Raw genomic sequence first — 72,089 nt, 5'->3', positions numbered from 1 at the left:
GATGAGCACTGGGTGTTGTATGCAAGTGATGAACCACTGAGTTCTACTCCAGAAACCAATATTGTACTGTATATAAACTAACTAAAACTTAAATAAAAATGAAGCCATTACTGAAAGTTACAAGTGTACATTCCTTTAATATTGGTTCATACCATACAGTAACCAGATACTTGTTATACATGTTAACCAAAAAATTATAAAGCAATTCTTACACCACTATGCTAACAAAGAATACAAAATTAGAACTAGAATTTCACTAGACCAGAAACTTCTTTCTGATTAATAAGACCAGCCAGTTTAATAAAAATGTCATCTATTTCTTATAATAGATATCATCTGAAATTTTAAAAAAAGATATCATCTGAAATACTAAATTTTATATTATGTCATATCATATGAAAAGTCTGGGATAAGAAAGACATAAAAGTAAAGAAATGGGACCCCTGGGTGACTCAGCAGTTGAGCATCTGCCTTTGCCTTAGGGTGTGATTCTGGGGTCCTGGGATCGAGTCCCCCATCAGGCTCCCTGCGAGGAGCCTGCTTCTCCCTCTGCCTATGTCTCTGCCTCTCTCCCTGTGTCTCTCATAAAAAACTAAATAAAATCTTAAAAAAAAAAAAAAGTTAAGAAACTATTGAAACATGGTTTCTTCAATGTCTGTTGTGGAATTCCAAATCTAGACCCAGAAAAAGTTTGAAAAAATCGTCCTAGCATATGAATTATATTACATATTATGAGAGAACATGACACCTTATTGAAGAATTACTATTTAAACAACAGCAAGGTCCAAAAACTATTTCTGAAACTCTGTGACAAGGTCTATGTAAAAAACATCAAACTCTTCTGGGATTAACAATGTCAAAGGGGTTTCCATTTTTACAACACACAAAAGCCAACAACAATGATTTGAATAATCAAATCTTAAGATTTTTAAAAACCAGGTTCTATGATGCATGAGAGGGCTAGAAAAGTATATAAAAGAATCATTATTACAGATTGACACTGTCATAAATATGACCAGATCTGGTAGTCACAAATATTTTCAGTTCTCTTTCTTCCTAACATTTAGATAGCACTTTCCCACCCCACTAAAGTTAGACATAGACTTGTGACTCTTTTTGTTTTGTTTTGTTTAATATATATATTTTAAGATTTTATTTATTTATTCATGAGAGACACAAAGAGAGAGAGAGAGAGGCAGAGACACAGGTAGAGGGAGAAGCAGGCTCCCCCAGGCTGCCTTTGTGACTCTTTTTGACCAAAAATATTTGAGTATAAGTGTAATGAGTATACATTCTTAGGTTCTTTTCTTTGTCTAAAAGTAACCAGCGGGGCAGCCCAGGTGGCTCAGCGGTTTAGCGCCACCTTCAGCCCAGGGCCTGATCTTGGAGACCTGGGATCGAGTCCCACGCCGGGCCCCTGCATGTCTCTGCCTCTCTCTCTCTCTCAATCTCTTTCTCTCTCTCTCTCTCTCTCTCTCTCTGTGTGTGTGTCTCTCATGAATAAATAAAATCTTTAAAAAAATAAAAATAAAAGTAACCAGCAATGTCTTAGCTAGTGAAAAGAGAGCAGCATGGGACAACAAGGTGTAGAGACCCCTAATCAATCTATGACTGATATGGATTAGGTTTATCTACACAAACTTGCAGTATCCCTAGTTCAGAAGTGATTAAATACTGCTACTCTCATGTGATTTAACCTAATAGCAAGAACACAAAATAAACTCATTATTTCAAGCCACTGATTTTGAGAGTTTTCACTGTACTATAATTAAGCATATCCTAACTTATTGTTTCCCAAAGGGCAAGGAAATCCCTTCTAAAATATTTGGTCATGGGGCACCTGGGTGGCTCAGGGTTGAGTGTCTGCCTTTGGCTCAGGTCGTGATCCTGGGGTCTTGGCATAGAGTCCCGCATTAGGGTCCCTATAGGGAGCATGCTTCTCCCTTTGCCTATGTTTCTGCCTCTTTCTGTCTCTCATGAATAAATGAGTAAAATCTTAAAAATAAATAAAATAAAATAAAATATTTGGTCATTATTCACACTTATACCACTATTAAGGAGAAATGAGACATGCAAAGTACTTGAGTTACTATGTTTTTACATAAGGAGAACTATCCATTGGACTTCAGTTTAGAATTTTTCCTGAAAAAAATTTTTTTTTTTTTTTTTTTTAGGGAAGCCCCGGTTGCGCAGCGGTTTAGCACTGCCCGCAGCCCAGGGTGTGATCCTGGGACCCTGGATTGAGTTCCACGTCGAGCTCCTTGCCTGGAGCCTACTTCTCCCTCCGCCTGTATCTCAGCCTCTGTGTGTGTGTGTGTGTGTGTCTCTCATGAATAAATACATAAAATCTTAAAAAAAACCTTTTTTTAAAAAATTCGGACATAAAAGCTTTTTATAGTCAAGTTACCTTTAAGTATATAAGAAGAGAAAACAGATATTTTGCTTGGAGCCATCATTACTTTAAAAATGAATGTTTCTCATACATAATTCCCTCATAATTGAGAATTCTGCAAATGGCTTCCTTTTAAAAATTAAACATATTTAAATATGTATTATAAATTCTATTAAGGGACTTTAAGATATTTGATAACCTTCTTTTAAGTCTTATAGAATTAAGTTTTTATACCAAGCCAGTGGAACTGGAAGACCGGAAGAGCAGTGTTAGGGGTTGAATTGTTTTCCTCCAAGTTAATATGTTGGAATCCTAGCCCCTAGTACCTCAGAAAGTGACTATATATTTGGAGATGGAGCTTTTAAAGAAGCAATTTAAGTAAAATGAGATCATATAGGTGGGCCCTAATCCAATATGACTGATGTTATTATAAGAAGCAGATATTAGAAAAACAAGAAGCAGATATTAGGAAATAGATACACAGGAAAAACCATGTGAAGACACAAAGCAAGACAGCCATCAAACAAAATCATCAAAAACTGTCACAAGAGACAAAGATCAGCATATAATAATAAAGGGGTCAATTCATGAGGAGGTTGTATCTAACACTGGAGAACCGATATATATAAAGCAAGTATTAGCAGGACTAAAGGGAGAACTAGTAATAGTAGGGGACTTCAATATTCAATTTTCATTGGTGGATAGATCAGCAAGACAGATGATTAGGGACATCTAGTCACCACTGGGTGGCTCAGTGGTTGAGTGTCTGCCTTCAGCTCAGGGCATGATCCTGGGGCCCTGGAATCAAGTCCCACATCAGACTCCACAGGAAGCCTACTTCTCCTTCTGCCTATGTATGTCTCTGCCTCTCTCTGTGTCTCTCATGAATAAATAAATAAAATCTTGAGAAAAAAGAAAAGACAGGTGAGGAAACATTAACTCGAACATTATAGAACAAAAAGACCTAAAGCCATATGCAGAACATTTCATCCAATGGTAGCAGAATTCACGTTCTTTTCAAACACATATAGATCATTCTCCAAAATAGACCAAATGTTAGGCTGTGATACAAGTCTTAACAAATTTAAGTATCAAAGGATACCATATGAGGTATCTTTTTTCCTTTTGTAAAGATTTTTATTTATTTATTTGAAAGAGAGAGTAGTGAGAAAGAGAAAATGAGCAGTGGGGAAAGGGAGAAGCAGGTTCCCCATTGAGCCAGGAAACCAATGTGGGGCTTGATCTCTGGACCTGACCCAAAGGCAGATACCTAATTGATTAAACCACCCAGGTGCCCTAAGTATCTTTTCTGAACATAGTGGTATGAAAGTAGAAATCTGTAACAGGGAAAATTAGAAATTCATAAATGTGTACAAATTAAACAACACACTCCTGAATAACCAATGGGTCAAAGAAGAAATCAAAAGGGTAATCAAAAGTATCTTGAGACAAACAAATAGAAGCATAAAACATACGAAAACTTACAGTATGCAGCAAAAGCATGTCTAAAGGGGAAGTTCAAAAAAAAATTTTTTTAATTTTAAAAAGGGAGGTCTATGGTGCTCAATGCCTACATCTAAAAAAAGGGGCACCTGAGTGGCTCAATTGGTTGTGTCTGACTCTTGATCTCAGCTCAGATCTCAATCTTAGGGGCCTGAGTTCAAGCTTCATGTTGGGCTCCATGCTTGGCATGGAGCCTACTTAAAAAATAAAATAAAATAAAAAAAATCTCAAATAAACAACCTAACTTTATACCTCAAGGAACTAGACAAAGTACAAACTAAGCCCAAAGGTAGCAGAAGGAAGAAAATAATAAAGATCAAAGCAGAAATAATGAAACAGAAACACAACGGAAAAGATCAATTAGGGGCAGCTGGGTAGCTCAGTCAGTCAGATGCCAGCTCTTGGTTTTGGCTCATACCATGATCTCAGGGTCGTGGAACAGAGCTGAGCCCCATGTCGGACTCCATGCTCAGCCCAGAGTCTGCATATCCCTTTCTTTCTGCTTCTCCTCACACTGACTCATTCTTTCTCCCAAAGAAATAAAGATCTCTAAAAAAGAAAGAAAAAGAAAGAAAGAAAGAAAGAAAGAAAGAAAGAAAGAAAGAAAGAAAGAATCAATGAAACTAGAATTGGCATAAATAAATAAAATCTTTAAGAAAAAAAAGGCGGGGAGGGGGGCAGCCCTGGTGGCCCAGTGGTTTAGCACCGCCTTCAGCCCAAGGTGTGATCCTGGAGACACCCCCCCCCCCCATTGAGTCCCACGTCGGGCTCCCTGCATGCAGCCTGCTTCTCCCTCTGCCTGTGTCTCTGGCTGTTTCTTTCTCTCTCTCTCTCTCTGTCTCTTATAAATAAGTAAAATCTTTAGAAAAAAAAAAAAAGAAACTAGAGTTGGTTTTTTTGAAAAGATAAACAAAACTGACAAAACTTTAGCTAGATTAACTAATAAAAAAAGAGAGAAGTTCATATAAATAAAATTGTAAATGAAAGAAGAGCCATTACAACTAGTACCACAGAAATACAAAAGTTCATAAGAGACTACTATGAATAATTATATGCCAACAAAGTAGATAAGCTACAAGAAAAAAAATAAATTCATAGAAACACAACCTACCAACATTGAATTATAAAAAAGTTTTTAAAATATGAATAGACTAATAATGAGTAAGATTTAATCAGTAATCAATGTCCCCTCCCCGCCCCTAATAAAAGTCCAGAACCTAATGGTTTCACTGGTGAATTCTATAAGTATTTAGAGAAATTTAATGTCAATCCTTCTCAAACTCTTCCAAAATATTGAAGAGTAAAAAACACTTCAAAATTCATGTAATAGGGATGTCTGGGTGGCTCAGCAGTTGAGTGTCTGCCTTCAGTTCCTGGCGTGATCCCTGGATCCAGGATCGGGTCCAGCATTGGGCTCCTTGAGGCAAGCCTGCTTTTCCCTCTGCCTGTGACTCTGCCCCCTCTCTTTGTCTCTCATGAATAAATAAATAAATAAAATCTTTTTAAAAAATTAATGTAATAAGGCCAACATTACCCTGAGATTAAAGCCAGACAAGGACACCACAAAAAAGGAAATTATAAGCCAATATCCCTGATGAATATAGATGCGAAAATCTTCAACAAAATGGTACCAAACTGAATTCAAGAGCACATTAAGAGGATCATACACCATGATCAAGTGGGATTTATCCTTTGGATACAAGAATGATTCAACATACGCAAATCAATAAATGTGAGATATGATGTTAATAGAATGAAGGATAAGAATCATATGATCATTTCAATAGATGTCGGAAAAGCATTTGACAAAGTACAACATCCACTCATGATAAAAACCCTAAACAAAGTAGGTTTAGAGGGAGCCTATCTCATGTGAGACACAGAGAGGTAGAGAGAGAAGTAGGCTCCATTCAGGGAGCCCGATGTGGGACTCGATCCGGGGTCTCCGGGGTCTCCCGGGTCTCCAGGGTTACACCAGGGTCACACCCTGGGCTGAAGGCGGCGCTAAACCGCTGAGCCACCCGGGCTGCGGGTTAGAGGGAGCCTATCTCAATATAACAAAGCTATATATGTAAAACCCACAGCTAACGTCTACTCAATGGTGAAAAGCTGAAAGCTTTTCCTCTAAGGTGAGAAACAAGACAAGGATGTCCACTCTCACCACTTCTATTCAATCAACATGGTACTGGAAATCCTAGCCAGAGAAGGAAGGAAGGAAGGAAGGAAGGAAGGAAGGAAGGAAGGAAGGAAGGAGGGAGGGAGGGAGGGAGGGAGGGAGGGAGGGAGGGAGGGAGGGAGGGAAGAAAGAAGAAAAGAAAGAAAGAAAGAAAGAAAGAAAGAAAGAAAGAAAGAAAGAAAGAAAGAAAGAAAGAAGAAAGAAAGAAGAGAGAGAGAGAGAGAGAGAGAGAGAGAGAGAAAGAAAGAAAGAAAGAAAGAAAGAAAGAAAGAAAGAAAGAAAATAAAAGAAAGATCAAAGGCATCCAGATCTGAAAGGAAGAAGTGAAATGGTTTCTGTCAGTGACATGAAACCAATGACACAATCTTATACACAGAAAACCCTAAAGACTCCATCAAAAAACTATTAGCACAGATAAACAAATTTACTAAGGTTGCAGGATACAAAATCAGTATACAAAAATCAGTTGCATTTCTATGCACTAATAACAAACTATTCAAAAAAGAAATTAAGCAGGGTGCCTGGGTGACTCAGTCTGTTAAGCATTTGCCTTTGGCTCAGGTTATGATCTCAGGGTCCTGAGAGCAAGCCCTACATTGTGCTCCCTGCTCAGCAGGGAGTCTGCTGCTACCTCTGCCATTTCCCCTGCTCATGTTCTCTCTCTCTTTCACATGTTCTCAGTCTCTCTCAAATAAACAAACAAACAAACAAACAAATAAAATCTTTAAAAAACAAAAGAAATTAAGAAAACAATCTCATTTATAATAGGACCCCCAAAAATTAAATACTTGAGAATAAATTTAATCAAAAAGATGAAAGATCAGTACACTGAAAACTATGAGACACTGGTGAAAGAAATCAAAGAAGACAGAAATAAATGGAAAGACATCCCATGTTCACAGATTGAAAGAATTAATATTGTTAAAATGCCCATTACTATCCAAAGAGATCTATAGATTCAATGCAATTCCTATTAAAATTGCAGGGCTGTGTTTCACAAATAAAAAATAATAATCCTAAAATGCACATAGAAAAGACCTCAAGTAATCTAAGCCTTCTTGTTCAACAAGAATAAACCGGAAGGGATCACATCTTGATTTCAAACTATGTTACAAAGCTATAGTAATCAATACAGTATGATACCAGCATAAAAATAGACATATAGATCAATGAAACAGAATAGAGAGCCCAGAATAAATCTACACACTTATGGTCAATTGATCTTCCATAAAGGTTTCAAAACACTCAAAGGGGAAAGGTCATCTCTTCAATAAATGGTGCTGGGAAAACGGGTTATCCACATGCAGAAGAATTAAACTGGACCCTATCTCACAACATACACAAAAACTGACTCAGGATGGATTAAAGATGTGAATGTTTACCTGAAACTGTAAAATCACTAGAAGAAAACAGGGAAAATATATCTTGACATTAGTTTGGGCAATATTTTTTTTGAATATGACCCCAAAGGCATTGGTAACAAAAATGAAAACACACAAAGAAATTGCATCACTAAAAAGCTTGTGCACAGCAAAGAAAACAATCAACAAGTGAAAAAAAAAAAACCTATGGAATAGAGAAAATACTTGCAAACTATACATCTGATAAGAGGCTGCTGTCCAAAATATAAAAGAAACTCAAACAACTAAAAAGCAAGAAAATAAATAACCCAATCTTAAAATGGGCAAACGACTCAAATAGACAGTATTCAAAAGAAGACATACAAATGGTCACAGGTATATGAAATGGTCAACATCACTACTAATCAGTGAAATTGCAAATCAAAACCAGGAGATATCACCTCACATATGTTAGAATGGGTATTATGGCTAGACGATAATAAGCATTGGTGAAGATTTGCAAAAAAAAAGAACCCTTCTGTACACTTAGTGGGAATGCAAATTTGGTGCAACTATTTTGGAAAACAGCATGGAGGTTAGTCAAAAAAATGAAAACTAGAACTACCATATGATCCAGAAATCCCATTTCTAGATATGTATTCAAAGGAAATGAAATCAGTATCTTGAAGAGATATCAGCCCTCCCATGTTTATTGCAGCATAATTCACAATAGCCAAGACATGGAATCAATCTAAGTGTCCATCAATAGGTGAATGAATAAAGAGAATGTGAGATACATACATACACATATATAATGAAATATTATTCAGCCTTTTAAAAATAAGGAAATCCTGTCATTTGTGACATGAATGAACCTGGAAGAGACATTATGCTAAGTGAAATAAGCTAGACAAAGAAAACCAAGTACTGCATGATCTCACTTATATGTGGAATCTAAAACCATCAACTTATGGAAACAGAGTAGAGTGGTAGTTCCCGGGTCTGGAGAGTGGGAGAAATGAAGAGATGTTGGTCAAAAGATACAATGTTTCAATTACGCAAGATGAATAAGTTTTGTAGATCTAATATATAGCCTGGTGACAATAGTCAATAATACTGTATTGTGTATTTGCAATTTGCTAAGAGACTAGATCTTAAATGCTCTCATTGCACACACACACAAAATGGTAACTATGTGAGGAGATGGATACTTTAATTAGCTTGATAGTAGTAATTATTTCTCAATGATATGTATATCAAAACATCACATTATATATTTTAAATATATGCAATTTGTAAAATTTGTAAAAATTTTACCTCAAAGCAGAAAATAATGAACAATTAGGGATTTAAAAGAACTCCATAAAAATAAAATTAAAAAAAATAAAAGAACTCCATGATTCCTTCACAATGATATAGATGCATTTGAGAGAATAGTTTGAAACATCCTATTGATTGTGTTAGATATATAACTCCAGAAAACAAGTAAACATGCATCAAATCACCTGTATGATTTCAGCATAGTTCTCTTTGTAAGAATATGTGGGTGAACAAACAGACTAGAACTCAGGATTCATCAACACCAACATAAGCCTGTTCTTTTGATTATAAAGTATGACTAATAACATGGGACATTATCTTCCTGTCAGGGTTTTGGAAGAGCCAAATGCATAGACATCATAGAAACACGAATTCTGCTGCTATTCAAGTGTAACCCCTCTCCATCCTCCCACCCCCCAGGAGCTGCTGAACGCAAAACTCTCATTTACTTAAGGTTTTAATATTCAGCCTGATGGAATACAGAGCCACATCTTGTTTTTGTAAATAATTTTGAGGCTGAGCCTTCCAAAATATCAGAAAAATTGCCATTTTAAAGTCTTCCAATTTTTTAAAAAAGATTTTTATTTATTTATTTTTTTTGAGACAGAACCAGAGAGCATGTGCAAGTGAGCAGGGGAAGGGGCAGAGGGAGAGAGAGAATCTCCAGCAGACTCCTCACGGAAGGCAGAGTTGGAGGCACAACTCGATCCCAAGATCATGACCTAAGCCGAAATGGAGAGCCAGTCACTCAACCAACTAAGCCACTCAGGTCCCCCTGGTCTTCTAATTTTTATATGCAATCTCTAGGAAGGTCTAATAAGAGAACTAAACAATTTCCCATTAGGTCACTTAGCAAACTTGCTCTGTTTTGTTTAGCCTTAAATATAACTTCATCTCCATAAGATACTTATGTAATTCCCATATGATATTTAATTACATAGAGAAAAACAGTAATTTACAGCAGAGACAATTCAACTTGCAGGCACCACCTTAGTAAAATGTGTAGTATTAGCATCACAAGTAATGCTTCTCATTATGAAGAACTGCAAAGGACACAACATTACTCTTTGGTATTCCTGGCAAAAATGCATAATCTGAATCAAATCATGAGGAAATATCACACAATCCAAATCAAGGAATGAATTTGCTGAGAAGTAACTGGCCTGTATGCTTCAATATGTCAAGATCATGGGAGACAAAAACAAAACAAAACAAAAAGAAAACCTATTTCATGTTAAAAGAGACAAGAAACAGGAACTAAGTACACTGATTGTGGATTGGATGCTGGACCAGAAAAATTTTTTCTTTTGCTATAAAAGTACATTAATGAGACAACTGGTAACATCTTAATCTGTAGATTTTATAATAACATTGTATCAATATTAATTTCCTGATTTAGATCATTGTACCAAGGGAATATAAGAAAATACCTTCTATTTTGTTTTGAAGTGATTAAACCTCCTGTCTGCAAGTTACTCTTAAAGAGCCTTTTTAAAAACTAGCTATAGGGGCTCCTGGGGGGCTCAGTCAGTGGGCAACTGCCTTAAGCTCAGGTCATGATCCCAGGGTCCTGGGATTGAGTCCCACATTGAGGGAGACTCAATGTAGGAGAGGGAGTCTCCCTGCTAAGCAGGGAGTCGGCTTCTCCCTCTCCCTCTGCCTCTGCCCCCTGCTTGTGCTCTCTCTCGCTCAAATAAATAAATAAAATCTTTAAAAAGTAAAATAAATAAAAACTAGCTATAGAGTTAACTTAGGGAATGTCAATGAGGGTATATAAGAATTCTTTGTTTTATCTTTGTAACTTTCATGTAAATTTTTTTAAATGTTAACTCAAAAAAATTAAGAAGACAGATCTAATATAGTATTCTTTCTAGTACCTCCATCCTAACTTCTGTTGCTCAAAATTATAACCGGGGTGGAAAAGGGTTTTTGTTAAAATTTCTCTATATTGAAAGTTTGTTGTGCTATTCTTTTAACTGGTATGTTCCTAGGATGTTCTATAACTGCATAATAATCTTTTTTCTGCTGACAATAGGAACAACTAAACATTTGGTCCTGACATATTATATTCATTTCATAGGCTTTTTTTTTTTTTTTTTTTAAACCTATGTCCCAGTCACTGTGCTGGATGCAGGGATAAAGAAATCAAACATACACGGTATGTGACCTAAAGGAACTTATAGATTAGTAGGAAAGACAGACATATAAATGAATAATTGCAGTGATGTAGTATAGGTGTTTCACATGTGTGCATGTGTGTGTATGTGCATTGTACACGATGAATTGACTAATGCCCAGGGTACAGGGAAAAGGAGGGAGTTAGAAAAATCTTCATAAGAGAAGTATTGTTAAAATTGGGTCTTAAAGATGAGTAAGTGCTTTGGATGGACAAATGGAGAGAAGGATATTTGGGGCAGGTGTCATGACATGAGCAAAGGACATGGAGCTATACAATAGCCTAGAGTATTAGTGAGACAGCAAATAATTCAGAATGGCTGAATACAAGATGGGAAGTGGCCACAGTGAGAAAAGATGCTGGAGAGGCAGAGGTTATTTTTTTGATGGTTTCATAAGCCATTGTGCCAAGAACTTTTGCAATATCCTGTGAAGTGAGGTTGGGAGTTCTTGGCCATTTGTCTGGATCTATGAATATCTAACGTGTTAAACTATCACGTACAAAGCAAGATACATCAAAGTAGGTCACTCCATTCCCACAAGATGGTTTGTGTTAATTATAACAAGGGAATGGAACAGAGAATGGAATGTTCTGCCATTTTTATATCTTATGGTATGACATGAGAAATATTTGCATTCTTTCTACTTTGTAATATCACTGGATTGGAGGAGACTTGACTTTCAGTGTGCCAAATGAGAGAGATCAAGTTGTAAATGAACGTTGTCGTTGTCGATTATCTTCTCCAGGGAGAGAAACAGGGGCTCAGTTAGGATCACAACACTTGACCATGGGTTCACCTCTTTTTTGTTTGCCTCTCATAAGGGGGGGTACATGGGGTCAAAAATCTGTGCTTACATCTTTGAAAGAGTTCAGCAGCAAAGGAAAGAAACCCTACAATCAGAAGGTTAAAGAATGTGTGGAGGAAATAGATGTTGGTTACTTAAGATTATCTAAAGTAGGGCAGCCCCGGGGGCTCAGAGGTTTAGTGCCGCCTTCGGCCTGGGGCTTAATCCTGGAGACCCGGGATCAAGATCGAGTCCTGCGTGGGGCTCCCTGCATGGAGCCTGCTTCTCCCTCTGCCTGCTTCTCCCTCTGCCTGCGTCTCTGCCTCTCATGAATAAATAAATAAAATTAAAAGAAAAAACTGGAAGATTATCTTAAGTAAAAATAAAAGATCCTCAGGGAAAAAACATTTCTGATTTATATCTGTCTCAGCATCCTGAACTTTGATATAGTCTTGTATAATAAACACATATAAAGAAAATGAAAAGACAAGCCACAGACTACGGAAAATATTTCAAAAGACATATCTGACAAAGGATAGTTATTCAAAATGTTGAAAGAACTCTGAAATCTCAACAGTAAGAAAATGAACAATCTAATTTTTAAAATGTGCAAAAGATTTGAATAGACACCTCACCAAAGGTAATATACAGATAGCAAATAAACATACAAAAAGATGCTCAACTTCATACATCATTAGGGACTTACAAGTTTTCACCTACTACAGTGGGGTAAAAATCCAAAAGGCAGACACCACCAAATGCTGGCAAGGATGTAGAACAACAGGAATTATTCATTACTGCTAGAACCACAAAATGGTACAGTCACTTTAGAAGACAGTTTGGCAGTTTCTTACAAAACTAAATACACTCTTACCATATGATCTGCAACCACATTCCTTGGTATTTACCCACATAAGTTAAAAATGTATGTCCACATAAAAACCTGCATATGAATGTTTATAACAGTTTTTTTCATAGTTGCCAAAACTTGGAAACAACCAAGATGTCATTCAATTGGTAAATGGAAAAATAAACTATGGTATATCCAGGAAATAAAATATTATTCAACAGTAAAAAGAAATGAGCTAGCAAATAATGAAAAGACACAGAGAAACCTTAAATGCATATTGCTAAGGAAAAAGAGCCAATCTGAAAAGGCTACGGACTGTATGATTCCAACTATTTGACATTAGTTGCAAAACTATGGCAACAGTAAAAATGTCTGTGGTTTCCAAGGGTTTGGGGAGAGGAAGGGATGCAAGTAAAGCACAGGGGATTTCTAGGGCAGTGAAACTATTCTGTATGACACCATAATGATAGATACATATCATTACACATTTGTCTCATCCCATAGAACACCAACCAGATGGCAGATTGTGGGACTTCTCAGCCTCTGTAACCACACAAGCTGACTCCTCATAGTAAATGCAGTATTTACTGTTTCTGTTTCTCTGGAGAACCCCAGCTAATTCAGACAGTACCTGCCACATACATAGTGGGACTTCTGTAAATAAAGAATAAATGACCAATATTAAGAATTATGTTTTTAAAATATTTGTCATTTTTATAAAAATGGAAACTTCTTGGATGTTTGAAACTTGCATTACTTTACTATTGATATTTTCTGTTTACTAATCAACTGCATTTTCTCCTTTATGAATTTCTTTTATATTTTTTGTCCATTTATCTATTAGACCCTTTATTTCAATGAACTCATTATAACTGTAAGCTATTAATAAAATTTTTGTGGTTTTTTTCCCCCTAAAATAGATGTCCTCAAATGAAGGAAACCACTGGCAAAATAAAAGCAAATCTTTGTAATCACAGAAAGAAAAGTATGAGCAGGAATAAATATTAGCTCAAATACTGGATGATGCCATCTAGTGGAAAATTGATTTTAACTTCTTTCCCTGGATCAGAAATTCCCAAATTCCAATCCCCCCAAATTTGGTATTTATGGGACTTTATTTAGATATATATTTTAGCCCCTAATTTGCCAAGATTTCTAACTCACTTAATGTGTATGATAGCCAAAGAGTTGTATGTCAGTATCATCCACAATGGAACCCATAAAAATGTCATGCCAGCTAAAATTAAGGTGCGCAGTGGTACATTGTGCTTTTCCCTTTTCAACCAGAATTTTCACCAACTTCACAACAGTCATTTTGCAGCAGCTAGCATTTTTAAATGTGCATTCCGTGCCAGTCCCCTGAAGCGAAATACTTCACTTGTATTATTTTATTTAATCCTCTTAACTCTAGTAAGATAGGTACTATTATTATACTATTTTACAGACGACAAGATTGGAGCAGAGAGTTTAAGTAACTTCTCCAAGGTCACACAGCTATACAGTATCTGAGCCCAAAGCCCATTACATCATTATAATGTGCACAGGTCTCTGCACTGGGAAAGATCACAGTCATGCCCATAGAAAATGACTTTACAATTCTATATTGTCATCTACATTCAGCTTTAGTATACCCCATATAGAAATGAGTTATGTTCCTTAATTACTAAGGGCTACTTAAGGACATTTTGTAACTTAATATTTACATGGTTTAGAATTAATATATCAAACACTCGGATGTTCCTAAGTAATATTGATTGTTGATTTTGGGCTTTAGGAATTTGAAGATGTTTTCAATGCTTTGCTATTCCTCTACATCTCCCTCAAATACTAACATAAATGAAAGTAAACTGACCTGCTTTGAACCTTCTACATGGAGGCAAACTGGCACTAATTTATTTATGACTGGTTAGAAAACTCAGGTGATAGAGATCGGTCAGCCAGGCAAGCCAAACTGAGGCTCATGAACCTGGTCTCAAGCATAGGCACCTGCCTCTACCCCACAAAGGCTAAGACCCTAAATCTGCCCAGCCTGGCCTGGGTCCACTCAGTGCTGGCAGAAATCAAGCTCTGCTCTCCATAGCTCACTGAAACACAGTTGAAGTATATTTTTCTTATAGTCCACTCCTTCTGTAGGACCTAAAGTATCAACTAACTACAACTGAAAAATTAATTCCTGCTACTGCCCTAGTAGGAAACGAGGTGAAAGTAAACATAGGAACTTTATAATAGTCCCTCTTGAGGCTCCATCGCTGAAAATTGTCTGATGCTGACGTCTTCTGAGCATTAGTGAACAAAGAGCATCAAATAATGTAGTGGAGTTTTTTTTAAAGAAAAAGAGTAAACTATAGAAGTTTCTCAATTTATTTTTACATTCCGAGTGGAAGAGAAACCTGCAAATATCTTGTCATCTGTATCTGCGTATCCCTCACTCCCACCCCTGTCTCCCAAGAGCTCAAGGTGTAAAATGGTAAAGTCCAATGAAACAAAAAAGGCTCAAGTCCATATTCAGCAAAACAAAGGGAAAAAAACTGATGACTAACAAAGAATCTTCTAGCACAATGTACTGGAAAGAACAGAGGACGTAAAAATAACAATAGAGAACATTAATTGAGCATTAACTCAATTGTTAATTGTCCGGATCACTCTTCTAAATATTCTTTGCCTGCAAGATCCTATTTGAATGCCCACAAGGAGATTTCATGAGGTAGGTGCCATTATCTTATCATACAATAAAGAAACTGAGTGGGGGGGATCCCTGGGTGGCGCAGCGGTTTAGCGCCTGCCTTTGGCCCAGGGCGCGATCCTGGAGACCCGGGATCGAATCCCACATCGGGCTCCCGGTGCATGGAGCCTGCTTCTCCCTCTGCCTGTGTCTCTGCCTCTCTCTCTCCCTCTCTCTCTCTCTCTCGCTGATGACTATCATAAATAAATAAATTAATTTAAAAAAATTAAAAAAAAATAAAAAGAAACTGGGTAAGTCGTTGGCTGGACTTACACAGCTAGTAAAGCACGGACCAGAAACCGAGCTGCCAGGCCCCAGAGCCCAACCTTCTTTCATGGTAAGAAAGAGATCAAGCCTGAGACCACTTCCCTAGAGCACCAGAGGCAAACCTGGCGCGGAAAATCCACTGAGCGGATTTGCCATCCAACTAAGGTACATCCACCCGCTTGGTTGCACAGTTGCTCAGACTCCTTGCTGTCACCAGCTCATTTATAAACTGGCTGCGCTTTATGATGCAGTTGAAGTCACAGTAGAAGCTGGACTTCTGGGAGGTTAAGAGGCCTATGCTATTCTTTTCAGGTTCTAAAGTTTCTTTGTGTGTGTGTGTGTGTGTGTGTGTGTTTTAAGATTTTATGTATTTATTCATGAGAGACACACAGAGAGAGAGAGAGGCCGAGACACGGGCAGAGGGAGAAGCAGGCGCCCCGCGCGGAGCCTGATGCGGGACTCGATCCCAGGACCCGGGGTCAGGCCTGAGCTAGACTCTACCCCCTGACCTTGGGATCACGACCTCAGCCGAAGGCAGACGCTCATCCACTGAGCCACCCAGGGGCCCCTCAAGTTTTCATTTAATAAGAAAAGGGCGGGGAGGGGGGGAAGGTTACAGGTGCTATGGTAATTTACATAAAACAAATCCATGCTTTTAAGATACCCAATACGTGTTCGAAACCTCATTCTGGAGATGACCACGTAGGTGCAAGCTTAACCCTGTGGGACTCAGATCCGGCCACCGGCTTCCTGGCTCCCCTGCGATGAGCCCTGGTGAAAACCCAAAATGCCCCCAATTCAAGCACTGGCTTTGTCAGTCATCGGTTAACGCGGCGAACAGCCACTGGAGCCCCGCGTCTACGGGCCCCGCCGTAACTACCGAGCGGTGGGCGGGAAGAAGCAGTCGCGTCAGGAGCGCCCCCGGAACCCAAGGGCTGCCTCCTGCCCGCCCGCCCGGGGACCGCATTCCCGCAGCACCGGGGGCGGGGCCTGGCGGGCGGCGGGGCCGGCTGCGCGGGGAGCGGCTGAAGCGGCCGGGCGCTGGCAGGGCGGCGGGTGCGGGCTGCCAGGCCATGCTGAGCGGAGCGTGCGGCCGGCTCGCCTCAGCACTGCGGGGGCCGCGCGGGCCGTCGTTCGCGGTCGCCCGCAGGCGCCTTCACGCGTCGGGGTCGCGGCGGCCCTCAGACAAGAGCGAGAGGACGGGAGGCCCGCCCCGCGCCTTCGACCCGGCGCTGCTCGAGTTCCTGGTGTGCCCGCTCTCCAAGAAGCCGCTCAGGTGAGATTCCCGGCGGCCGGCCTCGGTTCGCGCGGCCGCTCACGGCCCTGGGGAGCCCTTCGGCTCGGGCCGGGGTTGCCCGCAGCCATTTTGTGGCCCCGGGCCCGGCGGCTACCAGGCTCCGCCCACTGCGGCGGGAAGGGCGGGGGAGGGGGGAGGCGGGCGCGAGCCGATCCCGGGCCGCTCGGATCGCACCGCCGAGGCGCGGCTGGAAGCCTTGGAAGGTTCCGCGCTGGCCGCGCGGTCGCCTCGCCGGGGGAACTTTTTTTTTTTTTTTTTTTTTTAAATGCCGATTCGGGTGCGCCGGCGCCGACCGACCCAGTCAGCCGGGCTGGGGGCCGGACTAGCGCGAGGCGTTTTCTTAAAAGGACCTAAGTGGTTCTCGCGCGCCGCCAGGTTTAGGAACTGTTGGGAGTCGGGACTGGTCCGTGGGTGTGAGGTTTTTAAGCCAAGATGGTGAAAAATGACTAAAAATTCTTATGGAAATCTACAGCTGATGCGTGACGGCCTTAAACACTTTTAAGCTGCGTGCGCTGCTGCGCCTTTGGCTCTTAGTTCTGGACGGGCTGGGTTTTGCAGAGTCGTAGGGTCTGTCTCCCTGGAGTCCTTAGGGAAAACAGCTCAGGGAGGGGAAAATAGAAGAAGACGGAATCAGAGAGGGAGACCAACTCTAGGAGACCGACGGAGGGTTGCTGGGGGTGGGGGGATGGGTGACCGGTGACGGGCATTAAGGAGGGCACTTGATGTCATGGGCACTGGGTGTTAGGTTCCACTGATGAAGCACTAAACTCTATCTCTGAACTAATTATACACTGTATGTTAATCAAATGAGGAAAGATTTTATTTATTCATGAGACACACACAGAGAGAGAGGCAGAGACACAGGCAGAGGGAGAAGCAGGCTCCATGCCGGGAGCCCGACGTGGGACTCGATCCCGGGTCTCCAGGATCACGCCCTGGGCCGAAGGCGGCGCTAAACCGCTGCGCCACCGGGGCTGCCCGAGTTTAAATTTTTTTTTTTTTAAAAGAACTCTGCACCCCCAGGCTACTAAAACTGAACATTGACAACACTAGTTTTGCACCAGACTGTTATCAGTGGTTATTTTGGGTGGTGGATTGCTAGTCATTTTTTTTTTTCAATCTTTCTACGTTTCTCTTAACGAGATGTTTTCCCATAATGAAGACACTCAATTTTCTTATACCTTGAAATGACCATTTGATCTACCGTTTAGTTAGTTGTGTAACTAGCTGCAGATGCACTGTTTTCAGTTTCCTCGTTTCTGCTCTCTCCTCCTCAAACTTTTATTTTGTATATCTTGATTTTCAGTGGTTTCCTTCCAGTGGTTCAATTAGGTTGCTGTGTTAAGCGTGCATTCTAAAATAGTGGGGAATTTTAATTTTCCTCTAGTGGTTGTTTCAGTAGTAAATTAACTGGGATGGTTTTGGGGTTGACCAGAGTTAGGAAGGAATATTTTGATGAAAAGGGAAGATCTTCTAACTGGATTTTAAAAATACATATTAAGGTGTAGCTCGAGAATAAAATGAAAAAATACAAGAGAAACTGACCAAAATGCAAACAATTAGAGATTCATTTTCTAAGAGAAATGTTTCAGTTGGCTAATACTGTTTTTAGAATTAGAAGCAGTTTTTTATTTTTTTAAAGATCTTATTTATTCATGAGAGACATACAGAGAGCCAGAGACACAGGCAGAGGTTGAGAAGCAGGCTCCATGCAGGGAGCCCGATGTGGGACTGGATCCCGGGACCCCAGAATCATGCCCTGGGCTGAAGACGGCACCAAACTGCTGAGCCACCCAGGCAACCCTAGAAGCAGTTTAATTCTACTTTTTTGGAATTTAACTCTCTGTCAAGAATTGGATAAATGGTGGTGTTTATTGAAGACCACGCACTTCTAAGCATTTTATTTTCCACAATTCATTTTGTTTTTCTTTTCCCCCCTCAGATATGAAGCATCGACAAATGAATTGATTAATGAAGAGTTGGGAATAGCCTATCCAATTATTGATGGGATTCCTAATATGATACCACAGGCAGCTAGGATGACACATCAGAATAAGAAGCAAGAAGAAACGGAGCAGCACTAGATCACAATTAAAAGCAACGCCTACAACTGCATTTTCTTAATACTACTTAATTTTTTAAAAGTCAGAGTGGCAGGTAATAAGCGGGGGAGAAGAATGTTTCTGTCTCTTCCTACGTTGACTGTCCTTATTCCATTGGTCTCTTTAGCAGGACTGTTCTACTCAGCTTCTGTGGAGGAAAACTTTCCACAGGGCTGCACTAGCACAACCAGCCTGTGCTTTTACAGTCTCCTCCTGCCAGTTACCATACCAGTTTATGTGTTCTTCCACCTTTGGACCTGGATGGGTATTAAACTCTTCAGGCATAATTAATACAACCAGAGCCAAGATGATACACATATTAATGATATGTCATGTCTGTCTCTGAAAGCTCAGTGACATGGAAATACTGGAAACCCACTTAATTTGCAGGAAAGGTGCTTTGCCTTGCTTCTCTCAGAGGTTTTGGACTATGGGAGGCTTAAGCTGCAGAAATTTCTTTTGTACTTTTGTTCTGCCCTTATTTTTTGAAAATTCTAACATATGACTGCTGTATCAGAAGAAACATTTCAGGAAAGTTTCCTATTGGAAATTAACAGTCCTGACCATCAGCTGATGACTTTATTACCCCATTCATCTAAAGTTAATAATTAAAAATTTTTATGTTTATTTTAGATTCAAAGTATCTGGTACTGATATGTTAAGGATGACTGAAATAACTCCAAAGGAGTTATGCTGGAGTAGTTGTAGAGAAATACATTTGAGCTAGTGTACTAGAAAACTACAATACAGTGGAAATTTCATGTACTTGCAAACATTGACTTTGTAAAATTACCTTCATTTCTTTGGCATCAAAGGCTTACATTAATAATAAAATGACAGCTTTCCATTTAAAAAAAAGTGTGCAGTTTTTTTGTTTGATCACAAGAGTGTGGTTTCAAAAGAGGGCAGATGTAAAAATATTGTAAACTTTTAAATGTAGGCATTGTGTAGATAGGCACTCAAAACCCCACATAGAATACTATCCCAGGAAAATATGTATCTTTGGGGATAGAGGTAGGGTTGGAAGACTTGTAAAGAGCTTTTGTGTCCTAGTGAGCTTAAGGCTATGTTTTGAATCCCATCTCAGTTTATTTTCCTATTTAGCACTGCATTGGTTGAGTATATTCTGTAGTACAAATCATGTTTTTAAAAATCATCCTATGGTACTCAACACCATAAAAACGGGACGTGACAGATTTTTCCAAAGAAGACATACAGATAGCCAACACACATGAAAAGATGTTCAACATCACTAAACAAGGAAATGAGAATCAAAACCACACCGAACTATCATTTTACACCTGTCAGAATGGCTAAAATAGACCAAGAAATAACAATGTTGGTAAGGATATATAGAATAAAGAACCCTTGGGACGCCTGGGTCGCTCAGCATCTGCCTTTGGCTCAGGGCATGATCCCGGATTCCCAGGTTTGCGTCCCACATGCATGGAGCCTGCTTCTCCCTCTGCCTGTGTCTCTGCCTCTCTCTCTGTCTCTCATGAATAAATAAATACAATCTTTAAAAAAGAAAAAGGAATCCTTGTATGCTGTTGCTGGGAATGTAGATTGGTGTAGCCACTGTGGAACAGTATAGAGATTCCTCAAAAAATTAGAAATACTGTACAATCCAGTAATTCCAGTACTGGGTATTTACCCAAAGAAAAACCCTAATTTGAAAAAAATATATATGTCCTCCTATGTTTATTCAGCATTATTTACACTACCAAGATAAGGAAGCAGTCTTAAGTAGAATGAATGAAGATGCATATAAATGAGGCTGGAGGGAAGAGAGGCTTGGAAGACAAGTTGATCAAAGGAAAGCCATTGGTTTTAGGCTGACCTCTTAACTGAAATGTTAGGTCAAAAAGAAAAGATCCAGTGAGCTTGGGTGGCTCAGTGGTTGAGCTTCTGCCTTTGGCTCAGGTTGGGATCCCTGGGGTTTAGTCCCACATAGGGCTGGCTCCGAGCCTGCTTCTCCCTCTCCCTGTGTCCCTGCCTCTGTCTCATGAATAAATAAAATCTTAAAAAAAAAAAAAAAATCACAAGATTCAACTCGTGTAAGACCGCAAGCTCATTCTCAATGGCAGTAGAAGCCACATAGATGACATTCTTAAAATTGTTCCCTGTGGGTAATCCCACAATCCTAAAACAATGGAAAAACTAATGCCTAAGGTGAATGAGAAACCCAAAAGAGTAAGCCCCACCCTATACAGTTAGCTAGTTAAAAAAGATTTAACTTTTTAAATCTTTAACTTGCAGGGGCCCCTGCAAGATTTAACTTGCAGGGGCACCTGCAAGGCTCAGTTGGTTGAGTAGCTAGCTCTTGATTTCAGCTCAGGGCATGATCTCAGAGTCCTGGAATTGAGTGTCTGATTGGGTTCTGCACTCAGTGGGGAGTCTGCTCAAGGATTCTTTCCCTTCTCTGCCCCTTCCCCTGTTCTCACATGCAGGTATACTCTTCAAATCTTTCTCAAATCTTTAAATAATTTATAAAACCCTTAGAGGCAAGGAAGGATCCTCTTTGTCTCCTGGGAGGAGAGACTGCTACTTTGTCTATGAAGTAGCTTCTTCCTTGTAAACTTAATCTTTCTCTCTTTCTCTAAATGGCTTGCTCTTGAATTCTTTCTCACACAAAGCCCAAAACCCCTTGGTGAGGGACCTGAGGCCCTCTTTCCTGGGGCCTCAGCCTGTCCAGCATCACATATACAATGGAATATTACTCATATGTAAAGAATGAGATCTTGCCATTTGTGATAAAATAGGTGGAACTTGAGGGTATTAATGCGAAGTGAAATAAGTCCAAAACAAATGCCATATAATTTCACTTATATGTGGAATCTAAAAACCAAAAAGCAGAAACAGACACACAAATACAGAGAACTGATGGTTGCCCAGAGGGGAGTGTGGGCAAGATAGGTGAAGGGGAGTGGGAGGTGTACAGGCTTCCAGTTATGGAATGGCTAAATCACAGGAATAAAAGATTCAGTATAGGGAATAGAGTCAGTGGTACTGTAATAGCATTGTAAAGTGACAGATGGTAGCTACATTTGTGGTGAACATAGCGTAATGTAGAGTTGTCCCATCACTGTATACACTTGAAACCAATGTAACATTATGTGCCAGCTATACTTCAATAAAAAAATTAAAATCACCATATATATATTTTATATATTTTTATTTATAACCTGGAAGAATATAAAAGTTCCCATTATTTCCTGAAATGGAGTTATTGCTCTTTTTTTTTTAAGGGGTTATTTATTTATTTGAGAGAGAGAGGAAGAGCAGGGAGACGGGCAGAGAAAGAGGGAGAAAGAATCTCCAGCAGACTCCCTGCTAAGTGCTGAGCCTGATGCAGAGCTCAATCTCATGATCCCAAGATCATGACCCAAGCTGAAACCAAGAGATGGAAACCAACTGAGCCACCCAGGTGCCCCTAAAGATTTTATTTTTAAGTAATTCTACACCCAATATGGGGCTTGAACTCACAGCCCTGAGATCAAGAGTCACATACTCCATCAACCGAGCCAGCTGGAGCCCCTTGTTCTTTTTAAATTACCCTAAATCTCATTGTGGTCAGTATAATGAAACAATTTTGCTGATAAAACAAGCACCATACTCTGAAAAGTCAACTTTTGCAAGCCAAGCATTTTATCATTTTTGAGGAAACTGATAAGCATACCTTGGGGGAGTTCAGTATTGACTCCCATCTTTTTATTAATAGAATTTATTTGACAATCACTTGTATAGTGCAAACAGTACACTAGCTCCATTTCTAAGCATATTACATATAATCTTTTATAACCTAAGAGGCCAAGTGGGCAATATTGGCACCATTTTACAGATGAGGAAAGTGGAGCACGAGAGACTGAAGTGATTTACTAAAGGTAACAGCAATCAATAACTGAACCAAAGTTGAAACTGCCACTGTGGCTTCAGTCTGTCTTCTTAACCATTGTACAGTGTCTCTTTAAGAAAACTTGTCCTTTCTATTTATAAGAAAAATAGAATTCAGAATCAAAATGCTTAGATTCAAATTCTTGCTCAAGCCTGATGCCTTTCTTCTCGTTTCCTAAAGCACCATGTATTTTATCTCTATTTTGGCATTTGAACTTGTAGCATAATTGCCTGTTTTTGGTCTCCTGTCTAGACAGTAAATTGTTCAACATTTTTAATTTAATGCTTAGCACGGAGCTAGCACATCCTTCCTGAAAGACGGGAAGCAGGGCTCTGACAAGCTTTATAACTTTAGGCAAGTTCCTTTTCTCTGAGTTTCATCTGTAGGGTTAGAAATCCCACCCCAGGGGGATCCCTGGGTGGCTCAGCGGTTTAGCGCCGCCTTTGGTTCAGGGCTTGATCCTGGAGCCCCGGGATCGAGTCCCGCATCGGGCTCCCTGCATGGAGCCTGCTTCTCCCTCTGCCTGTGTCTCTGCCTCTGTCTTGTGAATAAATAAAATCTTTAAAAAAAAGAGAGAGAAAAGAAATCGCACCCCTGCTTCTTCCATAAAATTGTGAGGAATATACTAAACTTGACTCATGAAAGCCCTTTGTGAAACAACCCTAACTGGTGAACAAAACAACCATTCAAAGTCTCCAGAAATTGTCCCAAGGGCACACAGCCAAGTGATGAAACATACAAGAAAATCTAAAACTTGTTAAGTGCTGCACATTGAAGTTTGGGGCATTTGAGCTGCCACTGGCATCCTTCTTCCTCCTCTCAGCTCAGAGTGATGGCCACACCAGGAGGTGCCACCAGGACGGGGAACTCTCTTGTCCCCAACTCCTACTGGAGGGCCATGGCATTCCCCAGGAGGTGAAGATTAAAATGTAACTATGTAACTATAAAAGACAGTGTAAATGCATATTTCCTCTTTCTATTTAACGGATTTGCAGAGCAATTTGTAGAAAACTATGTATAAATTGTATTTTGGGGTCTCTATCATATTTGCCATTAGCAGCACAAAGGAAGTAGATGGGGCAGCCCCAGTGGCGCAGCGGTTTAGCGCCGCCTGAAGCCCGGGGTGTGATCCTGGAGTCCCGGGATCGAGTCCCATGCTCTGCCTGTGTCTCTGCCTCTCTCTCACTCTCTCTGAATAAATAAATAAATAAATCTTTAAAACAAAACAAAACAAAACAAAGGAAGTAGATGGGGGCAGGGCTGAACTGGAGTAAAGAAATGATATCAGATGGTAACTTGAATTCACAGGAACTAATGAAAAGAGCCAGAAAAGGTAAATATGGCTAACATACTAATACTACAAAATACATCCTTGTTCTCCCCTTTCTTCTCGGTTCTATTAAGAGGCAATAAATTATATAAAGTCATAATTATAATCAAGTATTGTTGAGTTTGTAACATTTAGACCTAATTTTCATGACAATAATAGAACAAAAAGGAATAGAGCTACCTAGATGTAATGTTTCTGCATTTCACTAGCACTTTTATAAAGATTTATTTATTTGAGAGAGAGAAAGTGAATGCATGCATGCATGCATGCGTGTGCAAATGGTTGGGGGGGGGGGGGACGTTGACGTCATAACCTGAACCAAAATCAAGAGTCAGATGCTTAACTAACAGTCACCCAGGTACCCCTCACTAGCACTCTTAAGAACAGATCTGTGTATATGTAAATTATATTTCAATAAAAAAATATAATAGGAAAAAAACCCCTAAACCGAGAAATAATCTCTCTGCAGAGATTAAATATTTCTCAGGCTCTCATATGCTCCTGGTGAGAATATAAAATGATGCAGCTTCTTTGGCAAACAGCTGGCAGTCCCTCAAAATGTTAGACAGAGCTACCATACAACCCAGCAGTTCCAATCACAGGTATCTACTCAAGGGAAATGAAAACATGTCCACACAAACTTGAGCACAAATATTCATAGTAGCACCATTTATAATAGCCAAAAAATGGAAAACAACACAACTCTCCATCAACTGATGAATGGATATGTAAAATATAAATACAATGAAATATTATTCGCCAATAAATATGGAATGAAGTACTGATACATGTTACAACATGGATGAACTTTGAAACATGCTAAGTGAAAAATGCTGGTTATTAAAAAATGTGTTGTTTGATCCATTTCCATGAAATGTCCATAATAGACAAATCTATAGAAACGGAACACAGACTAGTGATTGCATATGGCTGGGGACATTGTGGAGTTACAGCTAATGGGTACAAAGTTTGGGGTGACAAAGATGTTCTAAAATTGATTGTGGCAATGGCCGCATACTTCTGCAAATATACTACATCCATTCAGGTGTATGCTTCACATGGCTTAATTATATTCTGTGTGAATTATATATCAATAAAGCTGTTACCAATTTTTTAAAAAAAAATAGTATCTAAATGTCTGGTGTAAGGCTTAGCAGTTCCAAGTCACTTGCTGGAGGTCAAATGCTGGTAGAGGCATGGCCAAAAGTGGGATACAGGTCTTAAACCTGCTAAATTCTGTCCATGTTGTGCTACTTCTAGTAACCCTCTCAGATACAACACTCTTCCTTGAGAATTCTCCAACAGTTGAGTGTTCCTCTCCCAAGTTCCTCACCAGCAGATCATCCTGGTTTCCCGTTAAAGGGACTGACCTTCATAGCTTCCCACAACGTAGCTCATGCCATGTATGGACATTGACCCCACCACCCCCAGCTATAAGCCCATCACAAGAAACACAATCTTATTCTTTCACTAACTGGGGCTCTTCCCCACTCCTCAGTAATTAGCTGACTTCACAATGTCAGGATCTCTTGCCTCCTTAGATCCTCTTAACAAGATTATCTTCTTTAGTGTTATCTGCATCACTGACAAGGATCACCTTTACTCATCTTGTGAATAAGACCCTTCCCATCGGCTTTATATTTTTTTAAGATTTTATTTATTTATTCATGAGAGAGGCAGAGACACACGCAGAGGGAGAAGCAGGCTCCACGCAGGGAGCCCCACGAGGGACTCCATCCCGGGTCTCCAGGATCACGCCCTGAGCCAAAGGTGGCGCTAAACTGCTGAGCCACTGGGGCTGCCCTCCCATCAGCTTTCAAGGTGTTTCCCACTCTGAGAGAACTAACAAAAAAAGACTTGCCATGCATGACCTGTCTCCCTCTTTTCTTCCCATCCTACAAAGAGTGGGCTAAGGAAGCCTCTCTGAACTTGACTCCAGATCTTTAAGATGAAAATGATGCCTACTTCCAGACTTGGTGATGGTTTTAAGGGAGGTAAAAAATATGAAATCACTGAGCACCCCAAGAGTCATAGTAAGATTCTCACTACTCTATGTAGCTGTGGGGAGAAAGGCCTGTCTCCTTTTCTAAGTTTTTTTTTCCTTCGTGAAACGCTCCATTTGGAAGTGATTGCTATATTCCGCATTCGCCACTAGGTGGCACTTTTGGCTAGCTCATAAGAGGAAACACCAGCAAAAAAGCACTAGAAGGAGGATTGTACCCAGAAAGAGGATTGCACTTGTGAAATGCTGAGCTAGGAAGTCATATTCACAAACATTTATTACCGTGGCACCTACTAGGCAGACATAATAGGAAATGAATCCTGAGAAGAGGAAAGAACCCAGAATTGAAAAGAGAGGAGGTGAGGAAGGGCAGGGTGATAGGGGTGGGATGAGAAGATTCCAGGCAGAAGAAAATGCATGAACAAAAACACAAGAGAGACTGTGGACTGTTCAGGAAAGTGAGGCAGTTACAAATGACCAGAATGAAGTACACTACTATGTACACAGGGCACTGGTGGGAGACCAGGCTGGGGCTGTGCAGGGGGCGTGCTAGGAAGGATTTGGTAGGTCTAATAACAATGTTAATGAAATACGACTTTACTACCCAATTTTCGAGTCATTTTGATTTATGCCGCTTTATCACACGGTAGCTCTTCAAGGAAAAAAGCACATGGAGAATTACAGAGGTTTGTAGGTTATGGACCTGTCAGTGGCAAGTGCTCACATTTGTACTTATACAGTAGCTGCCAATCACATGTAGATATTCAGCCCTTGAAATAGGGGTAGTGTGACAGAACTGAATTTTAAACTTTATTACATTTATTTTTAAGATTTTATTTATTTGACAGAGACAGAGAGCACATGTAGTGGAAGGGGCAGAGGGAGCACACTCCCTACTGAGCAGGGAGCTGGACACAGGACCTGAGCCAAAATCACATGCTTGACCCATTGAGCCACCCAGGCGCCCCTACTTAATTTTAATTAAGTAGCCACATATTGGGCAGCACAGCTCTGGACCGATTTCCCCACCACTGCCAATTAGTTTTCTCTAAAATTCTTCAAAGAGTAAACCTTATCTATAGCGTAAGTCTACCTTGAACACTGCAGATGGTGTGTGTGTGGCGGGGGGCAGGTAGTGCAGCTGCCAGCTTCATAGACTGTTGTTCTAGATACAAGAACTAGAATCGTCAGGGTCTGACTTGACTGTGTGGGGTAAAGAGGAGGAAAGGAAGAGGATTGCAGGCTTCTGCCTGGAAATCCTGATGATACTACTCCAAGCTGTGGAATACAGGAAAAATGATTATTTTCTTCTTAAATATCCTGAGATGAAGGAGCCAAGGCACATGCAAGAAGCGACAGACTAGATAGAAAAATAGCTGCGGTGCTGGAATCTACCAGTTCCTGTAGGTCACAGAGCGAGAGAGACAGAGATGTGGGCATGATCACATGGAAGACAGAACCAAAGCTGTGCAGCTGATGAGAGTGCGTGCTGAGTGACAACAGACTACACTAGCACTGGAGAGGTCAGGGGAGTGTAAGAAACCTACGCAAAGGAAATGGGAAAGAAGCCAAGAAAACACAAGCCGCAGTCCATCAGTTCATGACAGTTTTGAGGAGAAAGCAGCCAATGGTTTCAAATGCAATACAGAAGATTTAAGACAGAAACGTCCCTTGACATTTTCCACAGGAAAGTCATTTGTGACTTCTACTGGAGCAGCGGGAGTAGAAGCAACACCACTTCAGCCACACATTTCTGAGAAACAAAGTTTTGTCTTTAATGCATCGTGCTTTGGGGTCACCCTGTTTTAACAGCATTATCACATCTCACATGCAAAAACACGATTCTAAAAGAGCAGGTGAACACAACGAACAGACAGGACTTTTACACTAATCTTTGCGTTCTTACTTTTATTTTTGAAAAGATTCCCGAAAAGAGGTAAAGGATGTGTGTGAGGCAAGATCAGCCAAAGCCTCTGCTGTTGTTGATGGCTACCTGAAGGGCTTCTTCCACTCTTTCCATCGTAGAATATTTAGGAAGGTAGAGGACACTAATACAGGTCTGTGCTCTTATGGGATCTTTTTCATTCACATTTTCAGGACAGCAGAATGTTATTTTCATGTTCTTTAAGCCTTTAACTTGAATTCTGTCAGTTCCTGTAAGAAACACTAAAAAGAAGAACAGAAATGAGTGGTCTGCTTCCCAGAGACCAAGGTTTATAGAGAAAAAAAATGGGTTTATTTGAAAACGTTTACTGAGGGTCCCCGTGCAGTCCTGCGTTAGACTGCATCCAGGACTGGTATGTTGTCCCTCAAGCAGTTCACAGTCCATGCAAGTATTATATTCTTGTGCAGAAAAAGACAAATAGCAGGAGAAAAATAAAAGGGTGTAAGACAACTGGATAAAGCACCAGGGAATTAAGTGCTTCCTGAGTGAAAATTCTCTGTGTGATTCAGGACAGGGAGAAAGCATCAGGCTGGGATGACTGGGGAGACTTCTGAGAGCTCAGAAGTAAGCTGGACCATTAAAAAGGGAAAGGTTCAGAGCAGTAACAAGGAAGTGAAGTGGGCGAAGGGTGAAGGCTGGACCAGGAACTTCAGAGAAAGCCTGAAGGTGGGAGGGTACAAGGTGAACTCAAGAATGTATAGATGATGGAACTGTTTGGCTGAAATGATGATTTCTTGTAAAAGTTAAGATTGGAAAGTCAGGCTAAGCTAAGTATCTTCCAACATACATGTTATCCACAAAAAGAACAAGAAGATAAACATTCCCCAAAAATAAGTACTGAAATTTTTACAAGAAAATGAGGAAGTCATTAAGCAAAGATGCAGGAAAACAACCAAGGAAGCATGAAACTGAGATCAAAATGTAGAAGGGGAGATAAAATGGGTTGGAGACAATGACATTGTAAAACATGGCTAATCCCATAGTGCCTGAATAACTGAGTCACAAATACAGAAAGCAGACTAAATATCTAACTTGGATGGAGAACTGAAGAAACATTTGAAAGCAACAGGCAGGGTTGAAATCACAGGGAAAAAGACCTATATTAATATTTTTTATGTCCACATAGTCGGGCATGGAGAATATCCAACTGGACTCGGAATGGCTCTTACACTAGCCTTTGTGGCAAATGGTGGCTATGACAAACAAGGTCTTTTTATCCCATAAAAAAGGATATAAGATTATAGATCTACTCTTGATATTATACTTACCAAGGAACTTTTTCTTTTCCTCCAAAGTCAATTTGTGTAAAGCCTTCCAAAACATCACTATGGTGGGATGTGAATTATCATATCCTTCTTCATAATGTGCATTCTAAAGAAAAAAAAATGCAGGAAGAAAATGTATTCAGGAAATAGGAAAGAATTTCAAATTCAAACTTCTAAGGCCTTTATGATATACCTTTTCAAATGTTTCCCAGTCATAATCTGTATTTCCAATAACCACATCTTTTAGTTCTTCGGGATGGAAAAATTCAATAATATCCTTGTCACACACTTTGTAAAATCCTCTTTGAAATTCCTCATAAACTGCCTTCACAGAGATGTTGAAGATGTAATTGACATATTTAGAAACATAGTCTCTCCTTTAATGAAACAAAAAATGGTTTCAGCTTATTGCAGAAGGAAACTGGTAGGGAGGGCAGGAAAAGTGGGAAGAAGGCCAGACATAAAGAACTAGAACACCTAACAATTCAGTGCCTACCATGTGCATATGACTATTTTTCATATATTATCACTTGATCTTAGCCAAAAGACTGAGAAGCAATTTTTTCATATATTATCTAATTTAATCTTCACATAACTCTCAGGGCAGATTTTTAGGACATTTTAGTAAAGAAACGGACATGGTAAAATTATGTAATTCCTCAAGGTCACCCAATTAAGAGAAATGACACAGATTAGAATCGAGAGTTTGGAAAAATAAAATCTGAGACCTGCTAACAGTGCTCTGGGGAAAAGGCTTGGGAAACGGGAAATTTCCTATTTTATTTTATGGTTTTCCATATTGTCTGTATGTATGACAGTGAGTAATTACTCAGTATTTGCGGCTAAGTAAAAAAACAGAGGGGATTTTTACGTCTAGCTATGATAGAGCAGCTTACAGCAAATACCTCCCAGTGTGAAGAACTAGAAAAAGCCAGAAAATATACAAAAACACATCTAGATCCAGGCTTCTAGATCTAAGTCAAGACTCTAGAGGCCTCTGAAGTAATAAGAGAAAAAGGAAGCCCTCTAAAGTGAGCACAGCATTTTACCTACAGTCTTTCCCTTTGGGCCATTTGCCCTGAATTCAGGGAAGGGACCAGGCAAAAAGTCATTGTTAAAGAGGCAGAGAACCTCATATGTCTAACAGTAATACTATGGCTAAACTGGAGTATTCATAAAATATACTATAGAGCTGAAAATGTTCCATTTCTTGATCTGTGTATTTGTGTATTTTTCTGTATGTTGTACTGCAACAACAAAGTTCTTTTTTAGGGGATCCCTGGGTGGCTCGGCGGTTTGGCGCCTGCCTTCAGTCCAGGGTGTGATCCTGGAGACCCGGGATCAAGTCCCACGTCGGGCTCCCTGCTGCTTCTCCCTCTGCCTGTGTCTTTGTCTCTCTTTCTCTGTCTCTCATGAACAAATAAATAAATCTTTAAAAAAAAAAGTTATTTTTTAAAAATAAAGACTAAAAGATTGAAGAAAAATAGCTTACATCAGAATGCTCACTTGGTGGTATCTCTCTGCTGCTGTGACCAACTATCAATGGAATGTGTGTCATCCCAAACTATGGTTTTAAAATTGTATCTGGTAAGGTGTTGAAAACTCAAGACAGCACAGTAGCTTGTAATATTAATAAATACGAAGTGCCTGCTACAGACCAGGCACCACTGTAGACTACTTTAGGTACTACATATACAATGATAAACATGACTACTCCCTGCCATCATGCAGCTCGCTATAGTGGAGGAAATACAGGTAAGTAAATAAGCAGATAAATCCTAAAGGTACATAGTATGTGATATGAAAAGAAAAAGTAGGGATGCCTGGTGGCTCAGTGGTTGAGCATCTGCCTTCGGCTCATGTTGGTTGTGTTCCCGGGGTCCTGGGATCGAGTCCTGCATCAGGCTCCCTGTGAGGAACCTACTTCTCTTTCTGCCTATGTGTCTGCCTTTCTCTGTGTCTCTCATGAATAAATAAAATTTTTAAAAAAGGAAAAGAAAAGAAAAAGTAAAACAGGGTAAGGGGATAGAGAGGGAAGTTGGTGATATAAACCCAGACAGGAGGGCAAGGGAAGGCCTCTCTGAGAAAGCTATTTCCTTCCCTACCAAAATATAAACTCCAGGACACACACACATACACACAACATAACATCAACTCTCTGCTTTATTAAAAAATGATTAATTGGTAATAACTACAAGGCATTTTTAGAGCCCAGTGACATAAACAGTACGTAAACAAAACAAATATTTCACTTCTCTATACCTACTTGTTAGTCTGGTCAACAATGATGCCGCTTCCATTAGGAATTAAGTCTACATCATTTTTGTCCCAATGCACCTGTAACCACAAATAAATTCAGTATCTCCAAAATAATCCCAAACAACCTATTATCAACAAAAACACTTTGAAGCATACTTCTCTCAAGATTTTCTAAAAGTACACATTTTAGTCATTAAAACTTGCAAGGAGTGTGCACAAAAATATTACCAACGTATCATGCAGAGTGAAAATTGAATTTTTACAAAACATTATTTTATCATACTGAAAAAAACTGGCAAATTGCCACATTTCAGTATTCACTTTATACAGTATAGACCTAGTATGGCAGATTTGCGAAAGTGGCCACAAATTCTTCCCAGCCTAGTATTCAAGCCCCTTTGCAGTGTGACTTTGCAATACGCTGAGGACTAGTTCTTCAGCCCTTGAATCTGGGTGTGGCCACGTGAGGTACTCTGGCCAATGGGAACTGCCAGAAGCAAAAGCTTAAAAAGAAGTTTGTACACCGAGGCTTGCCATCTCTTCCCACTCTTTATAATCCTGAGACCATTCTATAAAGACACCTCAACTAGCCTACTGGAGCATAGGGGCTCCTAGAACAGAAAAGGCGTTCCAGCCCACACTTCATAAACCAGTCAAAACCAGGTAAATGAGCAAAGCCAATGTAAACCATCTAGCCCAGCCAGTCGACCCAGTCCAGAAACTCAATGAACTGTTTTTCTTTTAAGCCATAAGTATAGATGTAATTTGTTATGTAGTAAATCTAACTGATATGACCAGTTTATAAAAAATAAGAGAAAAATCTTTTGCACTAATTCATAAGTTTGTCCTTTCACTAAAAAGAGTGTCTAGATAAATATGTTAAGGATTAGTCAGATTAAAACTGATCTGTAATCTCATTTTTATCATTACTCACATTAAAATAGATTAAAAATACTTCTCCAAAGTCATCACCTTCATCATCCAGAAGCGTCTGCAAACTCCTAAAGAACAAGTAATTTTATTTTTTAAAAGTCAATGATCATGATCACTAGATACATCATCTAAAATACATGTCAAGTCAATGATAATTCTGAGGTGAGAGGTCAGGTCATTAGTTAACAATGCCCATGTCTCTGTGTAATGACAGCCAGACCCCGACTACAAGTGTGAAGTTTATGAGTATTTGCAATTCTACAAGCTCTCTTCCCTCCATCCTAAATTCCTTTACCCAGTGATTGTAGGTTTCTATTTAGAAAAAGACCGATAAAGACTGATAAAAAAAGACTGATAAAAAATGCCTGGGTGGCTCAACGGTTGAGCATCTGCCTTCAGCTCAGGGTGTGATCGCAGGACCCAGGACTCAGGATCCAGTCTCACACTGGGCTCCCTGCCGGGAGCCTGCTTCTTCCTCTGCCTATGTTTCTGGCCTCTCTCTATGTGGATCTCTCATGAATAAATAAATAAACCTTAAAAAAAAAAAAAAAACAGAAAAGGACTGATAATGTATTTACTGATACTGGAACTCATTCAAATTGGTGTTACCTTTATTTAAGTTTTTGAACTGTACTTACAGAACAAATAATCTTTTAAATATCAGGTTATCACTTAGGGAATCTGAGGAATAAGGAGGTCAAAGGACCTTCTCTTTATCTACTGTCCCGATATGATCAAGCTTAAGACTGCTGTGAAATCTGACTACCTTAACTATTTAAGGCATCTGTGAGAATATAGATTCTATCAGCATGGGTAGCCAGTCTTTTTATATCTCTTATCTTCTATTGTCCTATGGTACTTCATACATATTTTTAAAGTCACAGGTTTCATTGTATTTGCTCATTCTCTCATGTATTCATTCAATAAATATTTATTAAGCATCCCATGCAGCAGGCATTATGGGATGTAAAGCTGAGACATTACTGTCAATAAACCCTGAGCTTAGTAGGCAAGATATGCTGATGAAAGTCTCACCTAAAGTACAGAGAGCTATGTGCAGAAACTGTAAGGGCACAAGGAGAGCCGGATTTTTCATTACAGCATTGTGATGAACAGACCATATTGTATTCATTGTAGGTTTTTGGGGGGTGGGTGGTAAGAAGAAGAGTGATGGGAACTCAGTGACAAAACTGGATTCATGATAATACTTGGTTCATGATACTCTTGTCATTATCTGTCCACATATGGCTTATGGGCTTATTTATGGATGTTTTTATGAAGAATACTTATGAACCTACCTCTTAAAACATTGCCAATATTTTATACCTACCTATATGGATACCTCTTCTATCCTAAAGTATGTTACAAATACCAGTCTGAGGGGTGTTACTGCCCTTTTGTTAAGGTATCTCATGAAGAACAGATGAATTCTTTAATCTATTACAGTTAGACTTATCAATCTTTCCTTTAATGTTGGTACTTTTTATGTCTTAAGATTCCCAAGGTGAGAAAGATATTTGTCCATATTTTCAACATTCCTGCATATTGGTCTTTCATCCACATGAAGTTGATTTTTATAGACAGCATAAGCTATCAGCCCTCATTTCTCCCCATATGCATAAACTGACAATACTCCTGTTCCCATTAATCTACTATGCTACCTCTCACAAGTTCCATAGGTGCAGGGGTCAGTGTCTGAACTCTTACTTTTGTTCCATTGAAAACCTGCACCCATACTATACTGTTCTAAACTAACACAGCTTTCTAAAAATTCTTAAGTCTTAAGACCTAAAGGTATGAGAAACACTGATACAGATTTAACGTTCTTCACATTTACTAAATTGATGTGTGTTAAGTCCTCTGATGCAATAAGCATTATTTAGATCATTTTCACTGTTTTAGTAAAAAATAATAAACTTATCTCCTCCTCTCCAAATCTTGTGCTTTTCATATTTTTTCCTTATTAGTATAGTTAGTATAATGATTAACAGTCGGATGCCACACTGGAGCATCACTGTGTTCAATTCATGGTTCTGTCACTATGGGGTCTGGGACAAGTTACCCAAACCGTGTTTGTTTCCTCATCTGTGAAATGCAGATAATAATAATAGAATTGGGGTGCCTGTGTGGTTCATTCTATTAAGTGCCTGACTTGATTTCAGCTCAGGTCATGATATAGGTCATGAGCTTGAGTCCTGCATCGGGCTCTGCACTGAGTGTGCAGCCTATTTGAGAGTCTCTCTTTCCCTTTCCCTCTGCCCTCTGTGCCCCACTTGCTTTCTCAAAAGAAAAAAAATATCATACTACTGTTCTCATTCTTTTAAAAATCTACATAGGGTTCTATTACATAAATATACCAAAAGTATATAATTCCCTTACTAAAAGAACATTTAGCATTCTGCACATTATGAACTATATAATACAATATACATTAGTTTGGAAAATTTTGCAACGTTGTATTCTTCCTGAAACAATGTCTAGAGACAGAACTGCGAGGCCAAAGGGGCAAATACATTTGTGATTCGGTTAAGTATTACCACACTGTTCTCTGAAAAGGAATCACCAATTCTTATGTCCACCACTAATCCATGAAATTACAGCAAAACTTTTCCCAAACCCTTCTGAACACTATATAGCATCAGTATTTGCAACTACTGTCAATTTGAAGCACAAATTAGCTTCTGAGTTTCATCAATGTTCCAGGGTGACTGGGGAAATTAAGCCATTCTGGTACTTCTTTTGTAGGTTGCCTTCTTGTATACGGTCTATTTTTCTTATGGATGTGTGGGAACTCCTTATACAGCAGGAATATTACCATTTTTATTACCAATATTTTTTCTGAGGTGGTAGCCTGGCTTTTTAACTCAGAAGTAAGTTTTCACTTTAAAGGTCATGATATAGGACGCCTGGGTGGCTTGTGGTTAAGCCTTTGGCTCAGGTCATGATCCTGGGCCAGGATCATTCATTCCTGGGATTGAGTCCCATATCAGGCTCCCTGCAGAAAGCCTACTTCTCCCTCTGCCTGTGTCTGCCTCTCTCTGTCTCCCATGAGTAAATAAATAAAATCTTTAAAAAATAAAAAAATAAAAAATAAAGATGACGATAAGAAACAAGGTTTAAAATAAATATCACTTGCAGATTTCACATCATAGTATATAACCTGTGCTCTGTCCATGACTGTTTCTACACAAATAAAGGTCAAAGATTAATGCCAGCATTGAGAATTAATCAACTTTTCTTAATTTGAGAAAGTTAATTATCCAACAATTCTTCCCAAAATTATAATTGAATAAATTTACTGTATGTAGAATGTTACTATATACATATAAATTTATACGTATGATACGTATAAATTTAAAGTACATAGGATGTTACTGTTGAACATGAAAATACTATTGAGGTATGTGCTTTAATTATTTACAGGCACACCTTGGAGTTACTGCAGGTTTGGTTCCAGACCACCATAATAAAGCAGTTATCCCAACAGAGCAAGTCAAAACAATGATTTGGTTTCCCAGTGCTTATAAAAGTTATGTTTATACCTATTGTAGTCTATTAAGTATGCAACAGCATTACATCTAAAAAACAATGTGCATACATACTTTTAATTAACTTAAAAATATTTTATTGATAAAAATGCTCACTATCCTCTTAGCTCTCAAGGAGTTGTAATCACAGATCACAGGTCACCATAACAAATAAAACAGTAATGGAAAAATTTGTGAGAATTACCAAAATGTGACACAGAAGACACAAAGTGAGCAAATGCTGTTGGAAAAACGGTTTGACACAGAGCTGCCACAAACCTTTAATTTATAAAAATGCTATCATGGGTAAAGGACAACAAAGTAATAAAACAAGGTATGCCAGTATTCAAAAACATATTAGGTGGAGTTCTAGAAAAAGAACTATGTTTACTTACTTTCCCAAAACAGGACTAAGTTCTTTTAAGTCTTCCAGTGATGGAGTCTGGTCCAAAAGTTTCTTAAACAGGGCAAGTGGGAAAGGGATGTTGGCAACATTGAAATTGAATAAGGAAAGTCCACACAGAACACCAAAGAAGAAGTATCTCTTCTTCTCAAATTTAGGCTGAAAAGAGAAAAAAAGACTTAATGTGTTATCATTTTTACAAGTAAAATGGAATATTTATATTAGGTAAACCTTTTCTCTCTTTTACAAAGTCAAATCAAAAATTAAAACTGAGTGGGTGAACCCTGGTGGTTCAGTCGGTTGACCATCCGACTCCTGATTTCAGATTGAGCCCCGCATCTGGCTCCATGTTCAGTGGGCAGTCTGCTTGAGATTCTCTTTCTCCCTCTCCATCTGCCCCTCACCCTGCTTGTGCGCACTCTCCCTCTCTTAATAAAATCTTAAAAAAAAAAAAAAGCTTGTAATAAGAGTATTTAGAGTTTATGTGCAGTCAATTTAGTCAATTTAAATCTTTGCCACAGAGACATAAATAGAATCACATTAGGCTCAGCAATCCTCATAAACTGAAGTTTTCATAATTTCTTTTCATACAGCTTTTTTTTTTAAAGATTTTATTTATTTATTCATAAGAGAGAGAGAGAGAGAGGCAGAGACACAGGCAGAGGAAGAAGCAGGCTCCATGCAGGGAGCTTGATGTGGGACTCGATCCCAGGACTCCAGGATCATGCCCTAGGCCGAAGGCAGGCGCTCAAACCGCTGAGCCACCCAGGCTGCCCTATATAGCCTTTTAAATGAAAATTTGTAAAGAAATTTTCAACTTCGCTGGGAAAAATAAAACTCAACAAAAAATGGGTGCCTGGGAAAGGAAGGGTTTTCTTTTTATCCATACATTCTATAAATGATCACAAACATTTACTGCTTAAATATTCCTATGTGGGCAGAAATGGAAACCCAGGGAAAGGGGACTCTGGGTTAAGAAAATAATCACCTTATTAAAGTTGAAGATTATTTCCATAATTATATGTATCAATAACTCCTCTCCTAAAATAAAACAGTCTATATAACCTAATTTTCAATGGTATGTGACATGCCACCTCCCCCCCTTTTTTTTTTTGCCTTTTCTGTCATAATAACCATAACCAAAGAAGAGAGGACTTACTGTGACGGGAAACCACATGTAGGAAGCATCCTCAGGGTATGTGAACATCCCATATTCTGGCCGGGTCATCTCCTCAAACAGACAGTGGAAAAACTCTACCTTGACTCCTCCAGAGTCATGTCCAATTTCTCCACTAAATGATACCTGAGGAAACAGAACAAATAATATATCACTTCCAGGGCTCTGTATTGCTATGTATTAAGGCTCATTTAGTAATACTAAGAGCGAGCATTATTTGTGCAACCAAGTATGTGGCAAGCACTATGGTAAGCATCTTACTCGTATCACCATATAATCTTCACATTAATTCTATGAGGTGATGAAGCTTCAAGAATTTAAATATTATGGGCAGCCCAGGTGGCTCAGCAGTTTAGTGCCACTTTCAGCCCAGGGTATGATCCTGGAGACCTGGGATCGAGTCCCACGTCAGGCTCCCTGCATGGAGCCTGCTTCTCCCTCTGCCTGTGTCTCTCGTCTGTGTGTGTGTCTCTCATGAATAAATAAATAAAATCTTTAAAAAAAAAAGAATTTAAATATTAACTTCTCCAAGGTCACACAGGGCTAAGGGGGTGCAGCCTAGATTTAATACTATGGCTATCTTTCAAGTCTCAGAGCCTGATGTCTTTAGCTACTAAGCTGACCTCAATCAGCATCATCATTTAATAAGGTATGCTAAGTAAAATAAAAATAAACATAAAGAAATCAAAAACAGTTGGATTTTGGGATCCTTCGGTGGCGCAGGGGTTTGGCGCCTGCCTTTGGCCCAGGGCGCGATCCTGGAGACCCGGGATCGAATCCCACGTCGGGCTCCCGGTGCACGGAGCCTGCTTCTCCCTCTGCCTGTGTCTCTGCCTCTCTCTCTCTCTCTCTCTATCATAAATAAATAAAAATAAAAAAAAAAACAGTTGGATTTTCAAAGACTGAAAAACCAGAGCACACATAAGTTCATCTATTGGCTTGGCTATTTACTCCTTGAGAAGGCACCTGTTGACACCAAACCCTCCCTAGGATAATTCTACCATAACCCATCTCTGCTCCTTCAAATACTCATTCCTACCTTTCCTTTTTAGAATCCCTCATTTTGGTGTACAAATGTGTTAAGGTCTCTCTTATTCTTTTTTTTTTTTTTTAATTTTATTTACCTATTCATGAGAAACACAGAGAGAGAGAGAGAGACACAGGCAGAGGGAGAAGCAGGCTCCATGCAGGGAGCCCGATGTAGGACTGGATCCCGGGACTGCGGGATCACGCCCTGGGCAGAAGACAGACGCTCAACCGCTGAGTTACCCAGGCATCCCAGTCTCTCTTATTCTTAAAGGAAGAAAAATATCTCAACACCACTGTCTCCAATATAGACAATATCGGCTTCTATTCTAGATTGCCAAATTCTGGAGAATCAGGTGTACCAACTTCCAAACCTATTTCTCTACCTAAGTGTTCTCTTCAAGGAGACCAAGAACCTATTCTCATGTCTCCTCTCGATTTCATGAACCCATTTTACACCTCTGATCATTCTTCTTTCTTCATTCTTTTCTCCCTTGCTTTCTCTTATAAAGGATTAATCAGGGTTTTATCTCTTTTTCCTGCTCCTTTAATACTAGAATTTCCTGCAGTTTTGTGCTGGTACTTCCATCCTTTCTGCTTTTTCCCTGGATGCTTGACTTCTCTTTAAACTCTACTTATCATCTGCAGGCATTTAACCTTTGTATCCACTCTATCTTCTCTCCAGATTGACACACACTCCTGTCCAAAGGCCTGCTCAACATTCCCATCAGGATGTTCTGCGGGCACTTCCCCAAAAGCTTTTACTGGTTTAATTAGATGAATGGCTCTTCTATTTTCTAGACAAGCAAGTTTCAAACTTCAGTGAATTATTCAAAACCTTTATATACCAGGTGTTGGGGCACCTGGGTGGCTTAGTAGATTAAGCGTCTGACTCTTGGTTTGGGCTCAGGTCATGATCTCAGGGTCGTGGGATCAAGCCTGTCAGGCTCCGCATTCGGTTCAGATTCTTTGTCCCTCTCCCTTACCCTTGCCCCTTCTCTCCAAAGAAATAAACACAATCTAAAAAAAAAAAAAAGACCAGGTGTCAAATCCTTACTCTGTTCCTTCTTATGGGCAAGTTCCTTCATCTCACAAAACCTCCATTTTCCTCTTCCTCACGAGATTATAAAAAAAATAGAGTAACACATGCAAAACGCCTCACAGTCTGGAAAGTGGCAGCTGCTCATCAAACGTTATCCAAAAATTTTTTTTTTAATTTTTATTTATTTATGATAGTCACACAGAGAGAGAGAGAGGCAGAGACATAGGCAGAGGGAGAAGCAGGCTCCATGCACCAGGAGCCCGATGTGGGATTCGATCCCGGGTCTCCAGGATCACGCCCTGGGCCAAAGGCAGGTGCTAAACCGCTGCGCCACCCAGGGATCCCCGTTATCCAAAATTTTTAAATGGATGTATGAAACATGAAAGTAGAACTAAAATAACTCATGGACTGGCTGGCCAGCACAAGTAAGATTCACATAATGAGTTTGTTAGATTTTTTTAAAATTACCTATGTGTAAAAATATGTGGAAATGCTACCTTTAACTGCAACCCCCAGTGCAACAGGCTTTTTTAAAAAATATATTTATTCATTCATTTTAAAGACAGAGAGAGAGAGAAAATGAGTGGAAGGACAGAGGGAGAGAGAAACTCAAGCAGACTCCACACCGAGCAAGGAGCCCGAAGTGGGGCTCAATCCCACCCTGAGATCAGGACCCAAGCCTAAACCAAAAGTTGGGCCCTTAATGACCAAGCCACTCAGGTGCCCCACAACATACTTATAAAATAGTGTCTTAAACTTCAGTCAATCATTCTTTAATCTGAGTAGGCTAAGTGATAAACTAGTCTCCTACCAAAAAACACTTAATAAATATCATCAGGCCCATCATTGTTGTGATTAAGTGGGAAGTCTGGAGCCTAAGAGCTGGACCCAAATCTTGGCTCTGATACTTCTCAGTTGTATTGCTCTTGGATAAGTCACCTAATTGTTCTACACCTCAGTTTCCCAATCAGCAAAATGAAGGAAAAACAACCCTCCACACAGTGCCACTGAAAGGGTTACACAAGTACTCATGAAGCATTCACAATGTTCTTGGGCCAAGGAAAACTTTCACTAGATTTATAAGATATTATTATTAATCTGTGTCAAATTTCTACTAATAAGACAAGTCATATAGTAACTAAACCAGAGATCATTTATGTTTCAGAACATGGGGATTTCGACAGTAATACCCTCAAAAAACTATATAGTCAATAAAGAGGAAGTTTTCTTTTTCACAAACCAATCTGGGTGCCTGGATGAAAGCAGAAACAAACTGTCAAATCTCCTCTAGGTCAACCTCATCTCACTGGCACCCTTCACAGCGGGTGACTAGCCAGGCTACATCAGGCCTCAGGAGGGACTGGACTTCTTAGGGCTAGTTCTGGACTTTCTACCTACCCAGGCTGGGGGAGGACAAACTTTTCACCCGCTGCTCCTTAGCCCGAGATTGCCAAGTACCTGCAGTTATTCCCTGAAATTCACAGGTAAGCGGGGAATTAGGGGGAACTCCAAAACAGGCTCTGTGGCCAAGGGAGAGAATTTCTTCTCTGGAAGACCCACTGTTACATCCTTTTATGTCTTCCTTCTCTCAGCAGCAAAAATATGAAGAATTATACTTTACCATTAACTCCCTCCTCAGATCTTCATTCTCAAATTGATTTAGGTGATTTAAAACATCCTCAATCAAGTGACTCCTTCTGACTGTTAGATTAAAAGTGGGCAGCAAAGCTAATTGGGACCCTCCTTGTTCCATAATTCCAGCCAACCGCATGCAAGCTCTAAATTTCTTCTCCTAGAAAAACAGAAATGTTTCATTCATTTCACCATTTGTTCTAAGTGGGAATTTATGAAGTAGAATAAACTGGTTCAATTTATTATGAGTGCTTCTTGTCATGAACATTTAAGAAAAGAGCCTTATTTACATAAGCCATGGGAGAGAAGCTATTCATTCAGCATCCACCTGAGTGAGCCAAAGAAACACCTAAGAAATGAAAAGCTAAAAAGAAAAAAGCGTTGTGGAGACAACCAGCATAAGCAGGAAAGTGACCAACTGTGGGCCCCACTCATCCACTTTATCCTGCAAACACAATTATTAATACTTCAGTTACCAAAGCTAATTACCATCATTAGGCTAACAGAGGAATAGCAAACACTGAAACAGTGTACTGAACATAACCTCATTTGGAAGAGAAGTTCAGAAACAAAGCATGCTGCAGGAAAATTCAGGTATGAGACACCTCTCTAAAGATATTGTATTCTAGGAGGAAAATCCAACAAGAGACTTTAGGGCACAGATAATCTAAGAAGTTATATGAGACAGAGAGACAGACAGACAGACACACACACACACACACACACACACACACACACACACACAGATTATCTATCTGACCAAATGGCAATCTGAGACCATTAAAAGCCTAAGACTCTTGTCAAAACAATGAAAAAGCAAATACTAGATCTATAAAATTATTTCTGGAGGTGTGTTTAAAACTAGAAGAGAAGAGCTAAAGATAAATAAAATTCTTGTATCTCATTTTCCTTTGTTAAGTATTTCATTAATGGTCATATTCATAAGTCAATTTCCCATTTTGTTTTATAACAGTTAACTGCATTATATGAAAGCAACTACTGTTATGACATATAATTGAATATTATTCATACATAGACATAACTGGATGCATACAAAAAAGCAACAGTAAGAGCTAACACTCTTGGGCACTTACATTCCTGGAGGCATTTTCAATTGTCCAGTTTTAAGTTCAAAATCATTTTTTGGATATGTTGATAAACAAACCCAATGCACCTCATGATAGTTCACTGAAAAGATTATACTTGCAACAAATCTTTATTGTGGCATCATTAGAGGACCAGCCATTTATGTATGTCCGTATTTCAAGAATCCTGTCACCTCTATTCCCACTGTTACGTTTTTTAATTAGACTGGGCTTCTTAAATATTGGTTTGCTAATTCCAATCAAGCCCAAGACTGCTATGCCTGAGTACCATACAGAGACCTGTATACAGGGCCCAATCTCAAGGTAAAAACTCTACAAACTAGGTCAGCTGTCCATGCACTAGCCTTTGGTACTGAGGCCCTAAAATGTCTGAAGGCCAAGCCAGTCCAATTATGACAGTCTTTCTTTCCAACCTCATTAGAGTCTAAGCTATGTGAATTTTATAACCATTGGTTTCAAGGTTATCAACCCCTCAAATATTGTACACTTCAGAAGGCTTTTATCATCTGATTTGTTAATGAAAACAAAGAAATAGGCATACCTACCTGTATCTTTAAAAGTGAATCTGCATACAGTAGTTTGATTTTTGACAGAATATTAAAGATAAATGGAAAATGACTGAATATGACAGGATACTGAGTGCCAACTGAAGTGTCCTAAAAATACAAACAACAAGAATTTTGACAAATGAAAGACCAGAGAAATCTTACACCTTAACTCATAGCCTAAAATCCCTGATTAAGTTTAAAGTCTCAGTTCTCCTAGTCAAAGCAATCCAAATTGCTGGTTAGTAGTACTGGTCAATGAAATATATGTAAATCTAGTAAAAATACATAAATAAAAATAAAAAATACATAAATAAAAATAAAGCTAGTATTTCCAGTGCTCCCTTAATTTAGCAATTAATTATAATTAATTTTAATTCTAGATGCTTTTCCCAAAGAGTCTTTTCTGCAGCAATGGGCACTTCGGAAATGTAAATTAGTTCAATGCATTTAGTGATAAGGGAAATGATATAATGTAGACTAGCTGATGAGCTAATACATGGTTTCTGCCTGTCAGGGGTTGATGTGCTAGGAGCAGAATTATAACCTTCAGAGAGAAGGGAAAAACAAATCTCAGGTCAACAGCTGAACTGGTAGCAAGAGCCCTTTAGCTTTATTTTTAAAATCTATTTTTATAAATTTTTAAAAGATTTTATTGATTAGAGAGAGAGGGTACAAGTGGGGGGAGGGGCAGAGTTGGAGAAGCAGGTTCCCTACTGAGCAGGGAGCCTGATACAGGGCTCTGTCCCCAGGACCCTGAGATCATGACCTGAGCCAGGCAGATGTTTAACCAACTAAGCCACCCGGTGGTTTATTTTAAGAAATAAAGGTGTTCTTATGCCCAGAGCAACCCCCAAAGTCGCAGTTTCAGCCAGCTTCTGGTGGGTCATGCTGCCCTGGATGCCCACCTGAGACAGCCCTACTTACATATGTGTTATCTTAGTACTACCAATCCGCTCATTATAGACTGTAAACAGATTTCTACCCTTTTGTTTTGTACATTTCCATATTCTCCTGGTCCTCTCCAGAAGCTGCTTGCCTGGTTGATCCACGTGATCTAAGGTAGCAACCGCTTTTCTATTAGGGCTTTGGCTACAAAACTGAATTGGTTTTGAGGGGTCTATCTTGCTTTGCCTGTAAGCCCTGTTATTTCTACTGAGCAATTTTGCAGGGTGCAAGGATATTTGAAAACTTATACACAAAGTTATACCTATATTAACTCACTGATACTCAACTTCTCCCTTTGAACATACCATACTGGGGGTGCCTGGCTGGCTCAGTTGGTGGAGCATGAAATTCTTGATCTCAGTGTTGTGAGTTTGAGCCACACGCTGGGTGCAGAGGTTACTTAAAAAAAAATAAAATCTTTACAAAATAGATAAATAAATAATAAACATACCATACTTACGGAGTTAACTTTCCAAGAGGATCTTCTATATGCATCCCCATAAAAATCAAGCCAGTGCGTAAGCTCGTTTACTTTGAAAATATTTTCAGGCAGTTGACACTTAGCTTGGTTTACCTTAAATAAAATATGGCCCGTAAGAAAGTTTTATACATAAAGACAATTTTGCTTTATGGCTATTAATTGGATTATCAGCATAAATAGCAAATTAAACACTCTTTCAATGACCAGAATAAAGTTCTATCCAATTCCTCCACTGACAAAGCCCCAAATTTTCAGGAACATAAAGAATACCTGTGACTTAATAGCAGAAATTGATGATATGATGATAAACTCCTACTTACTTTTAATTCATAGAAAAGCTTTTTTTTTTTTAAGATTTTATTTATGAGAGAGAGAGAGAGAGAGAGAGAGAGAGAGGCACAGACACAGGCAGAGAGAGAAGCAGGCTCCATTCCATCATGCAGGTAGCCTGATGTGGGACTCGATCCTGGGTCTCCAGAAATACACCCTGGGCTGAAAGGCAGCGCTGAGCCACCCAGGCTGCCCCAAAGAGAAGCTTTTAAAGAATTTTAGGTCCAAAGAAAAATACAGTGCAATATGAATCCAAAGTATGCTGGGGTCCAATATTTCATGTCATATTCTTCAGAGTTTAACAATATACTATTTATAGATGTTCCCCTCTGGTAAGGCATGTGTGGAACATTCCCCTCCTAAACTGTGGGGATATTTTCTAGCATTACCCCTCATGACCGGAGTTATCATTACATGCACATGGACACCCTGGAACAGTGCTAATCGTCAGTCAGTGAAGACACTGATACTGACACCAGATGCTTTGGATAGTAGTGACTATCAGTATTTGATCTGGATGGACACAGTCCTGGCCTAAAGGACTCATTCTGAAGGGTTCTTCTAAAAGCCCCTCTTGGCCTCCATTCACCTGGAATATTCTTACTGACGCTGGCCCAAACCCCAAATGATCCAAGCCTTCCAGTATCACCACCCAGAGCACTGTGACACTTTCAACCCTATGATATGGTCCTCTCAACCCTGTTGATTTTAACCTTGCATAACCCCAGTTATGGAAAAAGTGGGTGTTTTATCCTTGTGGCTTCCTGTGGTCTCCCTTCCGAGGTTGGGGGTGGGGTAGGCTTGACAAATAATCTAATGTCACTCTTAGAGTCAAAGGATAAAGCAGGATCCCTTGAGGATTTTTGTCACTGTTTCAATATTTCTCAGGATTCTCTCTTTGTAAGCGGAAAAGCTCATTAGAATATACTTTCCTTGTTGCTCTTTAGTAAATTTCTCAATTTTTCAAACCCAAAGTATTTTTTAAAAAGAGTTCATTTATTTATTCATGAGATAGATAGAGAGAGAGAGAGAGAGAGGGAGAGAGAGAGGCAGAGACACAGGCAGAGGGAGAAGCAGGCTCCATGCAGGGAACCCGACGTGGGACTCGATCCCGGGTCTCAAGGCTTGAGTTAAACCGCTGAGCCACCCAGGCTGCCCAAAACCCAAAGTTTAAAAATCTTTTTCTTTTGTACAAAACCTTTAAGAATAGCCAAAGATGGGCTCTGCTTTTCAGCAGTAGGGCAGAATTATATTTTTTTAAGTAGTATGGCAGATTAGGTATCCTAATTCACTGAAAACAATCAGAAATACAGGATAAAGCATAAACAAATATTTTTAATGCAACACCAATATTGTAAGTAGATATGAAATAATCAGGTCAAAAATGAGATGAAAGCGGCACTTGCCTTGAGAGTATTTGCCAAACCTGGTGAACCTAATTTCACTTTGCAATGGTTGGGGCTTTGGGGAAAGAAGACAGACTCTGTCCAAATTATGAGGCCAAAAATAGAATGTCACCTCAGAAATCTGGGACCCAAAAGGGCTAAACCATCAGGGATGCCTGGGTGGCTCAGTGGCTGACCATCTGCCTTCAGCTCAGGGTGTGATCCCAGGGTCCTGGGATCGAGTCCCGAATCAGGCTCCCTGCGTGGAGACTGCTTCTCTCTCTGCCTATGTCTCTACCTCTCTCTCTCTTATGTCTCTTATGAATAAATAAATAAAATCTTAAAAAAAAAAAGTGCTAAACCATCAGAGTGAGGGTAAACTAGAAATGAATAGGCTCTACATCACTTTAACCCCAAGCCCAGGAAGCAAGCTATAGCTATTTAAAATGGGGCTAGGCTGAAAAAAAAAAAAAGTCACCTAACAGAATTTGCAATCACAAGAGCACTTTGCTGAAAGTTTGCACACCACATTCATACCACACCTAGAGATCTAAAGAGCTTCAAGCCAAGAATTTAAAGTAGTACTAAACTGACGTAGTGTCTCCAGGAACCTGGTAGAAGCAAATCCTCCCTGGAGAAACACAGCTCTCGAAGAATCCCAAAAGATAACGTTCCAAAGAAAATGTCACACACACAAACACACACACACACACACACACACACACACACACACACACACAAAGTCACAGAACACAATAACAAAGGCACTGTGAAGAAGATTCAGCAGAAGTAATAGAGGCAAAACTGACCTAGAAAGATTTTGGATACCAGAGGCCTAATGCATATAGTTTCAAATAAGCAAAAGGGAAGCTTGAAAATAAAAGATGATGAGATCATAAATAGTGACCAAGGAAAAGAAATGTCAAAGAAACAATGGGAACCTCTACAAGTAGAAAACATAATACCGGAAATAAAAACACAAAGGGCAGTTTTATTAGCAGACAAAAATCACTAAAAGGAGCATATTTCATGGACAGAAAGATATGGCTGAAGAAGTCATCCAAAATGGGATACAATCATACAGAGATGGAAAACATGACAGAAACGTTAAGAGACACAGAAGATAGGAATGAGAAAGTCGAATATATGAGTAACTGGAATTTCAGCAGGAAAAGAGAGAATCAATATTTATGTGGATTTAAAATGTTTAACAATTTAGGAAAAACCCTACAGGAAATATTCTATTCAATAGTAATATTCAAGTTTTTCCTTTAAAATTACAAACAAGGGCAGCCCGGGTGGTGCAGCGGTTTAGCGCCGCCTTCAGTCCAAGGCGTGATCCCGTAGACCCGGGATCGAGTCCCATGTCAGGCTCCCTGCATGGAGCCTGCTTCTCCCTCTGCCTGTGTCTCTGCCTCTCTCTCATTCTCTCTCTCTCTCAGCCTGTGTGTGTCTCTCATGAATAAATAAATAAATAAAATCTTTAAAAAATAAAAAATGAAAAATAAAATAAAATTACAAACAAGTGGGGGATCCCTGGGTGGCTCAGTGGTTTAGCGCCACCCTTCAGCCCAGGGTGTGATCCTGGAGACCCGGGATCTAGTCCCACGTAAGGCTCCCTGCATGGAGCCTGCTTCTTCCTGCTGCCTGTGTCTCAGCCTGTCCCTCTCTCTCTCTCCCATGAATAAATAATTCATCTATTTCTATTCATCTCCCATGAATAAATAAATAAAATCTTTAAAAAATAAAAAAATAAAATTACAAACAAGTGGCACCTGGCTGGCTCAGTCTGAGGAGCAAGTGATTCTTCCATCTTGGGGCTATGAGTTCAAATCCCACACCGGGTGTAGAAATTACTTCATAATAAAATAAAATCTTTAAAAATTAATAAATATATAACTAATAATTATATTATTATACAAAGATATCAATTCTCTCCAAAGTTAAATACAGATTCAGTGCAACTCCAATCAAATTTCCACTAAGATTCTTTTGTTTGCATTGCCTATCAGTAGCGAAAGGACAAAATTTCAGTAGTGGTACTAGGCAATTGTTTTCATATGAAAAACAATAAAAAGTAAATTTAAAATAAAGTTCCAATTGGATTAAACACCAAATTATGAAAGGCAAAGCTCAAATCAATGCTCCCATTAGACCCGGGTAAGAGTAACCTCTGCCCTAGGTCCATGATTTATTTATAGGTGCTTGCCCTGGCCTTCCTCTAGCCAATCCCCTTCTCAAAAAAGTAGAAGTAAGGGGCCTACAGGACCAGAGGGACCTAACCACGTGCAGAGACCTCTACCCCTCTGTGTTCTCTAGAGAGTGGACTGTATTATAGGTGAGCATATCCGTAGGCTCTGGTGCTCCAGAGGTGCCCAAGATATGGCCACTGTGGAGGCAGGTATGGAATGCAGACATACGGACATGTCCACATATGGGTAGTAGAACAGTACAGGATACCCCAAATATGGGACAAAAACAAGGTAGGAAAAGAAGGCAGAGGACTCGGGGAGGCCTCTGAGCCTCCACCTTCCAATGTAAAACTCTGTAAAGAGTCCAAGATTTTCTAAATTCAAATCTGGCCTCCCCTGTCATGAGGAAGATTTCTTTGGCAAGGTGGGTGGATAGGGTATATTTTGTTTTAGAGTATATTTATTCCATAGTTATTAGCCAGATTTCTAATTTATTTTTTTAGAGATATTATTTATTCATGAGAGACACAGAGAGGCAGAGATATAGGCAGAGGGAGAAATAGGCTCCCTGTAGGGAGCCCAATGCAGAACTGGATCTCAGGACCCTGGGATCACGTCCTGAGCCAAAGGCAGACGCTCAACCACTGAGCCATCCAGGTGTCCCAGATTTCTAACCTTTTAAATATTAGACATAGGTATATTGGCCTGTTTGTACTCTTCTTCTGGCCCCAGCTATCAGCTTGTCTGCTACAAGACAATCTAGGGCAGCTTTCAGGGCAAACAAAGTCTTATTGGAACACAGCTTTACCCATTCAACTGATTCCTGATGTAGGGTGATAATTTAAAAACTTGAAGAAAAAACAAAGCTTAAAACAAAACCCATAGAGTAAGAATTATAAAGGAGCAGACTAACAAATTTATCTGTATTAAAACTAAGACTGTGGGTTCATCAAAGGACAAAACAAAACAAAACATCTCAAAGTGAAAAGACAAGCTACAAACTGGGGTATGATATTTGCAACACATAAAACTGACAAAGGACTAGTCTATAATCAGTTAAAAAAAAAAGGAAAAAGTCAAAGGATACATTTAAACTGAACAAAAACCAGACATTTTACAGAAGAGGAAACAAGTACTGCAATTATAAATATGATAACATGCATTAGAACAAGGGAAACAGAATTAAAATCATAATTTGGTGTCATTTAATACTGAAAACATTTTCCAAATTTTAAAGTCACACTTGGAGTTGTAGGTATTCTCTTCCTCTTCTAGAGAGGATTTAAATTAATCCAACCACTGTGGAAGACAGTTTATCATTACCTATAATAAAGAACACAACACGGACATCCTATAATCTATCAATGCCAGAACTAAGTGTGGAAACTAAAAGCCCACTCTTGACACATGAATGCCAAGAGAGATATACATGAAAACATTTACAGTGGTATGTTTTCTGAAAGAAGAATGCCTCCTCCCCAAAAGAAATACAAACAGCACATATACCCCCCAGGATACTGGAATGAATGACTCTGGTGAGATTCACACTATGGACTACAAAATGAATGAAATACAGCCATAAATATTAATCTGGATGAATCTATAAAACATTACATAATAAGCATGTATTCCATTCATACACATTTCAAAAACAGCAAAATTCAACAATATGGTATCTAGAAATATATATAACCCTAAAACAACAGAGAATGATTAACACAAAATCCAAGATCATGGCTATCTCCAGGTGAGGGGGCGTAAGATACACAGGCATTTCTAAAGTACTGAAAATGTTTTCCTTTTTAACATGGGCAATAGTTACACTAATGCCTGTTTCATTACTTTTATTCAAACTGCACACAGATAAGTACATACACTCCTTGATATGCGTGACTTAAGTCAAAGAAAACAAAATTTAAAAAACAGCAATATTGACATGTTTCTGGAGTCTGCTTAAGATTCTGGCCAGTTGAAACCAGGGGACTTTTTACCGCAAAAGTAAAATCTATGTGTGTCTGGAAGAATTCTTACCCTATGCAGCTTTTTCAGTATTTCTAAGAGAGCCTTAACATGATAGTTGTTCTCAGAGCTTTCAGTCCAGTAATGCAGCTGAGCAGTGACGGCTCTTTTAAACATCTGGACCAGCCTGATGAATGCAGCTTCCTGCAGAGAGGCCCAGTACTCCTCTGAGGGATATAAAGGTAAATAATTGTTAGCATGTCATTTCTCTTGGATTCTTAAAGGTAAACATACTATCATATGTATCAGAGTTACAAAAACATTTGTAATAAACTTTTTAGTAAATATAACTCCAATGAAAGTTAAGAATGTAATGCCCTCAAAAAAAATCCCTTGACAATAACAAAATCATGAACTTGATCTAATTAATTTGTGGGGAAAAAACTCGACAAGATGAGTCACTTTCCCCCTCCCCCCCCAGATAAAATAGCATGCTATTTTAAAAACCAGATTTAAGAATTAATCACAATTGCACAACTCTCTTTCCTCACTCCCAGCATGAGTTTTTAACTCTTAAAAAACATCTGTCAGGGTGCCTGGCTGGCTCAGTCAGTAAAACATGCGACTCTTAGTCTTAGGGTTTTAAGTTTTAGCTCCATATTGGGCATGGAGCCTACCTAAAAAACAAAAAACAAAAAAAAAAACACACAAAAAAACAAACAAACCGAAAACAACCCCCTCCCCCAAGGGTGTCTGGCTGGCTTGACGCATGATTCTTAATCTGAGGGTCATGAGTTCAAGCCCCATGTTGGTCCTAGAGCTTACTAAAAAAAAAAAAAAAACACATTAGCAACTCTCAGCATTGTAAAAAAGCAAATGATGGTTTAAACTAGCTTTCATCACTCATCTAGATTTAATAAAACATAAGAAAGAATGGACTTTCTAGGGCTGAATATGCTGTTTGTCTCAAAAACCTCATTAAAATCTAATCAAGCCCCTAGACCTAACTTCCAGTGTACTAGAAATACAGGAAAGGTGAAAATAATCAGAAAAATCGAGATGTGGGGCATTCTATAGGACAACTGACCTAGACTCTTAAAAAAAAAAAAAAGCCTGTAAAATACTTTTAAGACAAGTGCAGGAATCTGAATATAGCCTAGATATTAGATATTATAGAATTATGGGCTAATTTTATTAGGTGATAATGATGTGGTAATGTAGGATCTCATATTCTTAAGAGATGCATGCTGAAATATTACAGGTGAAATGTCATGATGTCTCCAATTTACTTTCAAGCACTTCAGCAAAAATAAAATGTAATTTGCATATAAAGAGAAAAGCACACATGACAACAGCTTAACTGTTGTTGACTCTAAGGTAGAGGGTATTCGGATATTCGTCGTATTCTTCTTCCAACTTCTATATATGAAATTTTTCATAATGAAAAGTTGGGGACAAAGGACCTCATTACCAAATCACACATGTACCATTACAAGAACTCTAAAAAGGTAGTAAAGCAATCTATTTTGGAGGACTATAATAATTACTACAGACTTGGAGTAGCACCTTTACAATATGCTAAGAAGATGAACTTATTTACAATTATCTAAGTTTTGCTATAACTTTACCAGACATGTTTCTACTGAGAGGATGGTTAAAGTATTTTCAAATGTAAGTTATCAATCTTACCCAGAACTCCTAAAGATTGGTCACTCATTGCACAAATAGCCTCTGCAAAAGGAACCACCAGGCTCTCCCAGTTATTATAATCATGCATCATGGGGCATTCAGGGAGAAGGAAGAAAATCTCTAAAGCTTCTTGGTGTGGAGAATGAAATGGAAGATTTTTGAGCAGATTATCCTTGAGACTTGTTGTTATCTGTGGTCAAAAAGGATCAGGGAAAAGACACTCAAAACACAGCAAGAACTGGATGTAACTTGTAATAAAATAACATCTAGAACCTGGAGTTTCATTCCACCGAGAAACTGGAATAACCATTCAGTCCTAAAACCCATGTTTACATCCAATCTCACAAAGCCCCCCAACTACCCAATGTATAGACATGTGACAAGTGTTATCCCATTTAATTGCTATGAAGCGTGAAGGAAGTCAAGGAGAAATCATGTAAGAATTATACAGAATGAACAAGGAATTCAGAACTAACAGGCAGCCCTTCCAATAATAAGTACTACATCCTACCCCCTCATTCCACTATCACACCTCATTAACCCCATACACAAAAACGCAATAACCCCAACAACAAAAACCAACATGGTTTCCTACCATTTCCTCATAGGACCACCTGCCTTATCACAAACTTTCTCCTCTACCAACGAAAGCTTTTAATCCTTCCAATCTCCTTACCATTTCCTCAATTCAGAACATAAATGTTTGGGGAAAATACACACGAAAAAGAATACAGGCAGCCCCTGGTAAGGGGGATGTTCATATCAAAAAGTGTTCTCATTTCTACACTTATGTTTAAAATAATTGTAGGGCAGCCCCAGTGGTGCAACAGTTTAGCACCGCCTTCGCTCAGAGCATGATCCTGGAGACCTGGGATTGAGTCCCACGTTGGGCTCCCTGCATGGAGCCTGCTTCTCCCTCTGCCTGTGTCTGTGCCCCTCTCTCTCTCTCTCTCTCTCTGTGCCTCTCATGAATAAATAAAATCTTTTTTAAAAAAATAAATAAAAATAATTGTAAATAACATGTTGTCCGTATTCTCTGTACCAATCTCAACAAATCCTTTAATCATCTTCCTTATGGCCATAAATTGACAAAATTCCCTCTAAGAGAGTGTGTGCATCTATGTATAGGGGTGTGTGTGTGTATGTACAGATGAATGACTTAGACTATTTGTCATCTATGTGACTACTAGAGCAACCATTTTGCCCCATGGGGCCAATTCCTGAATGCTAGCTGAATTTCACCTGATTTGGATATGCTACAGGGTCTCAGAGACTCTCTGGAAACAAAGTATTTCTTCGGAAATTTTGAATTCTTACAAAAAATGTTTTAGTGTGTTTTCTTTTTCTAAACAAGAATCTAAAGAATACCACCATGTTAGCAATCCAGTCCTTCTGGGTTAACTCTTTAAAGTCGTTTCTTGCTTTATTTAAGTCCAAGTGAATAAGCATCGTTTCTGCAGCTATTCTATAGAAGGAAGATAAATTTAAAAATAGATGAGTAAGTAAATAGATGAAGACACTTCAAAATCAAATATTTGATCAGATTATTTATCTGAATGAAGAGTTTCTTCTAAACTTTATTTCATTTCAGGAGTGCCCGGGTGGCTCAGATGGTCAAGCATCTGCCTTTGGGTCAAGTCATGATCCCAGGTCCTGGGACTGAGCCCCACGCTGGGATCCCTGCTCAGGAGGCAGTCTGTTTCTCCCTCTGCCTCTGCCTCTCCCCCATGCTCATGCTCGCTCACTCGCTCCCTCTCTCTGTCTCAAGTAAATAAATAAAATCTTTACAAAGATAAAAATATAAACCTTATTTCATTTAAATAAAATTATTTTTTCCCTCAACTTTACAATTAAAGATAATCTGACTAAATACAAATACAAGTGAAAATGTAGTTGACCACTTATGATTATTTCTAAAGGCTTTAAAATATATCAAGACCACATTAACAATATACCTACTATCCAAGTTTAACTCAGATATTATATTAAATATTTATTTTTTTAAAAAGCCACAAAAAAAATTAGAGGTTTTTCACATTTCTGAAAAAAATGACCATTTCCCCCAGTTACATGAACTGAAAGTCAGGATCAAAAAAAGGGGCTTCAGGGACACCTGGGTAGCGCAGTTGGTTAAGCATCTGAATCTTGGTTTCAACTCAGATCATGATCTCATGTGTCCCGGGATTGAGCCCCACATTAGGCTTCATGCTAGGCATGGAACCTGCTTAAGATATCTCTCCCACTCCCTCTGCCCCTCCCATTCGTGCTCTCTCTTTCAATTAAGTAAATAAGTAAATTGGGCTTATTGGGCATGATCCTGGAGACCCTGGATCGAGTCCCACATCAGGCTCCCTGCATGGAGCCTGCTTCTCCCTCTGCCTGTGTCTGCCTCTCTCTCTCTCTCATGAATAAATAAATAAAATCTTTAAAATAAAATAAAAAGGGGGGCAGCCTTCAGAGCAGTAAATTCTTAGTGTTGCAACGAAAATTACTAATGAAATGTTTAAATATCTTAACTTGTGAATTATATTTATTCTTAACATATTTATGTTCACTATCTTAGAAACACATTCTTTGCAAAATAATACAAATATTTAGTGTCTCAAAATAGAAAACATTTTTTAGATATATATTATATAAATATTCAGGAAAAGAGATGCAAAGCTGTTCTTTCATAATATTTAAAAATTCAAAGAAACTTTAACATCTTGCATTAGGAAATGGTTAAATTAAGGTATGTCCTTCCCATGGAATAATCATGTAGCCATTATAATGACGTTAAAGAAAAATATTGAATAATATGAAATGAATAAAATAGAAAATGGACATATATATTAAGGATAAAGTAATACATATAATCCCATTTCTAGTAAAAAAATAAATTTTCACAGAAAAAAGATATATACACAAATGCTATTCCTCTTAAATGGTGCAATATGGGTGATTTTCAGTGTTTTCATCATAGGTCTTTATTTTTGACATTTTCTACAGTGCACATATATTTGTTTTTGTTAAAAAAAGCTAAGTTTTAGGGATGCCTAGGTGGCTCGGTCAGTTAGGTGTCCAACTCTTGATTTCTACTCAGGCCATAATATCAGGGTCATGATCTCAAGCCTCATGTTGGACACTTAGTGGGAAGTCTGCTTGAAATTCTCTCTCTCCCTCTGCCTTCCCACTCCACATGCACGTGCGTGCACTCTCATATAAAAAGAAATAAACATTTTTTAAAAACTTAGTTTTTAAAGAAACAAACACAGAGCTAGTTATTTTACCCTTAAGCCACTTTCTTTCTTTCTTTCTTTCTTTCTTTTTTTAAGATGAGATGGCATTCCTTCTTTTTTTTTAAGATTTTTAAAATTTATTTATTCATAGAGACAGAGACAGAGAGAGAGAGAAGCAGAGACACAGGCAGAGGGAGAAGCAGGCATCATACAGAGAGCCTGATGTGGGACTTGATCCAGGGTCTCCAGGATCACGCCCTGGGCTGCAGGCGGCGCTAAACCGCTGTGCCACCGGTAAGCCACTTTCTTTATAGTCTTTCATTTTTTAAATTAAAATACATGGGACCCCTGGGTGGCTCAGTGGTTTAGCCACTGTCTTCAGCCCAGGGCCTGATCCAGGAGACCGGGGATTGAATCCCACAACAGGCTTCCTGCATGGAGCCTGCTTCTCCCTCTGCCTGTGTCTCTGCCTCTCTCTCATGAATAAATAAATAAAATCTTTTAAAAAATAAATAAATACAATTGATACATAATATTGTATTAGTCTCAGGTGTGTACATAACAAATTAACACATATATATATGCAAAATAATTACATCAGTCTAATTAACATCCATATAGTCACAAACTTATTTTCTTATAATGAGTACTTATAAGATCTACTCCCTTAGCAACTTTCAAATATATAATCCAGTATTAACTATAGTCACCATGCTATACACACTAACAGAATCTTGAACTTTATAAATACATATATGTGTTACCTTTCCTTTAAGAAACTTCCAATCAGACAAGCAGGAGATGAAAATATTTCTCTGATTTCCCTGTATTACAAATAAGATGGTGGTTAAATCATAGTGTATGCCTCATTATAGCATGACATGATAAATAAAACATCTCATAACTGTCCTTCAAACTTCTCAGTCTCTGATTTGTTTGCATATTGCCTTGGACAGCTAAATGTCTATTCTATTCCATTTTCTCAATCTCAAAGTTTCAGTGGCAAATGTGAGTAATAAAAAGTATGTACTCAGAGAAGCCCCAGGGAAAGAGGAAAAGGAATGACCCAGGGTATTTCCTTGAATAAATAAGACATTCCCATCCCACCCAGCTTTCCAAGCCCTATTTATTTCTGTTCCACTTAAGAAAAAAAAATTACCAGAAATTAAATGGGAGGATGGGGGTGAGGAGGGTATGCTCAGTTCCACTTGGAAGTAATAGCACAAGTAGGTTTTTTAAATTATCAAAGTACAGTTGATATAGAATGTCATATCAGTTTCAGGTGTAGCACCCAGTGATTTGACATTTCCACATATTTTTTTTTAAGGATTTTGTTTATTTATTCAGAGAGAGACAGAGACAGAGACACAGGCAGAGGGAGACACAGGCAGGCTCCATGCAGGAAGCCCGACGCGGAACTCGATCCCAGGTCTCCAGGATCACACCCCAGGCTGCAGGCAGCGCTAAACCGCTGTGCTACGGGGGCTGCCCGACAATTCCACATATTATGCAACACTCAGCATGGTGATTATAGTCACCAGCACAGTTCTTGATCACCTATGCAGATTATGATGTAGCTATTTTATACAACCAATTTTCAGAATTAGGAAATCATACCTAAAAATATCTCTAAAAAGAAATATTTATAAAAGTAAATATAATCTTTATAGATGGTATGAGTTGTATCATTTTGAGCAAGACTGGCCACTCTGTTCAGCTGTGAATAGGAAGTCTACAAAACAAGTGGTTTGGTCAAAGGTCAAAGAGGGATGGGAAATTATATAGGTTGTATCTCCTACTCAGAACAGTCAGTCACAGAGTGTTTGGGTGGCTCAGTGGTTGAGCGTCTGCCTTCGGCTCAGGTAGTGATCCTGGGGTCCTGGGATAAGTCCCCACATCAGGCTCCTGTAGGGAGCCTGCTTCTCCCTCTGCCTATGTCTCTGCCTCTCTGTGTCTCTCATGAATAAATAAAATCTTAAAAAAAAAAAAAAGAACAATTACAATATATGCAAACATATCAAGGATCCAGAGAAGTCCTCCAATAAAGAAAGCTGCCCTCATGGAGTTTATATGTTAGTTGTGATGTTAAATTTTAATGTGTCAATTGGCTAGGCCATGGTACCTAAATATCTGGTCAAACACCAAGCCAGATGTTGCCATGAAGATATTTTTTAGAGGAGATTATCATTCATGTCAACAGACTCTGAGTAATGTGGATCATCCCCCTTAATGAGGGTGTGCCTCATTCAATCATCAAAGGCCTTAAGAGAAAAAGGCTCCCAGGCATCGAGAATTCTGCTTTCAGACTGCCTGAGGACTCAAGCTGCAGTATTAACCTTCTCTGGGTCTCCAGCCTGCTGACTTACATTACATATTTTGCACTTATGAGTTTCTACAACTGTGTGCGCCAATTCCTCAAAAAGAAACCTCTGTCTCTACACACACACATGCACCTTCTCCGTTGTTTCCCTGAAGATCTCTGGCTGATGGGCCATGGGGGACCACAAAACCTCATGTCTCTGTACTGTGCAGAACCAGCCAGGGCAAAATGCTACTTTACAGAACTGTATGAGCAGAGAGACACATGGGTTGTACCTTTTTGTATTTTGCCACTGCTTAGTCCCCACGTCAGCGATCCACCTCTTTATGGTCCACTCATTCAGTGTAGGAATTCTCCTCCTCAGATTAACATAGGGATTCTGTGCATAAACAAGCAAGTAAAACACAGGAATTGATACCCAACAGAAATAAGTATCCAACTTTGAGGCACATTCTAAGGATACAGGGCATACTAATTTTTAAATATGGATAATATAGCTATGGGAAATCAAAGATTTTACCAAGAAGTAATCAATCATTGGCCTGGTTATCAACTTCTTGCCCAAGGGGCTTAAAAATTAAAACCAAGGTAAATTTCTCTGAATGCTCCAACACTCAGCACTTTAAATAGGTATTAGGAGAGTCAAACAAGTATCACACAGCCTCAAGGGGAAGATCCTACAAGGGCTGTAAGAGTGAGAGGAACTCAGTTTGCCTCAGCAGAGTAGGATGAGAAGGTTATGAACTTATTATTCACAGGCCTATGAACCTGTCTTTCTTAGTTCTGGCCAGCAAAATCATTTTAGAATGTCAACCTGATGGCCTGCTAGGATCCTGACTGAATGCTACTGGCAAGGCAAAGGAAAGATCTAAGGATATCTGATTTGACATTTACCAGAGACAAATCTGCTGATTTCTGTGAGTCAATACTTATTCAGTTTAGACAATCAATAATGTTTAGCTATTCCCTGAAGGTCACCTTAGGAACTAGGTAATTTTGAAATTCACCACACTTGGGATCCTGAAACCCTTCATTTTGTCTAAAATACCAAGTTACGGGGACACGTGGGTGGCTCAGTGGTTGAGCATCTGCCTTCAGCTCAGGTGGTGATCCCAGGGTCCTAGGATAGAGTCCCTCATCAGGTTCCCTGCAGGGAGCCTGCTTCTTCCTCTCCCTATGTCTCTGCCTCTCTGTGCATCTCTCATGAATAAATAAATAAAATCTTTAAAATAAAATAAAAGGGGATCCCTGGGTGGCTCAGCGGTTTAGTGCCTGCCTTTGGCCCAGGGCACGATCCTGGAGTCCCGGGATCGAGTCCCGCTGTTGGGGTCCCGGCACAGCACCCGCTTCTCCCTCCTCCTGTGTCTCTGCCTCTCTCTCTCTCTCTCTATCATAAATAAATAAATCTTTAAAAAATAAAATAAAAATAAAATAAAAGTAACCAAACATCTAGAGATCAATTTTTACCTTTTTGCCCATCCAGAGCAAAATGCTTTGATTCCCTCCAGCAATCATTATTAACTCCTTTTCTGAAGTACGGCTTTCTGAAAGGAAGACAGAGAAAGTAAGAATGCAGAAGAGACACTGGCACAAACATGCACACTCGGTTTAAATCTTTCTTCTTAAACTTAGTCCTTTCATCTTTCTGATACACAGATGTAACACATTTCACACCCATAAAGAAGAAACAGACATTTCCTTCAGGGTAATATCTAGTTGGCAAACAGAGGTGACCTGCAATGTGACATCAGTTTGACATATATAATTAATGCAAATGTTTATATAAAATAGTCAAACTAGTATTTGATTAGTTAACTGATCCCTGCTTTAATTCAGGTCTCAGTACTAAAAGCTGTCTTCTAGAACTCAGGATTTAACCAATACCTATTGACTGTAAAGAATGTAAATAGCACTTCAAAAGACTAAGTGGTTCTAAGAAATCAAATATATGAACTGCTCAAAGAAATAATCCTACTGTTCATTTTCCTAGAACTTAACTTAAAAGAATTCTGGTACCATAGATCACCACTAAGGTTTCAGAAGCAAGTAACCGAAGTGCTCTGAAGCAGTTCTATACCAGTGTTTCAGAGTGCTGTGACTCAGGCCACAGTTCAAATCCAGCCAAACCACTGACTGGCTGTTAAGAAGTAGCTAACCCTTCACCCTCCAAGTCTCTGAAAGCACAGATCTCGCAGAACTGTTTAAGGACCAGTGAGATAACACATGTCAGCACAGTTACAGTTCCTGGCATATGTCAGCGGCTCAACATTCTCAGGGCTTTATGTGATTGTGAGTCAGTTGCCAGGTAAAAAAAAAAAAACCCCAATCACCACGGAATTAATAGGTCTCCTGCAGCATATGCCTCTGGATCCATATAATCTATTTTATGTTCTATCATTTTAGGTCCACATTAATTTTAATCTAAAGGGGTAAGAGAAAACTAATGGTTATTTTAACTTGATTGGTTATACTGAATATTTTAAGTTCTTTACATATAAAAAAAAAGAAACAAAACAATGAAACCAATGTTTAGAGAAATTCCCTTCAGAGCCATATATTTTTTTCCTTGTCATATTACACACTTCAAAAAATCAGTTTCTTGACAATGGTATTTTGCCAAATCCCATGTTCCTATAAAATTTACCAAATTTGAGCTCTTCATTTGATGGCAATTTCATGGGAAGTGGTATCAGCTGATTATGTGTTCCACCGTTTCCCAGTTGTCCTTCTTTTCCAGAACCAAAAGAAAAGACCTTCCCCAAATCAGAAACATAGGCAAGTGTGTGCCACCTATTAAAAGAAAGCACCTATGGTCAATTCTCAATTATCTACAACTTAGAGAGTATGCAGCAACACATAAACTGCTGAAATTAGGTTTATCCAGTGAGTGAAATGAGTTAACCAACTCCCAATGGATGAAATTAGCCATCTGTAAATTAAGATAGCATTAATATTTGGGTAAGATGATTTTGGAATCCATACATCCACTCAAGGCCACGATTATTTTCCCTTGGTGAACAGCGTTCCCTCGTTCAGGAACAAGCAGTTCCTCTTGCTTGCAACTCCTTTTTCAAGCTTCAGCTTGAGAACCCCCCTCTCCCCATCCTAGAAGATGGAATGAGGTGATCCCTCTATTTCCCAAAGACCTTTACCACAATGATTCCCTGATTTACTCCAGTCTCTCCCACTCTAGATTGTGTTAAGTAAAGAATCTGGCCTTTGTCCTCATTTCCTGGAAGATAACCTCTAAGCCCTTAGAATTTCCCAGGTGACAGAAGTGTTTGTTATTCATGGCAAGATCCTGAGGTTACACCTAAAAAGTTTATCCAAGTGGCTCAGGAAGAGGTAATGGAAGCCAAACCTACTGGGAAGGAGAGGCTAGAAGCTGAGTTCACCACCATGGACAATGATTCAGTCAATCATGATTAAGCAATGAAACCCCAATAACAGCTCTGATCTTGGGTGAGCTTCTCTAGATGGCAATACTCTACATATTGTTCTGTATTGGGCTGGGAGGAATACCATTCTGTCCATGATTCCAAGGGGACTGGACAGAGGGAGCTCCTCATTTGGACTCTTTCTAGACTCTGTCCTATACATTGCTTCCTTTGACTGGTTCTAATTTGTATCCACTTCTTACAATAAATGTGAGTATGACTTTAACAGTTTTTAGTGAGTGCTGAAAGATTTTCCAGTGAATTTTCCTATGTTAATAGGGGAACTGCCCTGGTTTGTATTAAGAGATCTCTAACATGAGATTCCTCTTCTAACACATGCTACTTAAAAGAAATGTATGTTATGAAAAATTCCAAGTGGCGATAGTGTTCCCTTGAATGCAGAGAATCATACCATCCCAATCATCTGGTCTACTTTAATAATATCCATCTATGTAATTTTATTCCAGGATCATAAAAGAACAGGTCTATAGACTGAAAGTACATATATGAGTGTTTTACACAAAAAATTTCAGCAAATAAACACATGAACCCACTATTCAGGTAGAGCCTGAATTTGCTTGTGTTTAAGGAAAAAAAATGCCCAAAAGAGTTAAGTGTATCTGATTGAAAAGATTTCTTAACCTCACCACAACCGGAAATCCCACCGGTGAGAAGCAGACTGAATGATGTTCAAGGAATAATTAAGTAAGCCAAGGAATTTTAGTAAGTTTTTCTACTTTTAGTAAAAAGAAAACAAAAACAAAAAAAGAAACTATGAAAATCAAACTTATCAAAATATTCTACTTAAACCACCACTGACTTTATCTTACCTTCTGTGATTACTCCCTCTAAGGGGTTGTGAGAAAGTGATTACATCAATGAATAATCCTTTGTGATTCACATCTGTTTATTTTTCCCCAAATAAATGACATATTTTTCTGTGTCTCTCATGAACAAATAATAAAAATCTTTAATAAAAAAAGATGAATGTTTTTTTTTAAAAGACTTTATTTATTTATTCATAGAGACACAGAGAGAGAGACAGAGAGGGACAGAGAGAGGCAGAGACACAGGCAGAGGGAGAAACAAGCTCCACTGCAGGGAGCCCAACGTGGGACTCGATCCCGGGTCTCCAGGATCATACCCTGGACTGCAGACGGCGCTAAACCGCTGTGCCACTGGGGCTGCCCAATAAATTTATGTTTGGACAGTTACAAAGATATTTCACTAAAGGGGCAACACAGAAAGTGCATACATTTTTTAATTCTTTTTTTTTAATTTTCTTATTAAAAAAATATAATCAATGTAGGGCATGCCTGGCTGCTTCAGTCCGAGGAGCACTCAACTCTTGATCTAGGGAGTTGTGAGTTCTAGCCCTATGTTGGGTATAGAGATTATTTAAATACATATTTTCTAAAAAACCAATGAAAACAAATATATATTCTAAAATAAAGATTACCTAACAATGTAAATTAAGCATCTTGACCCCTGTGAAAATGTATACTTTTAAATCAATCAAAAAACTATGAGGGCAGCCCCAGTCGCTCAGTGGTTTAGCGCCGCCTTCCCTCGGAGGGCCTGATCCTGAAGTTCCAGGATCGAGTCCCATGTTGGGCTCCCTGAATGGAGCCTGCTTCGTCCTCTGCCTGTGTCTCTGCCTCTGTCTGTCATGAATAAATAAAAATCTTAAAAAAGCAAACAAAACTGATGGAAGTTTTATTAAATTATCTATCTAAATTTATTGTATTCACTTCATTAATTTTCATGGACACTTTACAACTTACCTTCCACATGCTACCTGGGTCACTCTATTCCCAGCAAGCTCAGTCACCAAACGGGGTCTTAACTCATTCTGTGTTGAATTGTGACCGAGCTGCCCATATTTTCCAGCACCAAAAGTAAATACCAGCCCATCCTGAAGAAAGAAAACTTATCAGATTCTAAAGAAATACAACAGTAAGTAATATTACTGAAAAATTAATAAAAAGACTGAATAATTAATAAAATTAATATCAGGGGAGCCTGATAGGTGGCTCAGTCAGTTAAGCATCTGCCTCTTGATTTCAGTTCAGGCTATGATCTCAGGTGCATGAGATCAAGCCCCACAATGGGCTCTGTGCTCAGCAGGAAGTCAGTTTTTCCACCCCTCTCTTGGCCCCTCCCCCCCACTCATGTGCACACACTCTCTAAAATAAACAAATCTTTAAAAAAAAAAAGCAAACTCCTAAAATTATCAGGAGGACAATCCTGCATGTAGGAAGTGACCTCTTTTCCCAGGGAATCACTAAGTGTGCACACCTAGGTGTTCCTGTGCTTTCCCCACTAAAAGTTCTTCCAGAATTATCATTGGAGAGAACAGGCAACACGCACCTTTGTGAGCAGGGCAGTGTGAGAGCCACCACAAGCGAGGAATTCTACTTTCTGATTGTCCAGTGCTTCAATAAGAGAAGGAAAATCTTCACCTACACAAGGAAAAGAATAGAAGTAATAAAAAAAAAAAAAAACATCGACTTGCACATTGGAGTTCTATGCTACTAGTAAAATACCTGGACTCCCAGCTGGCAACCACAGTTCCCAAAACCCGACAGGAAAGGCCGCTGGATTGGTATATTTATTTTGGCCTAAAACTGGGGGTGAGGCAGTGGTCAAAGGCCACACACAGGAGAACTCATATGCCAAAGTGTCAAGCCAGTTCCTAGAACCCACTCTTCTTTTAGCCTAACTTCATTAACTTTAATTGCAGCATTATCTGGTATTTCCAATTCCCATCTAAAATCACCCTTTTAATAAACATACCCTTTTTTTCTTTTATATTCTCTATTCCCGGGTCACCTGGGTGGCTCAGTGATTGAACATCTGCCTTCAGCTCCGGGTGTGATCCCAGGGTCCTAGGATCAAGTCCCACATCAGGCTCCCCTTGGAGCCTGCTTCTCTCTCTGCCTAAGTCTCTGCCTCTGTGTCTTTCATGAATACGTAAATAAAATCTTAAAAAAAAAAAACTCTACTACCATGTCCCTACCCCACACTACCTCTTTTTTCTTTCAACGATTGCTTTGTCCTAGTACTTAGGGATTCAGCAAATACAGTTTAACTGCTTTTTATTCCCTTCGCCCATGGACTTATGGTTTCTCCTGAGTAACTAGCACTGGACCATGTCGGGGAAAGGTGCAGTATGACCAGTGACCCAGGGGGTAACATGTGCATTACCACAGTTGATAAAGCAGCAATGTGCCACACCTGAAAACTCCAAGAGGGTATTTTGGATCATAAAAAAATTTGCCATCTGCTTTGTGGAAGTAGTTCGATATGGGAATTACAGATTTTTTTCCCTATCTGTGTATACAGATATAATTAATACCTTATAGACTAAGTTTAGAATATGTGAGTTTCTAAAGAAATCATTAGTCTCCTTCTGTCCTAACATGGATATACTTCTGTTAACAGACATTTAAGTGCAAAGGCACTTTAGAGGTCATTTCAACCAAAAGCATCACTTTACAGAAAAAGAAAATAGTGCCTAGAGAAAAATTAAGTGACTCAGCAAGGCCTTCTCATTAGTTAACTTGCAAAGTAGGAAGCAGAGCCTAGATATTCCCAACAGTCCAATGTCCTTTCCCTGAGCCCACACAACCCTGACATACATTTAATCACAACCACCTCCACACAATGCATGTCTTCTAGATTGATTCTGCCCTGAAGACAAAGATAACCAGGAAGAACAGCATAAATGACAGTGAAGATCTAAACCATTTTTGACAGGGAGGCCCTCCCTCGAGTTAAATTCATCTCTTGTCTAACAAATATATTTGACAATAAGAGCTTGAAAATATGTTTCCATACCGTTAGTGTGGCCCAGGCCTAGTTGTCCCAAATCATTTCTTCCCCATGAGTAAATGTTTCCAGACATGGATAAGGCCATGCTGTGGGCTTTTCCCGCGGAAATCTGAACCAATGGGACTCCTGAGAGGTGCTCCACAAGCTGTGGCGTGGGGATTGAGGTGAATAGTCTTCCAACTCCAAGCTGGCCATGTAAATTCTGTCCCCACGCAAAAAGCTCACCACCTTGACATAAACAAAAGGCTGCCTTATTAAGTTTCAAGTGCAGGAAACATTAACTTAGGACATTATGTATGTTATCCATACTATACAGTCTCTTACATTCAACTTCTCAGATACTGTATGTCTGAGACAATGAAACTAGAACATCTTCTCTTTAGCAATAACAGTTATACTTCTTTACTTCCTGCCTCAAAGGGTAGTGTCCTTGCTTCCCCAAATCTCATCTTCCTAGATTGTGACTTACCAGTAATAAACCCTGAACATCCCCACTTGTCCCATATCACTAGATTGTGGGCTTCTTAAATGGTCATGTCCACCGCCCACTCCCACCCCGAAATATACCTGTTGAAATCCTAACCCTAAACGTGAAGGTATTAGGAGGTGGACCTTTGGGAGATGATGAGGATTACCTGAGATCATCAGTATGGAGCCCTCAAAAATGGGATCAGTGCCCTTAAAAGAGACATTCCAGAGAGTTCTCTTGCCCTCTCCACCACTTACATGGTGGACCTTCAAAAGACATTCAATCTGCTGACACCCTGAATCGGACCTTCAAATTCCTGCTGTTTCAGTCAGCCAATCTATGGTATTTTTGTTACAGCAGCCCGAACGGACAAAGACAGGTAGAATGGAGCTACCTGAACATATTATAATCAAAACCAAGAAATATTTATTTAAAAAACAAATCATGATGGGCCCAAGAAAACCAGAAACTTTCTACATCTGGGAAAATAAAGCCTAAAATTAATGTTTGCCTTCTGCCCACCTGCTCTGTTCATTAGCCTGAAGATTCTAAATAATTTATACATTTGAAATCATAGCACAGTATCTTGACTCCACATCTTCTTCCTTAATTGAATACATGGAGCCTATTTTTCAAGACAACTTAAGTGTTATCTGATGGAGATGACAATATCTAACAGGGTCTGAAAAAAATATATCAGAGTATTAATGTTTACTGAGTACCTCTTTGCAAAAGACTGTGCAGGATCTGGTGGGAGGCAGCACCTCTCCTTCAAATGTAATTATCAGGTGCCTACCAGCCACCAGGCATATAATGAATGATGAAATGGTTAGTTCTCTTTCTTGCTTCCCTTTCATTCTTCCTAGATTATGATTACCAGAAATAAACTCTGAATATCTTTTTTGCCCCACGTCATTAGACTCTAGGCTTCTTGAAGACCTGGTGTATCCATTTATCTCTATAACTTGAATAGGGTAGGGGATCCCTGGGTGGCTCATCGGTTTAGGGCCTGCTTTTGGCCGAGGGCATGATTCTGGAAACCCGGGATCGAGTCCCATGTTGGGCTCCCTGCATGGAGCCTGCTTCTCCCTCTGCCTGTGTCTCTGCCTCTCTCTCTCTCTGTGTCTCTCTCATGAATAAATAAATAAAATCTTTTAAATAAGTAAATAAATAACTTGAAAAGGGTAGATATTCGAAATATGTGTTGGTGAATGGATAAATTCAAACAACCAGGTCAATTTTTTATTTTTTTATTTTTTATTTTTGTTTTTTTTTTGTTGTTGTTTTTTTAATTTTTTAAATATAAGTTCATACTCTCAACTTCAACTGGGCCTTCAGCAAAGGCTCAAATTCTAGATTAGTTACTTCTATTTCACCCCAGTTTCCCTTCAGTTTGTTTCTATCTGCCTTATATATTTAAAAAAAAAAAATTTGGGGGGGCACCTGTGTGGCTCAGTGGTTAAGCATCTGCCTTTGACAAAGGTCATGATCCCGGGTCCTGGGATTGAGTCCTGCATCAGGCTCCACACAGGGAGCCTGCTTCTCCCTCTGCCTGTGTCTCTGCCTCTGTGTGTGTGTGTCTCATGAATGATCTTAAAAAAAAAAAAAAAAAAAAAAGAAATAGGAAATAATAAGGGCTGGAGAGAATCCCTGAATTTAAATGATAACGAGGAACACATAGAGGCCTGCAAACTGGCCACAAGATTAGATCCAAGGGAGTCTAAGCTCCTGTCATGGGCGCTGAAAGAGAACTAGAAAAAGGAAGCAGGTTCTAGAAAAGGCATCCATGCTTGGTCCTCTTTCCAGAATGATTCTAATTATTCAGAATATTTTCATTGTTTCTTATTTGAAAAATAAAAACATGGAACTGTTGAAATAAATCTCTCAAGTCAAGATGGAACCAGTGCTGTATCAGCAAACTGACTTACAAACTCCTTTAACTGCTCCACTTGACCAGAAACACTATATATCCAGTAAACTAATCCCCAAACACCAAGCCAACTCTGAGCCATATAGTTGTTGCCTGCTATTTCTAAATAAAATTAGATATGCAACCCCCAATCAACCATGCCCTATTTCTGCACTGTGGCTTCCAATGCTTTAGAAAACTTGCCCTTGCTCAAAATCCTTCTAGAAGAGTGCTCCACTGCTTGTGATGCACTGTACTCCTAATCCATCGATTGTCTGTCCTTGAACAAAGGGTATCAAATTCTTTACTAAATTGTTTGTTTTGTCATTTGACAGAATGCAATGTAGAAACGATGAATATGGAAACCTAAAGATTTTATAGATCCAAAAATTCTTTTATTTTGTAACAAGTGCCTTGGGGTGCCTGGCTGGCTCAGTTGGTAGAGCATGTGACTCTTGATTGACTCTATCTCAGGGTCATGAATTCAAGCCCCATACTGAGCCTAGAGCTACTTAAAAAAAAAAAAAAAAAAGAACAAGTGCCCTGAACTATAGCAAATTCAAAATCATAACTTTGTCTATTATAAAGTGAAGCACATACATTCTACTAGCTCTACATATACACATATACATGTTTATTCCTTCTAAAAAACAATATTCCAGAAAAGTACCTTTTGAGAGTGCAAGAGAATGATAATCTCCACATGTGATCTGAATTATACTTTTTTCTTGTAAAATGCATTGAAACCTGATGAAAGAAAATAAAATTTATGTCAATCACTATAATGAAAGTCACAACATCAATGTTAAATTTATTAATTGTATTTAATTGGAATTGATATAGTTCACTGATGAAATTCACTGGTCATTTCAGAATTGTTTACTTTAGAGCCACTATATAAAGCAGAGGACAAAATTCATATAAATTACCATTTTCCTATAAAAATTATGATTGCCTCTTGAGTAAAATTTAAATAATCTTTAATATAATTTTTTGTAAAAGAAAAAAAAGTTCCCTACCTTGCATGTTCTATGCTATAGTTGTACTCGAATGGTTTTCCATCTGAGGATAGAATCAGCATGTGCTCTGCTCCTTGGTCCACGGAATGTATCTTCATTTTTTTCCCTAATTTAATGCACTCTGCAGAGCAAATCCAACCAGGAATTATCACCACTCTGGTTATTACCCATTATCATTAATCATTTCGTTATAATACACTTAAAACACCCCCCAAAAAATTTCAACGAGACAACCTTGGACTTAACACGAACCTCTCTTTAAAGAAAAATTCAAGAATGAAAGCAGACAAACTAACAATGCTACTGTTTGACAACGGATTTTTTTTCTTTTTCTTAAGATTGTATTTATTTTTGAGAAGGAGAGAACGAGTGGTAGGGAGGAGGAGAGGGAGGGAAGGAAAGAGGAAAAGGGAGGGAGGAAAAAAGAGAGAAAGAGAGAGAGAAAAGCAGACTGCCTCCTGAGCAGGGAGCCCACCGTGGGGCTGGATCCCAGGATCCGGAGACCATGACCTGAGCTAAAGGCAGATGCATCCAAACACCCCGGCCATGGATTTTTTCAATTTGGGAAAGCATTGATTCATACTTTGTTTTAAACTTAATATAGGGCAGACTGGGTGGCTCAGCGGTTTAGCGCTGCCTTCGGCCCAGGGCCTGATCCTGGAGACCCGGGATGGAGTCCCTCGTAGGGCTCCCTGCATGGAGCCTGCTTCTCCCTCTGCCTGTGTCTCTGCCTCTCTCTCTATGTATCTCATAAATAAATAAATAAATAACATCTTTAAAAAATAAAAATAAAAATAAACTGAATATAGTTTTGGGGTGCCTAAGTGGCTCAGTCGGTTAAGCATCTCTCTTGGGTTTCAGGTCAGCTCATGATCTCAGGATTGTAAAATGGAGGAGCTTGGAGCCTGCTTAAGATTCTTTCTCGCCCTCTGCCCCTCCCCCCTCTAAAAAATAAAATCAAATAAATTCAATATAGTTTTAAAATAACCAATTAAATATTGTTTTGAATTCCTGTTTAATAAATTGAGACAGAAATTGAATTTGAAGCGACAGAAATGAAAAATTCTATAAGAAAATATAACAATATCTGGAGAACATAACTCATTTTAGAAAAAAATATATTGTGAAAAAAAAAAGAAAAAAATATATTGTGTATTTTGAGACCTACTCTTTCCAAATACAAAACAAATAATAATAAAACCTCTTAATTGCTCCATGTAGAAGCCAAGTTCTATATTTTTGAAAGGAAGAATTGTGTTTGAGGACTATTTTTTTTTTTTTTTTTGAGGAGGACTATTTTTAAGGAAGAATGGTGTCAAAAGAATTTTCATGGTCATTATTGCATATTTAGCCCTTTCTAAAAATTAAGAGATTTAAAAATTGTCCAGTTACCGTTTACTCTTATTTCATTTGTTCACAAAAATTAGATAGGAGATCTTGTTTTACTTTTTGGTTCTAACCAAATAGAATTTATTCATGTAAAAATCTCAAAGCACAAACCACTTCACATTAGAAATGCTATGAGAACCAAAATAGTTTGGTAATAAAGAAGAAATGGTCCAACAGACTAATGTTTTTTAGAGATCAGCATTTCAAATCACTGGGGGAGGGGGGGGGAAGTTACTCAGGGGCGGGAGAGAGGGAAAAAAAAAAGTTACTCCAAGAAAGTACTGGGTCATCAGACTAGCCATTAGGAGAAACAAGTACATCCAGATTCCTCCACCTCCTTAAAATCATTTTCAAATGCATCCAAAATTTTAATTTTAATAATAAAAGCTTAAGAGATGCCTGCGTGGCTCAGTTGGATAAGCCCCAGACTCTGGATTTCAGCTCAGGTCTTGATCTCAGGGTCTAGAGTTTGAGCCTCCCACTGGGCACCACGCTGGGCATGGAGACTACTTAAAAAAAATAAATAAAAGCTTAACATTGCTATAAAGATGAGTACATTCAAAAGAAAAAAAAAAAACAACACTTGAGCGTGGAGAGCTTTGTAACACAAAATCCGTAAGCCTTCTGCATAGAAAAGCTTGATGAAGGAGGCTACAAATAACATCAACTAAAGTTCAGTTCGGAAAAATATCACCCCGTCTATGCCGGACAAAGGGCTACTATTCTTACTCAATATTCAAATTCAAATAAATAAGAGATTGACTCAATTTTTTAAAAGGCCAGTCTAAGGTGCGACCAGGCAGTTCACCAAAAAGGAATGCAAATGACCGATAGAAAAAAAAAAAAAAAAAAAAAAAAAAAAGAAAAGATGCTGGACTTCCCTCGAGTGAAAAAGCAAAAAACGACCAGTGAAATACCATTTTCTTCGCTCAACAGATGGGCAAAATTTTCAAGATTGAGAGTGTGGCCGTTTGCTTTCTTCCACCTGCAAAACCGGAGCCACCGTTCCTAACCTCACCACCTCGGACAAGTGCCGCTGAGCGCATCCTTTAAATCGTTTGCGTATCGCGGTTGAGCACAGGAGAACCATCCCCTCCAAAGGCTCACGGAATCGCAGAACGAGTAACTGAAAAGCAAGCGCAGACGCCACGGCTCCAGGCCCTCCAGGCCCTCCAGGCCCTCCAGGCCGACGGGCCACGGCTGCCGCGAGCGGCGCGCTCCGTCCGCACCGGCTACCTGCGGGGCGCCCCCCCCCCCCACGCTGGCCTCGCCGAGGAACCGAGACCTCGGCCGCCCACACGCGCGACGCGCAAAAAGCCACCCGGCCCGCGGCGTCGAGTCCCGTCCGGAGCCGCCGCCCGCACCGCCCGCCGCCCACCCCCGCAGCCGCAGCCCGAGCCGGGGCGCCGAGCCGCACCGCCCGCCCCACTCACTCGGCTTCCTGACGTCGCTCCCCGCCGGCAGCTGGTGCACCTCGACGCCGGCCCCGCCGCGCTCCAACACCACCAGGCGCCCGCGCGAGCAGCACATCTGACGCGTCGCCTCGGCCCTCGGGGGCAGCGCCCTGCGGAGGCCCGCGGCGCTGGGGAAGAGCCAGAGCTGGGTGCCCGGCGGCTCCGCGGGGCGTCGGGGCGCGGGGCGCGGCCCGGGCGCCGGGCGCGCGCCGCCCCGAGCTCTCCTGGGGGGCCTGCGCTCCATCGCCGCCTTCCCGGGCTCCACCGTCGCGCGTCCGCTCTCCGCACCTCGGAGGAGGCCGAGCTCCCGAGGAAGCCCCGAGGAAACCGTCCCCGCGGCCGCGGCGCGCAGCCGGAGCGGGCGGACAGCGCGGCGGCGTCGAGGAACCGCAGCCTCCCCGCCCCCGCGCTCGGACGCCGGGCTCGCAACGCGCTGTGTGGGGGCGGAGCCCGCAGCTCCCGTCGGAAACGAAACCGCTGTCGGCTGTCCGGGGGCGCGGAGTAAACAGCGAGGAAAGGGAAACTGAGCGGCTCACGAATGGGCTTGGAAGGCGGCCGAGCCGGCGGGGTGCTGGCAGGTGGCGAGGCGGGCGGGCGGGCGGGGCTGAGGAGGTGCCCCCGGGCGGGCCGCGGCCGCCAGAACCGGACCTAGTGGCCTTCGAAGAAACCGCGCAGCTCCGCCGCGAGCAGCGGCGGCCCAGGCGGGCGTCCAGAATCGCCGGGAGTTCCTGCCGTAGGGGCCGCGACTCGGCCGGGCGCTCGGTTTCGGCTCCGCCACACGATCGTGAGGAGCAGAGCGAGCGCCGCGCGGCCGGCCCCTCGGCGCCCCGCGACGCGCCCCCCGCCCCGTCCGGACGGCGTGGCTTGCCGGTTCCGCAGCTCCTCAGTCCTGTGCAGCCTTCACGCCGGTGGGTTTGTTGTTGTTGTTGTTTCCCCTACACTTAGCATAGGGCTTTTTGGGGAGCTTTAACCTGTGGTGTTTCATTGGTCACCGGCCAGTCAGTAGCTGTTGGTGAGTGTTACCACCACACGCGGA

At 39.8% G+C, this 72,089-nt stretch overlaps 3 protein-coding genes across 4 annotated transcripts; 2 read left to right on the top strand and 1 right to left on the bottom strand.

The window, feature by feature from the left end:
* The first annotated feature begins 16,520 nt into the window (after positions 1-16,520).
* PYURF (PIGY upstream open reading frame) lies at positions 16,521-19,788 on the top strand. The gene is made up of 2 exons (XM_025425095.3): positions 16,521-16,807; positions 18,771-19,788. Exons 1-2 carry the CDS (start codon positions 16,605-16,607, stop codon positions 18,910-18,912), a joined length of 345 nt encoding a protein of 114 aa, XP_025280880.1. The 5' UTR covers positions 16,521-16,604; the 3' UTR covers positions 18,913-19,788.
* On the top strand, positions 19,006-19,788 carry PIGY (phosphatidylinositol glycan anchor biosynthesis class Y). The gene has a single exon (XM_025425105.3). The coding sequence runs from the start codon at positions 19,006-19,008 to the stop codon at positions 19,219-19,221; it is 216 nt and encodes a 71-aa protein (XP_025280890.1). The 3' UTR covers positions 19,222-19,788.
* An 8,262-nt stretch (positions 19,789-28,050) lies between these two features.
* Positions 28,051-71,371, bottom strand: HERC5 (HECT and RLD domain containing E3 ubiquitin protein ligase 5). 2 transcript variants are annotated; one of them, XM_025425126.3, is made up of 23 exons: positions 71,033-71,371; positions 68,211-68,331; positions 67,862-67,938; positions 64,820-65,041; positions 63,350-63,441; positions 62,764-62,894; positions 60,187-60,332; positions 59,010-59,086; positions 57,818-57,921; positions 55,987-56,046; positions 53,373-53,466; positions 52,002-52,191; positions 50,385-50,539; positions 44,426-44,539; positions 43,018-43,128; positions 41,356-41,526; positions 37,649-37,792; positions 36,482-36,648; positions 32,561-32,627; positions 31,634-31,704; positions 29,561-29,744; positions 29,371-29,473; positions 28,051-28,323 (listed from the first exon to the last, which is right to left on the bottom strand). In XM_025425126.3, exons 1-23 carry the CDS (start codon positions 71,295-71,297, stop codon positions 28,118-28,120), a joined length of 3,072 nt encoding a protein of 1,023 aa, XP_025280911.3. In that variant the 5' UTR covers positions 71,298-71,371; the 3' UTR covers positions 28,051-28,117. The 2 variants fall into 2 exon arrangements, with proteins under 2 accessions (XP_025280911.3, XP_025280902.3); XM_025425117.3 differs by having other exon boundaries at positions 44,417-44,539; positions 71,033-71,368.
* Positions 71,372-72,089: the final 718 nt, after the last annotated feature.

The sequence above is a fragment of the Canis lupus genome, chromosome 32 (genome assembly GCF_003254725.2).
Source record: "Canis lupus dingo isolate Sandy chromosome 32, ASM325472v2, whole genome shotgun sequence".
In the NCBI taxonomy this organism is placed as follows: domain Eukaryota; kingdom Metazoa; phylum Chordata; class Mammalia; order Carnivora; family Canidae; genus Canis; species Canis lupus.
This window is presented reverse-complemented; position numbering and strand designations above follow the sequence as displayed.

Bases quoted from the DNA above. Each gene is read 5' to 3' on its own strand.
- PYURF (XM_025425095.3), top strand. From the start codon at position 16,605: ATGCTGAGCGGAGCGTGCGGCCGGCTCGCCTCAGCACTGCGGGGGCCG. The intron at 16,808-18,770 runs GTGAGATTCCCG...TTCCCCCCTCAG, and splicing joins CTCTCCAAGAAGCCGCTCAG to ATATGAAGCATCGACAAATG.
- PIGY (XM_025425105.3), top strand. From the start codon at position 19,006: ATGTTTCTGTCTCTTCCTACGTTGACTGTCCTTATTCCATTGGTCTCT.
- HERC5 (XM_025425117.3), bottom strand. From the start codon at position 71,297: ATGGAGCGCAGGCCCCCCAGGAGAGCTCGGGGCGGCGCGCGCCCGGCG. The intron at 29,745-31,633 runs GTAGGTATAGAG...GTTTCATTAAAG, and splicing joins ATTGTTGACCAGACTAACAA to GAGAGACTATGTTTCTAAAT. The intron at 29,474-29,560 runs GTATATCATAAA...TTTTTTCTTTAG, and splicing joins ACTGGGAAACATTTGAAAAG to AATGCACATTATGAAGAAGG.